General features: G+C 46.4%; 2 protein-coding genes and 1 long non-coding RNA gene across 6 annotated transcripts; 2 read left to right on the plus strand and 1 right to left on the minus strand.

Moving 5' to 3' along the window:
* The first annotated feature begins 27,790 nt into the window (after nucleotides 1-27,790).
* LOC125514328 lies at nucleotides 27,791-30,800 on the plus strand. 2 transcript variants are annotated; one of them, XR_007286344.1, is made up of 3 exons: nucleotides 27,791-29,506; nucleotides 29,944-30,151; nucleotides 30,540-30,800. It is a non-coding gene; the product is annotated as an uncharacterized LOC125514328 (long non-coding RNA). The 2 variants fall into 2 exon arrangements; XR_007286343.1 differs by lacking the exon at nucleotides 27,791-29,506 and having other exon boundaries at nucleotides 29,768-30,151.
* A 2,846-nt stretch (nucleotides 30,801-33,646) lies between these two features.
* Nucleotides 33,647-36,126, minus strand: LOC125513955. 2 transcript variants are annotated; one of them, XM_048679191.1, is made up of 3 exons: nucleotides 35,752-36,126; nucleotides 34,422-34,578; nucleotides 33,647-33,841 (listed from the first exon to the last, which is right to left on the minus strand). In XM_048679191.1, the coding sequence occupies exons 1-3, from the start codon at nucleotides 36,109-36,111 to the stop codon at nucleotides 33,795-33,797; spliced, it is 564 nt and encodes a 187-aa protein (XP_048535148.1). In that variant the 5' UTR covers nucleotides 36,112-36,126; the 3' UTR covers nucleotides 33,647-33,794. The 2 variants fall into 2 exon arrangements, with proteins under 2 accessions (XP_048535148.1, XP_048535149.1); XM_048679192.1 differs by having other exon boundaries at nucleotides 33,647-33,855.
* Nucleotides 36,127-36,739: 613 nt separating this feature from the next.
* On the plus strand, nucleotides 36,740-38,192 carry LOC125513954. 2 transcript variants are annotated; one of them, XM_048679189.1, is made up of 2 exons: nucleotides 36,740-37,476; nucleotides 37,575-38,192. In XM_048679189.1, exons 1-2 carry the CDS (start codon nucleotides 36,740-36,742, stop codon nucleotides 37,681-37,683), a joined length of 846 nt encoding a protein of 281 aa, XP_048535146.1. In that variant the 3' UTR covers nucleotides 37,684-38,192. The 2 variants fall into 2 exon arrangements, with proteins under 2 accessions (XP_048535146.1, XP_048535147.1); XM_048679190.1 differs by having other exon boundaries at nucleotides 37,590-38,192.
* Nucleotides 38,193-72,089: the final 33,897 nt, after the last annotated feature.

Raw genomic sequence — 72,089 nt, forward strand, 5'->3', positions numbered from 1 at the left:
GTGCCCCTTGTCTCCTGTTACCATCCGCCTAGACGCATAGTGTGGGACCCCCTACCCGAGATCCGCCGGTTTTGACACCGACATTGGTGCTTTCATTGAGAGTTCCTCTGTGCCGTCGCTTTTAGGCCCGATGGCTCCTCCGATCATCAATAACGATGCAGTCCAGGGTGAGACTTTTCTCCCCGGACAGATCCTCGTCTTCGGCGGCTTCGCACTGCAGGCCAATTCGCTTGGCCATCTGGAGCAGATCGAAAGCTACGCCCCTGGCCATCAGGTCAGATTTGGGAGTTTAAACTACACGGCTGACGTCCACGGGGACTTGATCTTCGACGGATTCGAGCCACAGCCGAGCGCGCCGCACTGTCATGATGGGCATGATCTAGCTCTGCCACCGAACAGTGCCCTGGAGGACGCACACGCATCGGTTCCGACCCACGATTCGGAACCAACTGCGCCGATCGAGGATGAGTGGTTGGACGCCGCCTCGGGGGCTGCGATCCCAACGGCGATCGAGCCAAACACCAGCCCCGCACTCCGCAAGGCCCGTGACTCCGAGGGGCCAGACTCCTCTCCGGATTCCGAGCCCTCCGTGCCCCTGCCGATCGAATCCGATTGGGCGCCGATCATGGAGTTTACCGCCGCAGACATCTTTCAGCACTCGCCCTTTGGCGATATTCTGAAGTCATTAAAGTCTCTCTCTTCATCAGGAGAGCCCTGGCCGGACGGCGGTCAGCAAGGTTGGGATACGGACGATGAAGAAATTCAAACCCCACCCACCACCCATTGGTAGCCACTGTCGATAATTTAAACGACGTGCTCAATTTCGACTCCGAAGACATCGACGGTATGGACGACGATGCAGGAGACGCACATGAACCAACGTCTATAGGGCATTGGACAGCCACCTCATCTCATGGTGTGTACATGGTGGACCCACCTAAAGGAAGCGACAACGAGGAACACAGGGATGCAACGAGGGATCGATCTCTCGAAAAGCAATCAAAGCGGCGGCGTAAACGCCGCTCCAAGCCCCGCCTCGATAAAGACAACAGCCATACAGACCCAGCCATAGAGTAGGATGAGCCGGCGGACGACAAGCATGCCTTAGAGCAACCGTCGAAACAGGACAACTCAGATAAAGAAACCGAACAACCCGTCCCCGACATAAACGGCATTCCAGACGACCTTACACCGGATTAGCTCATAGAGCAGAAGAACCTCCACAAAAGGTTCGTTGCTACCGCACGTAGCCTGAAAAAACAGAAGCGGAAGCTCAAAAGTGCGGAATACGCACTCAGAATCAAATGGAGCAAAGTACTCAACACCGTAGACAAATACAGCAGCAGTCGCCGCACAAAAAGCTATCCGAAGCGAAAGCTACTACCGGAATTCGATGAGGAGGCCTTAGAGCCCCCGCAGTCAAAAAGTAAGAAAGCCACCCGGTCGGATAGACGACCCCATGGCCAGCACGGAGCGGCAAGCGGCGCCGCACACAAGCCGGCACGCGATCCACTCAAGGATTCGCATCAAAAAGATGGCCCAGACAGATCTATTTATGGGCCAAGAAAGCAAGCTCTCATAAGCAATGCAACAAAACCAGTATCCGAACATCACGGCACACCCAAATACAGGGGTGCCGCACACCCCCTATGTTTCACCGACGAGGTCCTAGATTATGAATTTCCAACGGGATTCAAGCCCGTAAACATAGAGGCGTACGACGGAACAACAGACCCTGGAGTCTGGATCGAGGATTATATCCTCCACATACATATGGCCAGAGGAGATGACCTCCATGCCATAAAATACTTACCCATCAAGCTTAAAGGGCAAGCCCGGCATTGGCTCAAAAGCCTTCCCGAAAACACAGTTGGAAGTTGGGAAGAGCTCGAGGACGCTTTCCGAGAAAATTTTCAAGGGACCTATGTCCGCCCTCCGGATGCAGACGATCTCAGTCACATAACTCAACAGCCCGGAGAATCAGCTCAGCAATTCTAGAATAGATTTATTACTAAAAAGAATCAGATAGTCGACTGTCCGAACGCCGAAGCCTTAGCAGCTTTTAAGCACAGCGTCTGAGACGAATGGCTCGCCAGACACCTCGGCCAAGAAAAGCTAAGAACAATGGCCGCATTAACAAGCCTCATGACCCACTTTTGCACAGGAGAGGACAGCTGGTTGGCAAGATGTAGCACCAGCGACCCAAGTTCATCCGAAACTAGGGATGGAAACGGAAAACCGCGACGCAACAAGGACCGGCGCCGGACTAAGGAAAACAGTCCGAAGAGCATGGCCGTCAATGCCGGATTCAAAAGCTCGCGGAAGAATCAGAAAAAGCCGCCCCTTAAAGATAATAGGGACGAGCTGTCCAATTTAAACAAAATATTGGATAAGATATATCAGATACACAGTACTCCCGGGAAGCCTGCAAACCATACCCACAGAGATTGCTGGGTTTTTAAGCAATCCGGCAGACTCAACGCCGAACACAAGGGGCTCGACACACCAAGTGAAGACGATGACGAACCCCAAAAGCAGAGCACCAGGAAACAAAAGAATTTTCCACAAGAAGTAAAAACAGTAAACTTACTTCACATAACAAAGGAGCGGCGCCCATAAAGGTACGCGCCATACGGCCTATCCCAAAGGAGTCTCGCCACTGGTTGTCAAAACCAATCATCTTTGATCATCTGGATTACTCTAGAAGTATCAGGAACGCAGGTTGGACTGCCTTGGTACTCGATCCAATAATTGGCGGACTCCAGTTTACAAATGTCTTGATGGACGGCCGCAGCGGTCTAAACCTGATATATCAGGACACAATCCGCCACATGGGGATAGACCCAACAAAAATTCGCCACAGCAAAACCTCCTTTCAAGGGGTAACGCCAGGTCCGATACCCATTGCATGGGTTTTCTCCGGCTTGATGTTATGTTCGGCTCCCCCGATAACTTCCGTCGCGAAAAGCTAACTTTTCACATCGTCCCATTCTCAAGTAGCTATCAAGCACTGCTGGGACGCGAAGCTTTCGCCCGCTTTAACGCAATACCGCATTACGCATCTCTTACGCTTAAGATGCCCGGTCCACGAGGCATCATCTCACTAAAGGGAAACATGGAACGCGCCCCCTACGCGGAAGATCGTGTGGCTGCCTTAACAGCCCCACAATAAAACGGCTTCACCAGCCAAAATATCCAAACAGGTCGTTAAGACCACGGACACGGCTAGACGAGTCCGGCATAAACATGTAATTAATAAAGGCTTAATAGCCGTATACCCTGCGCTAGGGGCTCCGCGCATATAAAATACGAGACGACCAAGCTCAATTTTACCCATTTCAATTTATACTTTGCTTATTTAGTATAACTTCTGTTCGGCACGACCTTTTTTCAACTAAGTTCCTCTCTTTTATAGATGAACACCGTGATGCGCCCGTCCAAGATACGGCACAACGGAGACACAGGCGCAGACGTGCAGCAGGGTCCCGTTCCAAGGATTCGTTTCAGATTAAGACCCTACGTAAACCTTTTTTACTGTCTCTTGTTGATACACATCCTCCGGTTTTTCGGTATAATCAAGGAGGAGGCTGGCGTCTTGGCATGTGGCCACGTCAGAATTTTGCGCGTACCTGGACACTAGGGGCTTATATCTAAGGGTGTTGTCCTGCCCGCACTCATAAAGACCGAATACTCTGCGGTCGCGATAGAGCTCCTTCTGACATGGTCAGAGGTCGAAGCGCGTCGCGGTCCGTGCAGGTTTCGCTGCCACCAACGCCAGCAGAGGCTCTGGCGCGCGCGCAGTTGCTCCTCGACTTTCCTCCCACTACGGGGAAACTCGATGAATGGAGAGCCACCATTCGAATCCTTGTTGCGGCGGCCAACAAAGACGAACCGAGTCCGGTGGAGCCCCCGGGTCGACGCTCCGATGGAGTCCCACGCACCAGTGGCGGAAGAGCCGGCGGCACCGCGACCACGGTGCATTCGCCTCCTCCTCGCCCGTTGCCGCGGACGCCAGCTCGTCGCGACGTTACGGGCGACGACATCTCCATAGTGTCGTCTGACCCGCGGACCCACTGTGACCAGTGCCAAGTTCTTCGGGAACGAGCCCATGAAGACGCTCGAACCACTATCGAGCGCCGGCGCGGAGCGCGCCACCAGTCAGACAGGCGAGCAGGGCCTGCTGTGAACTACCCGGCCCCGGAGAGCCCTGGAGGCCTACCTTACGAGGTAGGCTGTCCGGCTTTTACCTGTGAGCTGCGGCAGTTCCAGTGGCCCACTCACCACACTTTCAAACCTGACGTTGGCGAAAAGTACAACGGCAAGACCCACCCGTCTGAGTTCCTCGGCATCTACACCATCGCGATGCAAGCTGCCGGAGCCCGCGACGATAAGGTGCTTGTGAATTACTTTCCATTGGCTCTTAAACCCAACGTCATGTCATGGTTGATGCACTTGCCGGTAGACTCTATTTCCTCCTGGTCGGATTTGTGCCATGAGTTTGTGGGCGCCTTTACTGGAGGTCACCAAGCCCATGGCCAAGCAAGCGACCTGCACGTCATTCCCCAGAAGGGAGGCGAGAGTCTGTGGAAGTATATACGGAGGTTCAGCCGGATACAGTACAATATCCCTGATGTTCACCCTGCCGCCATCATCAGCGCGTTCCATCAAAACGTGCGTAACCGCAAGATGCGCGAAGAGCTAGCAATGAACAAGGTGAAAGATGTGGCAAAACTCTATGTTCTTGCTGACAGATGTGCCCGAGCTAAAGAGGGGAGGAAGTACCCCGGCGAAGATGCCGGCGTGGAAACCGACTCCTCAGATGAGGATACTGCCGCCCCGGCGAAGAAAGGCCGGCGCCGCAATAGGAAGCGCAAAGGTAAAGCCGTGCTTGCCGTCGAGGGATCTGATGACGCCGACTCCACAGAGAAAACCAAGGCAGATGACCCCGGCAAGGAAATTGTCGGGTGTGTCGCCTGCCGGGCCTTGACGGCTGCCGAGAAGCCAGGAAACTCCGACAAGCAATATTGCAAGATCCATCGCACCAAAGGCCATGATCTCCAGAACTGCCGACAGGTTGAGCTCCTTGCTGAGAAGCAGAGGGTTGAATATGAGAGGCGGGACAAGGAGAAGGGCCAGGACGGTGCTGAGGGGTCCGACAAGAAGCGTGACAGCCAAGCAGGCCATTGCGGCAAGGATAAACAGCAGGAGAGGCCCGCCCGGGGCCGTCACAGAAAGCCAGAAGACGACGATCACGAAGAGGACGACGAGTCCGGCGACCAAGAGTTTCAGAAAGCCACGGAGGCCATGTGCGTCGATGGCAGCGCCTCGCTGCATACTTCTCACCGCCAACTTAAACAGTGGGCGCGTGAGATTATAGCGGCAGAGCCGTCGTTGGGTGCCCAAAAGCCGCTGAAGTGGTCCAGCACACCTATCATTTTTGACACTGAGGATCACCCCGATCGCACTACTGCGGTCGGGTGATTGCCATTGTTGGTTTCACCAACAATACGCAACCTCAAGGTGACCAATATGCTAGTCGATGGCGGGTCCGGTCTGAACTTAATCTCACCTACCGTGATCAAGAAGCTGCAGATTCCTGACGGAGACCTCGAGGAAACGGGCACGTTTCAGGGGGTCAACCCGGGAAGAAGTCAACCAAAGGGGAAGGTCACACTGCCCGTGACTTTTGGAAGTGACCTGAACTACAGGACAGAAAGGATCGTGTTTGATGTTGCCAAGATCCCCTTGCCCTACAACGGGATCCTTGGCCGCCCAGCGCTGGCCAAGTTCATGGCGGCATCACTGTCGGTGTACAAAAAGAAGGGGGTATACTTTTTGTACCCCTATGATTGTGCACGGGCAGTCTGAGCCACGGGCACCGCCGCACCAAGCACGGCAAGGGAGGTGATCCAAGGTAAGACCGAAGCTCAAGAGAAGCAGAACGACGCCAAGACCAAGGCCACAAAGAGCAAAGGGGACAGAGCAGACCCCCCCGGCAAGATCCTTGCCGGGGGGCAGCTTTAGCTAACCCGGCAAGACCCATGACCGTGGCAGCTCGCCCCACACCTACGGAGCGAAGTCACCCTTGAGTCCACTACCCCCATGGGGGCAAGGATTCGGGAGACATCCCCGTGGTGGCATGCAGATCTTTGTGAAGACATTCAAGATCAGATACACGCTCTAGAAGATGATGATCCTTGGAGGGATCCCAGCCAAGGAGAACCACAAGGCCCCCGGCAAGAGCCTTGCCGGGGATGACAGCGGGCGCCACGGCAAGACCCTTGCCGGGGCCCTGGCAAGGCCCTTGCCAAGAACACCCGTGGGGCCACCGTCAGGCCCGCGCCAGTTACACCTCCACCGCCGCTCTCATGCAGCTGCCGACCCAACCAGCTGGGCAGGCACCTGCGTGGTGGCGTACAAATCCTTGTGGAAACCCACCGCTGCGCCACCTCAGTTGCCTGCCTGCCTACATGGCGCCACAGGCACCACTGGCCAGGGCGCGTGTCAACACGAGAGGGGGTGGCGACGGACGAGACAGGGCTCTCCCCCGTCCCCGATAAAACAAGGACACCTAAGCCAGGCGCATTAAATGCGCTTTGTCATGTAATGCGAGGGATAACCTCGCATCACTATACCCTTTCCACCTCCTGTGTGCCACTGTGGCGACCCCTTTCCCTATAAAAGGAGGCCCAAGGCGACCAGGAGGAGGATTCGGCTTTTTGGAGCTCCTCACGCCTTGTAGCTAGCTCAAGAACACAGATATACAATCCACCAAAGCAGGAGTAGGGTTTTACGCATCCTCGCGGCCCGAACCTGGGTAAACAAACCGTGTGCTATCTGTTTGATCCGCTCTTCTCACGACCCCGCGCCCCGCAACCGTAGTAGGGATTCTTGTGATCCCATAGGTGTCATTCCCACCGACATCTTTGGCGCGCCAGGTAGGGGACGCAGTTGTGAGAATCAGCTTTAGCAGTTAGTTCGACGCTTTTTCATCGTCATGGCGCCCAAGAAGAAGACGACGGTTGCGGTTGGCCCGTCGGGAGCCGGAGATCCCGCCCCGACGCGGGCGAGCAGCGGCCCGGTCGCAGAAAGGACCCGGGGCGCCGCTTGCGAACACCAACACCATCGTAGCGGCCAGAGTTTGGGAGGCGGCGATGTTCGTGCGCCTGGTAACGGGCCGCACGCCGCCAAATCCAAAGACGGAGCCAGGCCCTCCGCAGGTGGTGCGGGGCCTTCCAAGATCACTGCCACCCCGCCCGAAGGCGATGCGAGGGCTTCCAAGACTCCCATGCCAGCGCCGACGGCGCGCTCCTCTCAGGCGGCGCGCGACGAATGACGTAATCACACCGAAGACCCCGGGCGCCGCCGCGGGAAAAGCCCCGAGCGCTGCTCCCGGGATGCAGAAGACCTGCCCGCTCGCCGAGGTGCTGGTGAAGATGGCATGCGACCGCGGGGTCGTGATAGAGCTCCTTCTGACATGGTCAGAAGTCAAAGCGTGCCACGATCCATGCAAGTTTCGCTGCCACCAACGCCAGCAGAAGCCCTGGCACGCGCGCAGTTGCTCCTCGATTTTCCTCCCACTACGGGGAAACTCGACGAATGGAGGGCCACTATCCGAAGCCTTGTTGCGGTGGCCAACAAAGACGAACCGAGTCCGGTGGAGCCCCCGGCTTGACGCTCCGACGGAGTCCCACGCACCAGTGGCAGGAAAGTCGGCGGCGCCGCGACCACGGTGCACTCGCCTCCTCCTCACCCGGTACCGCGGACGCCAGCCTATCGTGACGCTACGGGCGACGAAATCTCCATAGCGTCGTCCGACCCGCGAACCCACTGTGACTAGCGCCAAGTCCTTCGGGAACGAGAACATGAAGACGCTCGAACCACTATCGAGCGCCGGCGCGGAGCGCGCCACCAGTTAGATAGGCGAGCAGGGCCTGCTGTGGACCACCCGACACCGGAGAGCCCTGGAGGCCTACCTTACGAGGTAGGCTGTCCGTCTTTTACCCGTGAGCTGCGGCAGTTCCAGTGGCCCACTCACCGCACCTTCAAACCTGACGTGGGCGAAAAGTACAGCGGCGAGACCCACCCGTCCGAGTTCCTCAGCATCTACACCATCGCGATGCAAGCTGCCGGAGCCCGTGACGATAAGGTGCTTGCGAATTACTTTCCGTTGGCTCTTAAACCCAACGCCATGTCATGGTTGATGCACTTGCCGGTAGACTCTATTTCCTCCTGGTCGGATTTGTGTCATGAGTTCGTGGGCGCCTTTACTGGAGGCCACCAAGCCCATGGCCAAGCAAGCGACCTGCACGTCATTCCCCAGAAGGGAGGCGAGAGTCTCCGCAAGTATATACAGAGGTTCAGCCGGATACAGTACAATATCCCTGATGTTCACCCTGCCGCCATCATCAGCGCGTTCCATCAGAACGTGCGTAACCGCAAGATGCGCGAAGAGCTGGCAATGAACAAGGTGAAAGATGTAGCAGAACTCTATGTTCTTGCTGACAGATGTGCCCGGGCTAGTGGCGCAGAGAGAGGTTGACGACGAGGTAGTGGCAGCAACAGAGCCCGACACCACTGATGCAGAGATGACACAGCCAGTTGGAGTGCCGCCGAAGAAGAAAATGATGCAGCACCCGGTCTACTTTGTTAGTTTCCTCCCGCAGGGGGCTAGATCAAGGTACTCCGGCGTGCAGAAACTGCTCTTCGGCCTTCTTATGGCCTCGAGGAAGCTGTGTCACTACTTCCAGGCACACGAGATCACTGTCGTCACTCGCCTCCCTCTGCAACGGATATTGCACAATCCAGATGCGACGGGAAGGATTGTGGAATGGGCACCGGAGCTATCCATCTTGGGCCTCAAGTTTGAAAGTACTTCGACGATCCAGAGCCGAGTCCTGGCGGAGTTCATTGCAAAATGGACCGCGACGCCTGACGAAGAGGCCCAAGAGACTGCCCCCGGCAAGGAGGCAAGTTGCAATTGGATCATGTACTTTGATGGAGCTTTCTCCTTACAAGGTGCCGGGGCTGGCATACTGCTTGTCGCCCCCACCGGAGAGCACCTCAAGTACGTGATCTAGATGCACTTCCCGAGGGAGGTGTCAACAAACAATACGACAGAGTACGAGGGGCTGCTTGCCGGTCTTAGGATTGCGGCGGACCTCGGAATCAAGAAACTCATCGTCAGGGGCGACTCGCAGCTTGTCGTCAAGCAAGTCAACAAGGACTACCAGAGCCCGTTGATGAAGGCCTATGTCGATGAAGTGAGAAAGCTGGAAGAACGTTTCAACGGTATACAGGCTGAGTACGTTCCCCGAGCGGAGAACGATATCGCCGATCACCTGTCGAAACGCGCTGCCCTCAAGCTACATGTGGAACCAGGTACCTTTGTGCTTCAGCTTACTCAGCCATCCATTACTCCATCAACTGAGCTGAACAAGAGGAGGAAATCAGGGCCCGGCAAGTACTTTCCCGCCGAACTCCCCGGAGCCGCCGGCAAGGATGTTGCCGGGGACACTGAGCCCGCCACGGGACGGCTAGCTCCGGCGGAGCGTCAAACTCTTGCCGTTGAGACAGCCGCTCCTATAGCGGAGGAAATGCCTTTTGTGACGCCCCCGATTCAATCGTACACTAATCATGCATGCAAATGTGTATGATCAAGATCAGGGACTCACGGGAAGATACCACAACACAACTCTAAAACATAAATAAGTCATACAAGCATCATAATACAAGCCAGGGGCCTCGAGGGCTCGAATACAAGTGCTCGATCATAGACGAGTCAGCGGAAGCAACAATATCTGAGTACAGACATAAGTTAATAGAGTTTGCCTTAAGAAGGCTAGCACAAATTGGGATACAGATCGAAAGAGGCGCAGGCCTCCTGCCTTGGATCCTCCTAAACTACTCTTGGTCATCGTCAGCGGGCTGCACTTAGTAGTAGGCACCTCCGGTGTAGGAGTCGTCGTCGACGGTGGCGTCTGGCTCCTGGACTCCATCGTCTGGTCGCAGCAATCGGGTAAAGATAGGGGAAAAGGGGGAACAAGGCAACCGTGAGTACTCATCCAAAGTACTCGCAAGCAAGGAGCTACACTACATATGCATGGGTATATGTGTAAAGGGCCATATCGGTGGACTGAACTGCAGAATGCCAGAATAAGAGGGGGATAGCTAATCCTGTCGAAGACTACGCTTCTGGCAGCCTCCGTCTTGCAGCATGTAGAAGAGAGTAGACTGAAGTCCTCCAAGTAGCATCCGCATAGCATAACCCTACCCGGCAATCCTCCCCTCGTTGCCCTGTTAGAGAGCGATCACCGGGTTATATCTGGCACTTGGAAGGGTGTGTTTTATTAAGTATCCAGTTCTTGTTGTCATAAGGTCAAGGTACAACTCCGGGTCGTCCTTTTACCGAGGGACACGGCTATTCGAATAGATTAACTTCCCTGCAGGGGTGCACCACATAACCCAACACGCTTGATCCCATTTGGCCGGACACACTTTTCGGGGTCATGCCCGGCCGCGGAAGATCAACACATCGCAGCCCCTCCTAGGCACAATAGAGAGGTCAGCACGCCGGTCTAAACCTAAGTGCACAGGGGTCTGGGCCCATCGCCCTTAGCACACCTGCATGTTGTGTGGGCGGACGGAAGCGAACCTAGCCTAGTGGCATTCCAGTCCAATCCGGCGCGCGCCGCTTAGTCGCTGACGTCACGAAGGCTTCGGCTGATACCATGACGTCGAGTGCCCATAACTGTTCCCGCGTAGTTGGTTAGTGCGTATAGACCAAATGGCCAGACTCAAATCAAATACCCAGATCTCGTTAAGCGTGTTAAGTATCCGCGAACGCCGACTAGGGCCAGGCCCACCTCTCTCCTAGGTGGCCTCAACCTGCCCTGTTGCTCCGCCACAAAGTAACAGTTGGGGGCCGCCGGGAACCCAGGCCCACCACTACCTGGGTGGAACCACCTGCCCCTTCAGCCCCCATCTCCGAACAGTATCATAGGTAATGTAGCAGTGTAAAGTATATAGTATATGCCCGTGATCACCTCCCGAAGTGATCACGGCCCAGTAGTACAGCATGGCAGACGGACAAGAGTGTAGGGCCACTGATGGAACACTAGCATCCTATACTAAGCAGCAGGATAGCAGGTAAAGGTAACAACAGTAGTAGCAAGGGTAGGCTATGCAGCAGTATAGGATTAACTGAAAGCAGTAACATGCTACACTACTCTAATGCAAGCAGTATAGAGAAGAGTAGGCGATATCTGGTGATCAAGGGAGGGGCTTGCCTAGTTGCTCTGGCAACAGAGAGGGGTCGTCAACTCCGTAGTCGTACTGGGAAGCAGCGGCATCGGTCTCGATGTCTAGCGAGAGAAGAGGAGGAAGAAACAATAAATATTTAAGCAAGACATGACAAGTATCGGTGCTAGGGGTGCCCTAACGCGGTATGAGGTGATACCGATGAAGGGGGGAAACATGCGGGAAAGTATCCCCGGTGTTTCGCGTTTTCGAACAGATGAACCGGAGGGGGAAAGTTGCGAGTTTGATATGTTAGGGGTGTGTGGCGGACGAACGGGCTGCGTGTCCGGATTCGTCTCGTTGTTCTAAGCAACTTTCATGTATAAAACTTTTTCATTCGAGCTACGGATTATTTTCTATTAATTTTCAAAGCTTTAAGCAATATCCTAAAAATCCCTGAAATTCTACTAAGTGTGAGATTTCGTCAGTTTTAAACATCACTTTGCTGTTTTCAAAACGCTACAACTATTGTTCTGTACATCCTATGTTTTTGTGCTTTATACCAATTTTGAGCATTTTTCTGCGATCTACAAGATAGTAGCACTTGCATCTCTGTTAGAGTGCATTTGCTTGATCATCAACAGCTCTAAAGTAGCTATGAAATTAAAGCTGCTTTCGGCTTTTCTATTAACAGAACATTGAACTTTGTGATTTTCGTATGATTTAATCCAGGCATCTAATGGATTTGGTCCAATGGAAACATTTGAGCCTTGTCAAGTGTACTGCCTATACAAATTAATTTCAGCTAAATTAGACTTTGTTTTACCACACTTTTGTTGCCAGGCAGAGGGCTAACAGAGTAGAAATAATAGAAGCTAGCCAGTGCTACAGTAGTATTCAGTTACTGTAGCAGCGGCAGCAGAGCGGCGAATTGCAGCGGCAGGAGCAGCCGCAAGCGCGGGCGGGCAGCTGCGGGCGCGGGCACGCGCGGCCGAGCGCGCGCGCTCAGACGGGCAAGGGAGGCCACGGCGGTCGGGCGCAGCGGGGCGAGGTGGTGTGCGGGCGCAAGGGCGCGACTGCAGTAGGCAGCGCCGCTGTACGCAGAGGCAGTAGCCGGAGTAGGGGGCGCGGGCTGAAGCGAGCGGAAAGCGGGGCAACGGAGCGGCAATAGGCGGCAGCAGCAGTAGGGCAGAGGCAGCGAGCAGTGCAGCACATGGAGCCGCAGGTGCGCGTACACGGACACTGAGGTTCAGCCATGGTGGCTGAGCTCGCGGGGCAACTACACGACAATGAATTGATGCAGGTAAAAAGGGGGAATCGACGGGGGCCCTCACTGTGAGCGCGACGGTGTGGTCGGGGAGGCCGGGGAGTCGTGGTGGTGTAGATCGACGGCGGTGATGGGGAGGCAGTGTCGGCCGAGTCGGGGAAGACGGCGCTGGCGACGTGGCGGCGGCCTCCCAGCTCTGATCCGGTGGTGTGGTCGACGAAGAAGAACCCTCCGGAGCTCTTGGACATCCTCCGGTGGTGGGGAAGCACGGTGGCTATGGCAACGATGAGGCAGCGACGATTGCATCTCGGGTGCAAATGAATGTGAGAGGGAGAGGGGCGAGCGAAGGGAACGGGGGTGCTAGGGTTCAGCGACGGGAGAGGGGCGTCGGCTTAAGTAGCCTCGGGCAAGCGCCGGAGGACCGCCGGATGGCCGCCACGGTGATGCCCGTCGCCGTGGCGAGCATCGGCAGGGGACAATGCGGGGTGGGAACAGGGTCTTCTTCTTGGTCTTCTTCTCCGGCACCTCATATGGTGCCGGAGTCAGCATCTCCGTTAGGAGAGCGTCGGCTGGATCTTCGGGCAGGGGGGCTGGACAGTCAATCTGCTCCGGTGTCTCCACCCAGTCCTGTTAAAGGCATGGAGGCTTAGATCCCGCACATGATCAAACTGGGGATAATAAATACCCTATAAGGTATAAAGGAAATTACTGAACTGGTGTGGCGCTGTGCGCTGAGTCTGCGGTCCTCGATAAGGGAAGGGGGCACCTCGGCGCCCTTGAACAGCACCTTCCAGACGTCCTTGTGCGTCATGTCAAAGAGCTCGCGCAGAGTCTGGTGCTTGGCCGGGTTGAACTCCCACAAATTGAATGCCCGTTGTTGACACGGGAGGATCCGGCGGAAGAGCATGACCTGGACCACGTTGACGAGCTTGATTTTCTTGTTCATCATGTTCTTGATGCAGGTCTGGAGTCCGGTCAGCTCTACCGGGTTACCCCAGGACAGGCCCTTCTCTTTCCAGGAGGTGAGCCGCATGGGGATTCCGGATCGGAACTCGGGGGCCGCCACCTAGTTGGTGTCGCGCGGCTCGGTGATGTAGAACCACCCCGATTGCCACCCCTTTATGCTCTCCACATAGGAGCCCTCGAGCCATGTGACGTTGGGCATTTTGCCCACCATGGCGCCTCCGCATTCCGCTTGCTGGCCGCCTACTACCTTCGGTTTAACATTGAAGGTCTTCAGCCACAGGCCGAAGTGGGGCCGGATGTGAAGGAAGGCCTCGCACACGACGATAAACGCCGAGATGTTTGAGGATAAAGTTTGGGGCCAGATCATGGAAATCCAGCCCGTAGTAGAACATGAGGCCATGGACGAAAGGGTGGAGGGGAAATCCCAGTCCGCGGACGAAATGGGTGAGAAAAACCACCCTCTCATGAGATTCCGGGGTAGGGACGATCTGCCCCGCGTTGGGCAGCCGATGCGCGATATCCGCGGCCAAGTATCCGGCTCCCCGCAGCTTTTTGATGTCCTCCTCCGTGACGGAGGATTTCATCCACTTGCCTCCCGCTCCGGACATGCTTGGAACGGTTTGAGGAGAAAGACGCAAACTTGGGTGTTGGAGCTTGAGTGCGCGAGAATGGATGAACAAGGAGGAAGAAAGCGTGGGTGAAAAGGGTGAACCCTTATCCCTTTATAAGGGCGGACGAAACTATACGCCCCCACCTGCCTAGTAAACTCTCTTATTCCCCAAGCGCCGTAATTGATGGCGCGGTTGGGTTACCCACGTCCGTATTGATGAGAATCCCGTGATAAGGGGACACGATCTCTGCTTTGACAAGACGTGCCAAGGAAACCGCCTCGCAATATGCGCCGAGGCTGGTTGAGAAAAACGGTTCGAATAATGACCGGGCCATGGTGTGATGTCACGCTATCGACTGTGTCAGCAAATTAGATTTGTGGAAGTATTATTCTCTGTATGGTGGTACGTGGATTTTGTTTTGCACAGCCGGACACTATCCTTGTGTTCAAAATCTTCTATGGAGTATTCGGAGGAGGAACCCGCCTTGCAATGCCGAAGACAAACTGTGCGCCGGACTCATCGTCGTTGAAGCCTAATTCAGGGGCTACTGAGGGAGTCATGGATTAGGGGGTATCCGGACAGCCGGACTATATCCTTTGGCCGGACTGTAGGACTATGAAGAGACAAGATTGAAGACTTCGTCCCGTGTCCAGATGGGACTCTCCTTGGCGTGGAAGGCAAACTTGGCAATACGGATATGTAGATCTCCTTCCTTGTAACCGACTCTGAGTAACCCTAGCCCCCTCCGGTGTCTATATAAATCGGAGGGTTTAGTCCGTAGGACAAGAACAATCATACCATAGGCTAGCTTCTAGGGTTTAGCCTCTACGATCTTGTGATAGATCAACTCTTGTAATACTCATATCATCAAGATCAATCAAGCAGGAAGTAGGGTATTACCTCCATCGAGAGGGCCCGAACCTGGGTAAACATCGTGTCCCCTGCCTCCTATTACCATCCGCCTTAGACGCACAGTTCGGGACCCCCTTCCCGAGATCCGCCGGTTTTGACACCGACAGTTTGTGTCCTCCATAATACTTCATCATGCACAATACATCGAATGGTTCTCTAATCATTCGTCGTCACCTTGAGCCACCGGACTATATATTTGAACGGTGGTGCCAGCGTCGGCCATTAAGAAGGGTAAGAAGGAAGACAAAAAGAGAGATGGCTGCTTTACTTGTGGTTCGGAGGAACACTGGCCAAACAAGTGCCCAAACAATTACCAAGAAGCCAGGACAGGACTTCAAGTCTGTCAATGTCACTCTAAGCAACAATGATGGGGCATCTGGGTATGGTAATCTGTTTACAGTACTTTCAGTTTGTTAGTCCACCGATTGGTGGGTTGACACTTGGGCCAATATTCATGTGTGTGCTGATGTGTCTTTGTTTTCTGGCAGCACATAAATACGAAATCCACAGGGATGCTCAGCTTGATTTTAGTGGAACTGCACAAAATGTTCAGATGGTTCGTGTCCTCCATAATAATACTTCATCATGCACAATACATCGAATGGTTCTCTAATCATTCGTCGTCATCTTGAGCCACCGGACTATCAGATGACAAACTGATGACAAACCCTGCCCTTTCACAATCATAGGCATTACATATTTTGAATGGGAAAAGCTTGTCAAAGTTGACATTAGTTTAATATATTGGAATTGGAAAACCTTGTAATTTTTTGCTGATTGATGTTGGCGAGAAGACATGCATTTGATATTTTTGAGTGGGACACCCTTTGCTGTGAGCAACGTCGATCGTTTTTTCCTATTCCTGTCTTCAGTTCAGAAGTAAATATTTACTCTGCTGAGATGCATAGTCACATAGTCACATGAATGTTGACTTATGTAAGATATTTTAAGAGCTTGTTCTGAATATTGTCTATGTAATGCCAGGCCTTGTGTTTGATTGCAAAGTTGAGCTTGGAATGTTGTGGCATGCGGCATCACGAGCTGTTCACCATGCCTCTTGAGAATAATGCTTCGTATTCTTTTGCATGTCGATCTAATGCCAGTGATTTGCTTGTTAGGAAGATCATCCTCTTCTGTTGTTTCCTTGCTTAAGAAGTTCATCGTCTTATGTTTCATTCATAGCATATACGACAAGTCGGGTAGGTTAGACGTGAAACCATATGATCTTCCGACCAACTCATCATCTTAGGCCGTGATTGGATCGTCGTTTTCCAACCAAAACCGCTTGTAAAACTGACGCTTGTAAATAAAAGCAGATGGTCTCAGGCGAAGCGCTTGCTTGGTCGATTTCGACTAGTAAAATATACACCGGTCTCTCAAATTACACGCGTAACCCGCCGGTTTTACTTACAGACCTCGGGCCCTCGGTTTCATTACGCATGTATTTTACACGTTGTTTCCAATGACGAGTAAATTACACTTGTATCTTAATACATGTGTGAAATAAACCAGAGCTCCCAAGCGTGGCCTTACCGTTTCATGCCGTCTCAGTCTCTCGAAGGTGCTCATAGGTGTCCGATGATCCTGGCTTCCTGAATGAGCAGCGGGCGCTGTACCAGACCATCCGTAGGGCCCACGAGGCCCTCTCTGTCGTAATTCAAGTTGTTGCGCTCGCCGTGGTGCCGAGCACTGTTAACATGGTCAATGAACATGAGGATTCAGGAGATGACTTTATTTTGACTGGTTGACAGTAGGGACCCACTAGGGCCATAGCCGTACGTATGCAAGTGCCTCCTTATTATGACCAACTATATTTTTTTGCTTCCTCCTGGTTTCCTGACATCATGGTCCCACACCATTGTCAACCTATGTAGTCAATAAACGAGAGAATTGCACAAGGTGCGACCGACAGCTGGGACCAAGCAGCTCGAGCAGTATTTGTGTTTTTGAGGCATGAGCACTGTAGAGTTTTTCTTGGCGATGCTTTCGTTGTTGTTCAGAGGAGAGCAGGGTATTAACTGTGCGGGCTGTGGCCCGTCTAGCCCAGGACAGATATCCAGCCCAGATATTAATTTTTTTCAAGATGAAAATGGCTAGCCCAGCTATACATTTTTTTTGAGGAATACCCGCCCAAAAAATGATTCCTCCCCCTGACATCTGGGGCGCACCATTTCGGAAGCTGACCTGTGGGCCTACTAAGTTGACGCGTACCAAGGGCTTTGTAAACTTAGTCAATATGAATGATTCTAGCTGCAGTGACCGTACGATGTCCATCCAATGGCCATAGTGCTTCTTCAACCTCTGGTCTTCTTGCTCCAGCCGCTCAAAGCAGCGCCGGTCGTGCCGCCTGCTCCTGCCCACCATGGCCGGCTATGCTGCCGCGGAGGCCTCACCGCCCCTACTACTCCCACCGCTGGTCAGGCCATCCCTCCACTCACCCACACCCTCTGTTATTCTGCGGCGACGGCAGCCTCACACCGCAGCCGAACCAGTGAACCCTTGTACTCCTCTTCGCGCGGGCTTCCACTGCCGCGTCTTTCCCGACTCCGCGTCGTCCCCTTCCTAGGCCTCGCTGCTCGTCGTCGTCCACCGCCCTGGTGCTCTCAGCGCGGCGTGGTCAACGTGGTCAAGGAACGACTTCCATCAAAAGAGTACTGTACGTGGAGAGGCTGACAGCTGAGTCCACGACAGCCACAAGGAAGTGCCTCCTTATTATGCGAAAATCATTATTCCTCCACCTGACAACAGGGGCCCACCGGACGGGCCACCGTATTTGCCGAAAAAACGTTTCCCCCTAAATGCTGGGACCCATTGGACGGGCCACCGTATTTCATGAAAAAAATGTTCCCCCCGCTGTCAACTCAGACCCACTGGAAGTGCCTCCTTATTACGCACAAAAAATGAATACTCCCCCTGCTAGTTGGGACCCACCTTGGTGGGAGGCTGACTTGTGGGCCTACTAAGTTGTCGGGGACGGAGTGCTTTCTCAACTTAGTCAATATGAACGATTCTAGCTCTAGTGACCGTACAATGTCCATCCAACGGCCGTAGTACTTCTTCAACCTCTGGTCTTCTTGCTCCAGCCGCCCAAAGCAGCGCCGGTCGTGCCACATGCTCCTGCCTCCTGTGGCCGGCTGTGCTGCCGCGGAGGCCTCACCGCCCCCTACTATTCCACCGCTGGCCAGGCCCTGCGGCGACGACAGCCTCACACCGCAGCCAAACCAATGAACCCTCATACTCCTCTCCGCGGGGGCTTCCACTGCCGCGTCTTCCCCGGCTCCGCGTCGTCCCCTTCCTAGGCCTCGTCGTCGTCCACCGCCCTGGTGCTCTCGGCGCGGCGTGGTCAACGTGGTCAAGGAACGACTTCCATCGGAAGAGTATTGTACATGGAGAGGCTGACAGTTGGGTCCACGGCGGCCGCAAGGAAGTGTCCTTATTACGCGTAAAATAATTATTCCTCCACCTGACAGCAGGGACCCACCGGACGGGCCACCGTATTTCACAAAAAAAAACGTTTCCCCCTAACTGCTGGGACCCACCAGCTACATCTTCGCACGCAAGGAAGTGCGTCCGGGCAGAAAAAAAACGATTCGCCCCCTAACTGCTGGGACCCACCAGCTACATCTTCGCAGGCAAGGAAGTGCCTAACAGTCGGGACCCACCTGGTCGAAGCATACGTAGCATTGTCATTCTGGTCATGAACATGTACGTACATACTGGTCGATGTAGAGGCGCGCACATGTCGTAGTAGAGGCGCGCACGTAGCATCTACATGTACGTACAACGGCCAGTGTGCAAGAAAGAAAATACGGCCACGTACGTACATACGGGCAGGGTCTCGAACGCCTACTCGCGCATACGTACGGCCAGGGCTCGTGTACATGGCTGGGTTGGGACGGAGAAACATCGTCGTCGTCGTGTTCATGGGGAGCCAACCGGCTGGGTCGGAATGGAATGCGTCGTCGTGTTCATCGGGAGGCCTGGCGTACCGCAGAACGGAGGAAACGGCCTTGTGTTCGACCAGCCACGTTCGAAACGGGATCCTGTTCATCGGGAGGGGTCTGGCGTACCGCAAAACGGAGGAAACGGACCTCCTACGGTCGAAACGGGGGTCCTGTTGACCAAGAGGGGTGTGGCGTACCGTAAAACGGAGGAAACGGACTTGTCTTGGAGCGCTACGGTCGAAACGGGGGTCCTGTTCATTGGGAGGGGTGTGGCGTACCGCAAACCGGGACTCCACGGGATACTGTTCATCTCCACCGTCGACCCCCTCAAGCTTCAAGGGCTACTGTTCATCCACCGTCGACCTCCTCCAGCCTCCACCTGCGACTGTTCATACACGGGCTCCTGTTCATCCAGCCTCCACTGTGCGCTACTCCACCGACTACTGTTCAACCAACCCTCTCCACGGGCTCCTATTCAACCACCCCTCCATGGGCTACTGTGTTGGAGAACGTTGCAGAAAACAAAAATTTTCCTACGGTTTCACCAAGATCCATCTATGAGTTCATCTAGCAACGAGTATTCAGATTGCATCTACATACCTTTGTAGATCGCGAGCGGAAGCGTTCAAAGAACGGGGACGAGGGAGTCGTACTCGACATGATCCAAATCACCGGAGATCCTAGCGCCGAACGGACGGCACCTCCGCGTTCAACACATGTACGGTCAGCGTGACGTCTCCTCCTTCTTGATCCAGCAAGGGAGAAGGAGAGGTTGAGGAAGATTGCTCCAGCAGCAGCACGACGGCGTGGTGGTGGTGAAGCAACAGTACTCCGGCAGGGCTTCGCCAAGCACGTGACGGAGGAGGAGAGGTGTTGGGGAGGGGAGGGGCTGCGCCTTGGATGTGTCCAGCAGCCCTCCCCTCGCCCCTCTATTTATAGGGGAAGGGAAAAGGGGGGCCGACCCCTCTAGATGAGATCTAGAAGGGGGGCGGCGGCCAGGGGGAGGGGACTTGCCCCCCAAGCAAGGGGGGCGCCCCCCTCAGGGTTTCCCCCCAACCCTAGGCGCATGGGCCCTAGGGGGGAGTGGCGCACCAGCCCACTTTGGACTGGTTCCCTTCCTCATACAGCCCATAAGGCCCTTCGGGAGAGGTGGCCCCTCCCGGTGGACCCCCGGAACCCCTCCGGTGGCCTCGGTACAATATCGATATGCCCCCGAACCTTTCCGGTGACCATATGACAACTTCCCATATATAAATCTTTACCTCCGGACTATTCCGGAACTCCTCGTGACGTCCGGGATCTCATCCGGGACTCCGAACAACATTCGGTAATCACATACAAGTCTTCCTAATAACCCTAGCGTCACCAAACCTTAAGTGTGTAGACCCTACGGGTTCGGGAGACATGCAGACATGACCGAGACGGCTCTCGGGCAATAACCAATAGCGGGATCTGGATACCCATGTTGGCTCCCACATGCTCCTCGATGATCTCATCTGATGAACCACCATGTCGAGGATTCAAGCAACCCCGTATACAATTCCCTTTGTCAAGCGGTACGTTACTTGCCCGAGACTCGATCATCGGTATCCCAATACCTCGTTTAGTCTCGTTACCGGCAAGTCACTTTACTCGTACCGTAATGCATGATCCCGTGACCAAACACTTGGTCACATTGAGCTCATTATGATGATGCATTACTGAGTGGGCCCGGTGATACCTCTCTGTCACACGGAGTGACAAATCCCAGTCTCGATCCGTGTGAACCCAACAGACACTTTCGGAGCTACCTGTAGTGTACCTTTATAGTCACCCAGTTACGTTGTGACGTTTGGTACACCCAAAGCACTCCTACGGTATCCGGGAGTTACACGATCTCATGGTCTAAGGAAAAGATACTTGACATTGAAAAGCTCTAGCAAAACGAACTACACGATCTTGTGCTATGCTTAGGATTGGGTCTTGTCCATCACATCATTCTCCTAATGATGTGATCTCGTTAACAATGACATCCAATGTCCATAGCCAGGAAACCATGACTATCTATTGATCAACGAGCTAGTCAACTAGAGGCATACTAGGGACACGTTGGTGTCTAAGTATTCACACATGTATTACGATTTCCGGATAACACAATTATAGCATGAATAAAAGACAATTATCATGAACAAGGAAATATAATAATAATGCTTTTATTATTGCCTCTAGGGCATATTTCCAACATACTGTTCATCTAGCCCTCCACCGTCTACTGTTCGTCCTGCCCTCCACGGGGTGGTCCTGTTCATCCTGCCCTCCACGGGCTCCTGTTCAACCACCCCTCCACGGGCTACTGTTCATCCAGCCCTCCACCGTCTACTGTTCATCCTGCCCTCCCCCGTCTACTGTTCATCCTACCCTCCACGGGGTGGTCCTGTTCATCCTGCCCTCCACGGGGTCTTGTTCATCCAGCCCTAACCGGTTCGATCGATCGGGGTCCTGTTCATCCAGAGGCAACACCATGGGGTCCTGTTCATCCACCCCCACCAGGAACTGTTCATCCAAACCCCCCAGCAACGCTCACTGTTCATCCAGAGGCAGCGTCGATCGGCTTCAGTTAGCAGCAGTAGCGAAGGAATCGCTCGATCGGGTTCAGTTAGCAGCAGTAGCGAAGGAAGGTGGCGTCGGCGTTCTTTAGGCCAAACAACATGGTGATGTAACAATATGCCCCAAAGGGTGTGATGAAGGACGTCTTCAGGGCGTCCGTCGGGTCCAGATTTATCTGATGATAGCCGGAGTAAGCATCCAGGAAGGACAGGAGCTCACAGCCGGCGGTGGAGTCGATGACTTCGTCGATCCGTGGGAGGGTGAATGGATCTTGGGGCAGGCCTTGTTTAGGCTGGTGTAGTTGATACACATGCGCCAGGTCTTGTTCTTCTTCAGGAAGAGGACTGGGTTGGCCAGCCACTCGGGGTGAAACACTTCCATGATGAAGCCGGCCACCAAGAGCTTGGCGACCTCTTCACCAATGGTTCTTCTCTTCTCCTCGGAGAAACGTCGTAGGGGTTGGCGGACAGGCTTGGCGTCCTTGCGGACGTGGAGTTTGTGCTCGGTGTACTTCCTCGGGATACCCGGCATGTCCTTTGGGTCCATGGGAAAATATCCCAATTCTCATGGAGGAAGTCGACGAGCTGGCCTTCCTATTTGCTGTCAAGGCGGGTGCCTGCGACAACGTACTTGCTGGAGCTGGGGTCTTCCGGGTTCAGCTTCACTTTCTTGGTCTCCTTGGAGGACTTGAACGAGGCCTCGTCGGCCGGCTCCTCGGCCGGAATCGGCACGACCTGCATCTCGTTGGCTAGGGCGATGATCCGGTTGAGCTGGCGCCGCTCCTTGGCTATGACCAGCGACTCAGCCAGTTTGGCGCCATCTCGGGCGCACTCTAGGGACTTGCGGTAATCGCTAGTGATGGTGATGAGGCCCTTCGGACCCGTCATCTTCATCTTCAGGTAAGCATAGTGGGGGACCGCCATGAACTTGGCGATTGCAGGCCGGCCCAGCAGCGCATGGTACGCGCTAGACAGATCCACCACCTCGAACCAGAGCGACTCGCGTCAGAATTGGTCGTTGGTGCCGAATAGGACGTCAAGCCGGATTCGGCCGATCGGAGAGCAGGAGAGGCCAGGAACGATGCCATGGAAGATCGTCCGGGTTGGCTCAGGTCTTTGGCCTCGAGGCCGAGCTTGGTCATGGTGTCACGGTAGAGGATGTTGATGCTGCTGCCGCCGTCGATGAGAACCCGGGAGAACTTGCACGTGCGCCGAGGCACGACGATGGTGAGGTTGAGGACGAGGGCGTAGCCACCCGGGTTCGGCATGATAGCCGGGTGGTCTTCCCGAGTTCGAGTGACCGGGCGCTCCGACCATGTATTCCGGCTTGGCCGGGATGACGGTGTTCACTTCCAGCCGGAGCAAGCGCTCGCTACGCTTGTCGTCACCGAGGCTGGTGAAGACGACGTAGGTCGTGTTTTGGGCGGGGTAGACGTCATCGCGCATCGTGCTACTAGCCGGGGGCGGTGGAGGAGGCAGAGGCGGCTGCCCCGCTCCCGGAGCCGGGGCTGGAGGAGGCGGGATGTCGCCCCTCATGAGGCGCTTGGTGATGGCACACTGTCGAAGCGTGTGCATGGACGGCCTTGCACCGCTGTGATGCTTGCAGGGAGCGTCGAGCATCTCCTCGAAACTCATGGCGGCCTGCCACGCCGTCTTGTCGGTCTGCCGGTGTTTGGCGGCCGGGTCGGCCACGGGCGCCTGCTCAGCGGCCGCGACGAGCCGGTTGTCGTAACGCTGCGTCGGCTGGTCAGCCATGCGCTTGTCGTTCTACTGGTTGTGCTGCTACCGGCTGCCTTCGCGGGCCGCCTTCGGAGGGGGAACCGGCTCTGCCTTGCCAGCTTCGTCCAGCGCCACCTGGATCTTCATGGCGGAGTCGGCGTTGGCTTACTTGTCCGCCATCACCATGAGCGCGGCCATGGTGGCCGGCTCGAAGCGTAAGAGCTTGTGTTCATGGAGGGTGCCATCTCGGCACCCGTTGACGAAGTACTGGATTCCTTGGACTTCATGGATGCCCCCGCAGCAGTTCTGGAGCTCGGTCCAGCGTGCGAGGTACTCGCGGCCGGTCTCCACCGACCCCTGCACGCACATGGCGAGCTGGCTGGGACGATCGAGTCGCCGGTAAGAAAGATTCTTCTTCTAGTAGTAAGAATAACCATGTTAAATCCAATATTGTTGCTTCTAGTAGTTCTCTTGATTCCACTAATGATTCTCTTAGCCAAGTTACACTTGAGCAAGAAAATAGCTTATTGAAGGGAATTATAGAGAAGTGTGTTTACAAGAGCCTTGCCGGGAGTAAGCAATTTGAGGAAATTGTACGCAAGCAAGGAAGGCACCGGAAGAATCAAGGTGTTGGTTTTGAATGCAAGTTCAATGCCAATGGAGTTGAGTGGGAAGAAGATCAATACCCCAAGACGAAGTTTGTTCCTCAACAAGATAAGTATGATCCCACTTCTTTCAAAGGAACACAAGCTCAAGATGATCTTCCACCACAAGACCACAAGCTAAAAGGTAAGGACAAGCTTCAAGAGGAGATTGATGCATTTGAAGAAGCTCCTAATTAAGTCCTTGGTCAAGTGGGTTCCCAAGACTACATCAAGTTCTACTTCATCAAGTATGACTACAACTCCAAGGATTCCCATCAAGATGATGTGGATCCCGAAGAAGAAGAACTATAGAGTTCTTTAGGGTGACTCCGCCAACATACTTCACTCATATTCTTTTGGCAAGGACGAGTGCAATCAACTTTCACATCCTGCACAAGTTCAAGGAGTCACAAACCCTCTTGTTGGTAAGACAAGGGACAAGGTAACCTAATGCTTTCATGGACAACATCATGTGTGAATTTCACTCTATGTCTATGGATATCCTTGTATGTTCCTTGTGGGACTAACCCTTGTAGGTATTGAAAGTGCAACTCACTCCAATGGATTGCTCCAAATGATCTACATCAACATTGAGCATCTACATCTTCAACACCTACATGAAGTCATCATCGACAAAACCCAAGGTTACTTCATCCCTCTCAGGGGGGATATCAAATCTAGGGGGAGCTTTGCTCTAAAGAATTGAGCTAATGCAACTCTAATGATGTGAACACAACAATGCTTTATGTAAAAGTGGTAGCCCCACTTGTGCTTAAACGATGAGTATGACCTACGATCAAATGATCTCATTTGAATCCTCAGTCAATATACTCATATATTGATAACCTAGTCATCTCCAATTGCTTGATAGATGCTAGAGTGTTTGTGCATGCTTTGTCACATTATTTATTTGCTATCTTATTGTGTGAGCATGTTGAGTGCATATATTTCTCATTCGAGGACATCCATTTGTTGCTTTGGTTGTTTGGCTTTATATTTTTGCCAAATGGATGGACAAGAATGCCTAAGTACCCCCCCTCTAGCTATCTATGATTTTCTCGTCTCAAACTCTATTCATGTTATATCATAAAGTTTGAACAAGTCGAATTCAGACCCTCCGGGTGAGGAGCACTCGGAGTCACCGATACATCAAGGGCTTAACTTCCAAAACCTCTTAGTGTATTTCGGTATGACCGACCCACTCCATTCGGTCATACCGAGTTCATTAAGTTGATCTAGGTTTTTTATCTCGGTGCAACCGATTAGAACCTTTCGGTCACACCGAGTTGCAGCAACCGCTCATGATTCTGCATCTCAATGCCACTGAGTTGTTCCACTCAGTCATATCGATAGTGTCTGGATATATATAACCGGGTTGAAAATTTGGAAATATCTCCAAACCCCTTCGCCCGCGCCTGTCCAGCTCTGTCATCTCATGGCCTTCGGATCGCCGCCTCGTCACCCGCGACTTCCTGCCGCTGGTGTTCGCCGCCGTCAACGGGAATCTTCACCGCCGTTGCCGCCGTAGCGAGTTCTTCACCAAGCTAGGGTATGAACTCGACCCTTTGTGCTTTGCCAACTCCGATTCTTAGTACAAAGATCAATGCCAATATTCATGCCACAATTGAAATGACTCTATCCACTGCAAAACTCCATTAGATTAGATTTGATGCAAAAAAAGTAGGTTTAGGTTTCCGCCGAACTCATCTTGGACCGACCGATATTAGGATTTCGGTCTCACTGATTTGGCCCAGGCCATTGCACATGTACTACTCGGTCTGACTGAAGTGTACAAATCGGTGTGACCAAGTTTACATTCTCAGTGAAACCCTAGCATCTCGGAGTCACCGAACTGTGTCTCGATCTGACCGATTTCACCAGTTTAGACTCTAAAGCTGCTTCATTGTCACCGAGTTTGTAATATCGGTAGCTCCGTAATGCTTTCTGTAGAAAACTAAAACTAAGTTTTTGACTCGTTTGTTTTACAAAATGGTTGTGCTTTGTGATACCCATCTACTCCATCTCAACCTATCTATTCATAGGGTCAGCTTTCAGTGTCAGAGATGTCAGACCAGAGTGACAGCCAGAACAAGTCTGAAGAGCATCAAAACCTCGGTGAGGGCACTAGTACCTCAAGAAGCTATGATGAGGGTAGCAGAAGCAGCCCAAGCAACCTGCCTAAGGTTGCAACTAGGCAGAGAGTTAAGAGAAACTCATATTCTGAGGATGAAGATTATGTTGCTGATGAAGAGGTCACTTCCAAGAAGAAGTTGATCAAGAAAGAGAAGGTTACTGCTGCTGCTGCTGGCATCAAGCTAGGCATGAAAGTGAAGGCTCCTGCTCAGAGGAAGCCCATGTCAAAAGCCAGAGCATCTACTCAGGAGAAAGCTCCGCCAACAAGTGGTGCTGGAAAGGAAAGGAAGGAAAGGGTCAGAAATACCATTGCCGGGGTCATTGGCAGATCCTCAATGATGAGAGACCCAACTGAGGATGAGGAAGAGGATGTTGCACCTGCTCCCAAAGCTTAGAAGCTCATGGGAGATGTAATCAAGTCAGGGGCTGCAACATCCAAGCCCAAGACAGCTCCAAAGCAGTCTGCACCAAAGAGATCTACCAGGAACATACCTGCTGCTGAGAAGAACAAGGCCCCAGTGCCTGAAATTGAAGAAGATGAAGAAGCCCAAGTGCTTAGAAAGCTCAAGCCCAAAATTCCAGATCATGATGACACTCATCCATTTGCTGAGAACATGAAAGTGAGAAAGGATGCAGGTCTCAGATTATGGGGATAGACAGACCCCTATGCTAAAAGAAGAAGGACAGATGTAGACTACATGTTTCATACTAAGGAACAGCAGGATTTCTATGAGATTGTCCTCCTGGACAATAAGCCTATCATTTGTGACATGAAATGGGTGGATTGGAAGTACATTGACAACAATGAAGACCATTTTCCTGGAGTTCATGAGAGCTTCAGAATGAATGGAGTTGACAAGTTTGTGGGTCAGAAGCTAACAAAATGGAATGATGAGTTGATCACGCAGTTCTACTCCACAGCTCATTTCTACCCAGATGGCAAGATTGTCTGGATGACTGAGGGTACTAGGTACCAATCTTCCATTGCTGAGTGGGAAAAGCTGATAAATGCTCCAGAAGAGAAAGATGATGATACTGATGTGTATGCCAAGCCTAGAAAAGATCACAATTCCATGGCACACATGTACAAGGAAATTCCAGATAATGCCTTGGAAACACACAAGTTTGGCTCCGTGTATTACCTTCTGTCAGGGCTGCCAACAATCAACACCATCCTCAGGCACACACTGTTACCCAAGTCTGGAGATCACAGGATGTTTGATGTGCCAGAGGGCACTCCATCAACTTGCTACACATGTTTGATGTGCCAGAAAAATTCAAAGTGATGTCTTTGATTGTTGATACTATTAAGAAGACTGCAGCTGACTACTCCCTCCATTCCTAAATAATTGTCTTTCTAGAGATTTCAACAAGCGACTACATACGGAGCAAAATGAGTGAACCTACACTCTAAAACATGTCTACATACATCCGTATGTTGTAGTCCATTTGAGATGGCTAGAAAAACAATTATTTGGGAACGGAGGGAGTAGAAGAGATCATGTGGCTATGCTCCACATATTCAAATGCTCATAAATTCTAACATGGGCACAAGCACACACTACAACAAGAACCCCCCCTATCCCAACGCATATGTAGCAACGAAATACAACATGTGTTGTTGAGTTAAAGAAACCTCCCATCTCCCCACGAAGAGATAACCTCCCCGTCCCCACCTCTTCTACCTCCTCCGTCCAAATATCCCGCAACCAAGCAGAAAAAAGAACCCAAATCTTATCTCCCCTCCACCCTCTCCCCGGATTCATCTCTCTCTCTCTCATGCGAGCTCCGCCACAACACCATCACCGCTGCCTCCGATTCCAGGAAGATTTGGCACTCCCTTTTACCACCGCTCACCGGCTCATCTCCCCCTCATTGCTCTCCTTTGATCTGCCATCGTCGTGGCGTCCTCCAAACCTCTGCGAGCCCCCGGAGAAACCCTAGGCACCACGGGTCATTGCCGCAGCTACTTCCCTCAACCCAATATCCCCACGTCTCCACGCGCGGCTACTGGTAAGTCCAGATGGTGCTGCACCACCTCGCCTACCTCGACTCTGATGTTGGTATGGTTCAGTAAGGCACTTCTGCACACTTCCCCTCTTCTCTTGCCCTCTGTGGTACTTTGTGTGGCATAGCTATTATTTGACTAACATTAAGACAATGATTAACGCTATCTCACTCACCTGATCCACCTTTGTGGGTGCTGGCTTGCACCGGCAGTCACGACCAGTGGCGGAGCTACGAAGAAAAGGATGGGCAGGCCAATCTACATGGAAACACATTTTTTTTAATTGTAGATTGTAAACATCATGATTTCAATGTATTAATTTATGCTAGGGAGAAGAAATTTCAGGAAAATCAAAAGGATTTCCTAAGAAAATTTAGGGGAATTCTTTTGGGAATAATTCAAAGAAATTTGACTCTGCAGCCTGCAGAGATTCAGGCTGATTCAGGTACTAAACAAATGCTGAGATGAACACAGCTTGCATGGACTCAAAGAAATGGGGAAAGGACCCGACCAACTAGGTAGCTGCCTTGCCGGCTGGCCGTTGCTAGCTGCGGGTCGTGGCCTCATCAGTCCGCGACTGATATGTGTGTTGTCGTGGTGGCGGGCGGCCGGCGGCTATGAGTCTGCGACTGTATCTAGAAAGTAGCAATGCGCGTGCGATCTGAGCCAGTTTCCGTGGGCAGCTGCTTGTTGTACTGCTGTGCCAGAGGCGTTGAGGGTTGGGCTAGTATAAATTTATTTTTCTGTTCCAGCATTGGGCAGGCCACGACCCAATCGGCCTTGCCATGGCTCCGCCAGTGGTCACGACACTCTATGGTCTGGTACTCTGTGTTCCATGGGCAGAGACAGGGAGGGGCGAGCAGGGGCTAGAGACCTTTGCTAGCCGCTCGACCACCTCAACAAATTTCAGTAGGTAGTTAGACTGGACGTACACGCTATTGGCTGTCTAGTCGCATCTAATTACTCATTAGCCTAGATGTTACTGAACTAGCACCAAGTTAGAGAATCCTAACTAGGAGGCACTAGCCCATGAACGGTCATGGTTGGCTTATTGTGATCGATGAATCAATCAGATCGTGACCTGCGCATATGCATTTTCTGCACGTTCCGCACCCGGTCGTCATCATCCGAGATCATAGCAGCAGCTATTGCTAGCGGTCTAGCGCTTGACCAACATTGGTCTTAAAACAGTGTGTTTGCTGCGTGTCGTCGTCCACGATGCATTAATCCTCAGAGTCTCCGAACCTGGCGGGACAACTCATGCGAGTCAATTCTAAACTTAAGGTATATCATTACGAATTTATATTGATGTTAGACATTTAAAGGTTGTTGGTTAGTGTTTTTGTCAGATCTACTTAAATGTGCATGCAAGTGCTTATGAATTGAATCCATTATTCTGTACATGACCAAACTTTCTTGCATATTCATCTTTGGGAGAAAGTTCAGGGTATACATAGCGAGCTACTTATGCAGAGAGAGGTATGACTGCATGAATCCTATTGGCTTGTACAGTTGTAAGTGATTTAAGTGACATAATCTGCAATATAACTTAAAACTCATGCTGATTTTTTTATGTATTCACTATTCAGATTAGTATTATTGTCAAGCATCTATATAAATCAAAATCACTAGAAAACACACTTGTTAACATTAAATAGAGCTTCCTGATTTGGCTTTGTGTGAGTTAGTTTTTCTCAACTTTCAAGTACTTCTGCAAAAAAATTAAATCTCTGCATTTATATGTACTGTTTTGGGAACTACAGATATGTGTTTGCAATGAAGCATACTCTATTTGTCACACATATTTTTGGGGCATGTAGCTCACTGTATCTTCATTATATTGTTCATAAGGTGTTTATTAAGTCAACTAACATATCGATGTTCTGTTCATAAGGGTCTATTTTCTCTGTCTATAGAGTTCAGTGCTATGGCTCGGATTGTTGAGAAGTGTTCAAATGATGATATATCAGAATTCAGAGGTGATGACGTATGTTGGACGATGGAACGCTTATTCTTTTCCACCGCTTGCTTTGACTTGGGTGTTCAGAGAAGTAAAACTTCAACTAATGTGTTTAGTGAAGCACAATATTGTATCTGAAGTGAAACTTTCTCTATGATATGGAGGTGCAAGCATTAAACTAGCATGCAACTAAAGATAAGGTATGCTCATTTCTCTATTGCTTGGAATTGAACATGGTTGAGCAAAAGTTTATTATTGATCATACTTTTTTCAATATGAATGCTTATTATATTGCCTATTTGGTTTGGGAAATCTAAACAAGAAAATTGCTCTTGCTATGCTCCAAAGTACAGACCTAGAATATACAAAGAAAGCTGAGGGTGTTGAACTGGAAATTGATTCTTGGTTTGATATGACCACTAAAACATAACTATTGGTCATATAGCAAGATTAATCATCACATGGCCTTCAACCTTTTTATGTTGCTCTTCGTATATTAACTTGATTTTCTTTGATGGTACCTTATGTTTCTCATTCCTTTGTTGTTTGTAGATTGTCAAGATAAATCAAGGATGCATGGCTTAGAAGTTGATTGCAAGATCGAGAAGGTGGCTATTACTAGATAGTTTCAGATTATGTTTTAGAATGTCATTTTCGGGTTAATGTTTCAAACATCATATTTTATATGTCTGAGACGTTGATTGCAAGGTTGAGAATCAGCCTACTACTAGATAGTTTCACATATTGTAATCTTTGTATCATGTTCTTTGTAAAGCAACCGAGTTGATTTAATATATATGACCTCTTCGATTATTATGTTTGTGTCTCCTATGCACTATCAGCATTGACATAATAGATAAGGATGTTGATATATAAAATACCATTAATTGTCCAAGCAATGCGACAATGCTTCTAGGCATTACAAGGCTCTTTTTTTGGGCCCGTCAGCAACGCATGTTAAATGTTGTTAGGCTCTAACTTTATACATTGCTGGTTTCCAACACATATTCACGACGGTTACCAACGCATGTATATGCGTTGTTGTAGACCTTTGCAACGCCGCCTATGGCAAGACATATAAATCCGTTGGTGTAGACCTTACCAACGCTTATATGGACATGTGACAACACATCGATGCGTTGCTAATGGGGGGTTCTTGTTGTAATGACATATTTGTTGGATAAAGAGCACCTTCCCTTGAGGCCTGATTTTGAGGATAACACTGTTGTGATTGATGCTTCACATCCTACTTCTGTTGAGGCTCAAGAGAAAAGAGAGAAGGCACAGGCTGAAAAGGCTTCAAAGATCCCAGACCCTTCTGTAGTCAATCTCAAGACCAAGCAGGACCAGATCAGCTATGTGCTTGAGGGCACTGTGAGAATAGAGAAAGGATTAGCTACCCTGACTCGAAATCAAGAGAGCCTTGAAAGGATCTTTGAGACAAAGCTACATGACTTGGATGTCAAAGTCACACAAGAAGACCTTGAGGACAGGAATGACAGGACAACCACAGATGCTTATCAGAGGGTGCCTAGAGCACAAAGGTCTACAACAGTGCCAGTGATTCACACTAGGGCTACAACTTCAGCTCAAGCAGCCACAGCCTCAGTTGCTCCAGTCGCAACTCCTCCAGTTCCTCAGACGTCAACAGAAGTCTTCGTAGATGTTGTTCTCTCCACGCCATCTTCGCACTCTGGAGCTCTCGAAGATCATGCTTAGAGTGTCGTATAGCACTATGCATTTTCGAGCTTTTTGATAACTTGTTGCCAAAGGGGGAGAAAGTGTATAGATCATAGGCTTCGAGAGAGAGTGTGTTTTTGCTGTTTTTGGTCTCTCTTGCTACTATTTTGCTCGCTTTGCTTGTGTTTGCTACAATATTTATGCTTGTGTGTGAGATACTTCTATGATCATGTGGTGGATCATACTATGCTTTATTATGCTATGCTTGATTGATGATATCTCTTATATCTTGTGTATGATCTATCATATTTGTCTTGGTGATGAGTGCATGTTATGTATGTTCTATCATTTTGAGCGCTCCAGCAAGATGTATGTGACATGGAAGAGTAACCTATGATCCTAATCGATTATGCATTTGCATTCAAAGGCAAATCATAAATAATGCACAAATTTAGGGGGAGCTCTTGCTTATCACATACTTCTCAAAGCGACGATATATTCCATTCTTATTATCATGTGTCGAAGCTTTGATCTATATGTTGTCATCAATTACCAAAAAGGGGGAGATTCAAAGTGCAACTAATCCCTGGGTGGTTTTGGTAATTCTTAACAACATATAGCTCATTGAACTAATATTCTTTCAAGATGATAATTTCAGAAAGTTCAATGATTGGCATCGCATGGACTAAGAGATGTGGACCCCTCAAAATGCTAAGGACAAATATTGGCAAAAGCTCAAGACTCTTCATTTCTATTTTAGTGATCCAAGATCACATTGAGTCCATAGGAAAGCCAATACTATTAAAAGGGGATGATGTGTTGCTTAATGGTCTACTTGCTTAAAATGCTTAGTGATATGCTCCAAATCACTCAACCACTTTATCATATTCAAATATGTCCTAAACCTAAAGTCAAACTCGGCCCCACCAATTTGATCCATCTGGCGCCACTGAGTTCGCTTGACATAGCCATAGCCACAAACCCTAATCAGTTCGGTCTCACCGATAGGGATCTCGGTCTCCCCGAGATGGGATTGCAAACTCTTTGTTTCCCTTCGTAATGATTCGGTCTCACCGAAATGAGCGATCGGTCCCACCGAGTTCGCAATGCAAACTCTCTCTTTCTCTTTCTCTTTCTCTTTCTCTTTCTCTTCCACTACAACTACATGAGATCTTGTGATTCTCCTAGAGAAATATGCTTCTCAATCTGCAGGTTGTCTTTCAGTATGTTGAGATAGAAAATAAGGTTCAGACACTTATCTTAGGGAGGATGTGAGATTTCTACTTTCATTCAAGAAAGCAAGTTCAGATCTCATATGTAAAATTCTCACAACAATCAGTACGAAAAATAGTACTAGTATGTAATAAACATTGATCGGGGCGGCTGGTAGCAATCCCGAGGGGGGGGGGGGTCGAAGGGGCGGCTGGTAGCAATCCGAGGGGGGTCGCAGCTCACTTCCATCGGCACAGGGGGCATGTCGTGGCCGAGCGGTAGGAAGCATTGAGTCGTGGATGCGGAGCTAACGGCAGCCGGTGGCGCCGGCAAAGCTCTCCTGCATTGGCGCAGGGGCAGGTCGCGACGGAGCGGGAGGACGCATGGAGGCGTGAGAGCGGATCTGGCAATGGCAGCAGCGAAGCTCTCCTCCATCAACATGGCAGGCATGTCGGGGCAGAGCAGGAGGACGAGTGCTACCGGAGCTAGCGGCGGCGCTCCGGCTGCTGCTCTCCTCGCCTAATCCCCACTGCCTCTTCATCCGGACGCGTCGCATGTGAAGGATGTAGACACAGGTGGGCTCGATGTGGGTTTTGTGGGATATCCCACAAATTCCACGTAACTTTGACACAGTCCCGCGTGTGTCCACGTACGCAAATTAGTTGGCTCGGGAAGTGGGCGCCGCGGGCAGCCCGCGTCCACTTGCCGCCTGAGTTGCAAACAAAGAGGTTGCTTCAACATGCAAATGCGACTGAAAACAGTGACCAGAGACAAACTTGTCCGTTTAACATGTATAAGATTGATAACTCTGTTTACAGTTCTTACAACATCAGCTCAAACTAGGTACTTTTAAGAAGACAAACTATGACGACATCAAACAGATTTAGCTGCAACTGTATTAATGTATGACAGTGTTCAGGCCATCCCACCACTGCTTGCTGTCCTGATTATCTGAAACAGAGCTGCAGAGACAGAGCTGTAGCGTGTTAAAAGAGGCAAATCAGCTGGAAGATCTTTCTTTTGAGATTACAAAATAAGCGACACTAAGATGAACTGTTTCATCTTAGTTATGCTGAAAGACAGACAAACAGCAAGGACGTAGACAACCATCAAGTTCCATATGGACAAGCAAGAAAAAATGGCAGAACCACACAATGTAAGTTCACGAAAATCATGAGATTGATGCAACCTTTCAGTTCCTGCACAATCGTAGTTATGTTGTTTTTGAGTCGAAGGGTTTGTTAGAATCTTGCAGTAGCCTTACATTCATAGAAAATAGGTCAATGGCTCCCAGAATGCGCACAGTTGCACACAAGATCAATGTCAAAGATCTAGCACAGGACAAGAATATACACTCTTTACATAGGACATGAATGATCAAAATGTTATGCAATCATACTCATGACAAAAGCGAAGATTAAAGAAACGTAGTCACTAGTAGATATCTTCCCAAAGCAAAGTGGCTGATGACAAATGCTATGTAAATGAGCATGTGACAAGTGGCAGTAAAGTAGATTGAACATAAGAGATTGGAATGCATACATGATCCGATGACCACAAAGATGAAGAATCCAAGCACTATAGGTCCAACAGGATAGTCATTCCCCTTCTTCACAGTGGTTTCAGGCACCGAACCCCTCTTGGTGATGTTCTTCTGGAACTTCGATGTCTTCCTGTCAGCAAGGCGCCTGGAAGTAGTCTGGCATACAGAAAGAGAAAGGCCACATATACGAGGGTCGAATGATACATTGAACAATATAAATAAGCACTCAAACTGCTAACTCCACATATACGAGGGTCGAATGATAGCAAAACTATCAGTAGATTAGCCAGTTACATGCAGTCGTCAGTTGACCTTCCAGCCAACAATAGTGAGTTCACCGATACTTTTTCCTGCCTAGTAGGCCACCACTACATCACAACATGCTTACTTTTCTGCGGTGGCATCAATATTTCTCTATCTCTACTCTTATAAAAAACCGAGTTGGTGATGATATTGTGCCTGCCATCTTGCAATATAGACCGTCCAATCTATATCTGATGGATAGAAAGCAAACTATGACAATTTTGCAAAAAGATACCCGCACCTCTCTCCACATTTGCACCAAAAGGGGTACAAAACCTAAACACAAAAATCTTTACATGATATTGTGAGTAAAATTTGCATTCAACACCTATGTTTAGCAGGATGGAAGATCGGCAGTTGTTCCACCCGCAACATGCTACAGAGGTTTTGGTGTACACTAGAGAATTACACCAAACAAGTGCACGACTCCATGCAATTTAGCACGTCACCACTGAGATTTCTACCCATGCTCTTGATTCCACCACACACTCCCAAAGTACAAATTCTGACGGCAATAGCAACTACAAATACTCCATTTCTGATGGCAGCGTCACTAATTCATTAGTACTAATTATTCCAAGACGGAATAAATCGTGGCAAATCATCCAATCTCCCCATTATGAAGACTTGACGGAGAACATAAATATCTAATTTCCAGTACCATTCGACTCAAATAACCCATGTATCTACCTATTCCTGATCCATCCTCGCCGCGAGAAATAAAACTACAGCATCCGATTCCCGTAAAAGGCTCCATGCTCACGGTAAATCCAACGATCCTGCTAGCCCAAACCAACGTATCAAGCGGATCCACGAAAATGATACTAGAACCTATTTCCCCCAACCAAGCGCAAACATCAGGACCAAATCAGAATCGAGAACACGAAGGGATCGCATCCAAAGGTGTCAAGGCGAGGATCCCATACGCAGATCCAGATCCGGATTTGCCCCTAACCAATCAGCACCGACCCGTCCCGACAAGGGGGCATCCTTCCAAACCAGGTGGAGAAGTCTAGATCCGCTTACCATCTTGGCTTCGGGCGGTGTCCGGTGAGCTCGACGGCGAGGAATGGGAGCTGGTGCAGCCGGGGCGTAGTTTGGGCTCGGTGTTGTGATTTGGCCAATTTGGGGCGAGCCGAGGGGCTTTATACGAAACCGAGTGGCTTCTAAGACTCTGTCCCAGCCTGCCTTTTTCTTTTTAGCAGTGTCCCAGCCTGCCTTTGCGTTGCGTGGAAGGCGTCGGCAGCGTGGACCGTACGGGCCGGGAGGACCGTCGCCGTCCGCGCCCACTTCCCAGACGTGGCGAGTTTGGTTGCCTTCATCAAGCCCAACCAGGCCTGCTCGATGCAGTATTTTTTTAAATCCCGATTGTTTGGTTGCTTGCATACATTATTCATCCTGCATAGCACGATTCATAAAGCATCACTGGGCCTGGCCCGTTGGGAACAGCCGAATCGACAGTTTCCCAAGAGCCAGGCCCGAGCGATGCTTCGAGGCGCACCTGGTGGCTCTCGGAGACGTGTGTCCCGAGTTAATCCCCCCCTCTTTCCCTAATCCTCAATCCCCTCTCTTCCTCTACTCCAGTGCGATCCCGTCGATCCTGTCCGGCCGAGCTAGACCAAGCCAGAGCGCTGCGCGGGGAGGGTTGCTGCCGCTTGCAAAGTGCGATGTCGAGGGCGGGCGCGGAGGGAGCTCGACGGCTGCGGCGAGTTCATGCCGTCCCCGCCGCACATGCAGCAGAAGCGCCCGGACGTCCCGGCGTCCCCGATGTTCGCGCCCGCCGCGCTGGCCGAGTCCTCGAGCGAGGAGCTGGGCGCCCCGCCGCCGCCCCCTCCGCCCCAGGCGCAGGCGGCCGTGGGTGGGTCGGCCTCCGCACCCCCGGCGCCGAGCAAGAAGCCCGACGGCGGCGTGGTGGACGCCTTCTGCGTCCAGGTCAACGTGCCCCGCCGCGTCCGCGCACCGCGTGGAGTTCGCGCGAAGGACGGCGTCGGAGCAAAAAGGCTGCAGTAGTCGCATGGCGCAGTCGTCATCACGTTGCCGTTGTCGTCCTCCTCCTGGTAGACGCAGCGGTACGCGCCGTCCTGGGCGCCCTGCTCAGCGTCCGCACCACGCGCGCCAGCCGGAACCGCGCGTTGGCGCCGTTATTGGAGAGGAGCACGGCGGCGCCGTCTCATGCGGAAGAGGCAGTTGGCCAGGAGCCAGCATGGCACTCCTTGCCTATGTAGTAGTTGGGCGTGATGGTCAACATGGACACCACCAGCACGTTCAAGCCCCTGGGCGCGACCTGGAGCAGGTTCCTGGCGACTCCCACGAAGACGAGCCCGGCGAGGTGCACGTTGCGCACGTCCTTGCGGAGGTTGTAGCGGTTGACGATCATGCCGGCGAAGGACGCCGTCGGGGCGAAGAGGCTGCAGTTGACGACGAGGATGTCGATGTCCTCCGGGGCGACCTTGGTCTTGGCGAGCAGGTTGTCGATGGCGGAGAAGACGATGAGCTCGACCTCGGCGCGGGAGGACTCGAGGCCCCAGCGCTCGAGCAGGCGCGACATGAACCGGACGCTGCGCTCGTCGAAGCCCGGCCACACGCGGGCGTGCTCCTGGACGCGGCGAACGGGACGCGGCAGCTGGGGCTGGTGCGGAGGAGTCCAAGTGCCGAGAGCACCCATGGTCGCAGGGAGCTGGCGGTGGACATGATGAGTAGAGGAACCTCCGGCGCGCTCAACGTGTTCGACGAAATGAGATGCCAAACCTGGTGGGTGTTAAACTTTGTTGTTAACTCCTAATCATATGCATGTATGCAACCAAACACCGGATGAAAATTGCATCTCGATGACAAGACCCCTAATGCAGGCAACCAATCAACAGGTCATCTACGTTTTTGGCCCTATTTTTCCTCACCCAGGCCATGCTCAGCCTGGCTCGTTTTTGCTCTCCTAGCCAGGCCCGGTGGAGAAACTAACCAAACACACCCCTGGAGACGGAAGCAATAGCAAGTGAGCAGGAAAACAGAAGCAGCAACAAGAGTGTCCCATGACAACATGCAAGCTTTTTCATCTGGCCTCGCTGCACCTACTCCAGAATTAAATGGGACTGCGGTCGTTCTGTCAGATAAGAATCCAAAGGGGGTGCCTCCACTCCCTCCGGTATATGTCTTGCCACGTAAGAACATCAAACGACCAAAGAAGGGGCTGCCAAAGCATCTCGGAGAAGGGGAAGACGGTACAACTGATTCAGCAAATGCATTATCGGCGGGCTCCCCAGGAGGGCACCGCCGGGCACAATGAGTTATATATGTTGGAACTGTTGGGGCGCAGGCAAAGCCTCGATAGTTCGCGAACTTCGCGATTTAGCGAAGAACTATGCCCCTACTGTGCTTGCACACATACTTGGCACTTGGAGCCTTTGACTGTAGAGATTTTCGGAATTAAATTCATATTGGCTAGCCGCGTCATGCAACCAAAGTTAATATGACAAAGTCGTGAATGCCAAATATCAGACTCATTATTGTGGCAAACATTATTAATAACTTTAGTGCAAATATCTGACAAAGATAGGCGCAACAAGCCTCCGCACTCATAGCCTTTTCCAACAAATTGTCCACACTTAGAAATTACAACTTTATTGGATTCGAAAACCAACTTAAAACCATCTCGACATAAACGGGAACCGCTAATGAGATTTTTATTGATGGACGGCACATGATGAACGTTCTTCAGACGCACAGTCTTCCCCGAAGTAAACTTCAGATCGACCGTACCAACACCTTGAACGATGGCATGTGACCCGTTCCCCATCAGCACGGGTGAAGTCCCTGTTGCCTGGTAAGAAGAAAACATGGAGGCGTCAGCACAAACATGTACATCGGCACCGGTGTCAATTAAGCAATCAGGGGATTGAAATACTGAAAGGGTGGTAGGAAAAATACCGTACTCTGATTCCTTCATATCAGTATCACCGATGACAACATTAGCGGACTTGCCGCTCTTCTCATGTTCGCGCTCCTCAAAGCGGTTAGGATACTTCGGAGCCTAGTGATTAGGATCACCGCACACATGGCAAAGTCCCTTCCCCTTCTTATGAGAATTCTTCTTGAAGTTGGTAGAATGTGATGGCTTGTTCTTTGTATCAAACTTGCCTTTGCCCTGAGTTTTGTTCTTGTTGTTTTTGAACTTGTTGGGCTGGAAGTTCTTCTTCTGTACCATGTGGGCACTAGAACCTCCCTCAGCAACTCGAGCATGTGTATCCTTTGCTCTCGCCTTCTCTTCAACATCAAGAGTATCAATGAGATCCGCAACGGGAAACTCCTGTCTCTTGTGTTTTAAGGAAGTAGCAAAATTGTTCCACAAGGTGGAAGCTTGGCAATGATGCCTCCGGCAACAAATTTGTCCGGCAACACACACTTGAAGTACTCAAGTTCTTTTGCGAGCGACTGTATCTCATGAGCCTGTTGTACAACAGGGCGCTCATCAGTCATCTTGTAGTCATAGAATTGCTCCATGACGTACAACTCGCTGCCGGCGTCCGAGGCAGCAAACTTGGCCTCGAGCGCAGCCCACATGTCCTTGCCGTTGTCAAATGACATATACGAATCCACAGTGGAGTCATCAAGAACACTCAGAAGAGCGCCTTTAAAGAGGGCATCGATCTTCTCAAAAGCTTCCAGCTGTGCTGGATTAAGATCGCCCTCAGGCTTGCCCTTGGTGGTATCATAGCAGCCCATGGTCTGAAACCAGTAGACTGCTCTCGTGCGCCATCTCTTATATTGCGCCCCTTAAAGGCAGGCGGCTTCAGATGCGCAGCAAACCACTCGGAGTAAATTGCCTATAATCAGGTTTTTGAATTGTTGGAAATAAGAGCAGATTACTACGAGATTTAATCTGAATAAACAGAAGATAAATCATGACCACATCAGCAAAGATTAAACTAATCATGCGAACTAGCATAGCAGATGAACATATCACATCTAGGGCACATACTAGAAACATGAATTCTACCACGATCTCGAACAGGAAGGATAGAATCACATACGGTGCAGCGGGTGCAGCACCGCCGGCGTTGACGTTGTCGCCCATGTCGTCGAGGATGAGGTTGCCGAGGTCGGGGAAGAAGTCGTCGTTCGCGAAGTCGTCGCTGCCAGCAGTCGCGCGAGTGTCCTCACCAAAAACCTGATCGCCCCTCTCCCGTACAGGATCACGAGAGGCGGGGTTTCGGAGGCCTGCTGTCCCTTCTCGCGGTGCACGCCGGAAGGAGGGATGGAGAAGACTTGCTTGGCGGCGCAATGATGTGGAACGGTGGTGAGAAACCATACAAAGCGGCGGCGGCTAGGGTAGACGTCTGCCTGACTATATAGTGCGGGCCGGGTAGGTCGTGCGAGTAAACCCCACGTCCGAGTCATCACGATCCAAAAGAATCGGAAATGGTTCAGTAATTAACGCGTCCGTTAATTATTAATTAATGACTCATTAATTTTTCCCGTGCAGCAAAAATATAGACAACGTGCATAGCTCTGTCCTCGGGTCGGCTCAATCCCGCAACCCGCGGCGCGTCGTGACGAGGCGTGGCGTGGCGAGGCGAGCGAGGAGGAGGAGCGCGCGTGTAGGTATCCTCTTCTCATGCTCATACATGTGGTAGAAGAGCTCACCTTATAAAAAGGTGCAACTCTCTCTCAACTTATGAGGTGGGACTAAACTTTAGCCTCACTCACTCCACTCACATGTGTGCATGAATGGGCCAAGAGAATTTCAGAATTTTAGTTGGGCTTTGGGCCAAAGGCCTAGTAGCAAAATTCCAACAATCCCCCACAAAGTACCAGACCAAAGCATTAACACATAGTGAATACATGAACTCCTCAAACTACGATCATTACCGGGAGTGGTCCCGATTATTGTCACTTCGGGGTTGCCGGATCATAACACATAGTAGGTGACTATAGACTTGAAAGATAGGATCAAGAACTCACATATATTCATGAAAACATAATAGGTTCAGATGTGAAATCATGGCACTCGGGCCCTAGTGACAAGCATTAAGCATAGCAAAGTCATAGCAACATCAATCTCAGAACATAGTGGATACTAGTGATCAAACCCTAACAAAACTAACTCGATTACATGATAAGTCTCATCCAACCCATCACTGTCCAGCAAGCCTACGATGGAATTACTCACGCACGGCGGTGAGCATCATGAAATTGGTGATGGAGGATGGTTGATGATGACGACAGTGACGGATTCCCCTCTCCGGAGCTCCGAACGGACTCCAGATCAGCCCTACCGAGAGGTTTTAGGGCTTGGCGGCGGCTCCGTATCATAAAACGCGATGAATCCTTCTCTCTGATTTTTTTCCCCGAACACGAATATATGGAGTTGGAGTTGAGGTCGGTGGAGCAACAGGGGGCCCACGGGGTAGGGGGCGCGCCCAGGGGGGCAGGCGCGCCCCCCACCCTCGTGGACAAGTGGTGGCCCCCCTGGCCTTGATTCTTTCGCCAATATTTTTAATATTTGCCAAAAATAAGTTCCGTGGAGTTTCAGGTCATTCCGAGAACTTTTGTTTCTGCACATAAATAACACCATGGCAATTCTGCTGAAAACAGCGTCAGTCCGGGTTAGTTCCATTCAAATCATGCAAGTTTGAGTCCAAAACAAGGGCAAAAGTGTTTGGAAAAGTAGATACGACAGAGACGTATCAGATAGCTCCTTGAATAAAAAGCATGATTGCAATGATTTTACTATAAATTCTCTTGATGTCAATTGTGCTAATAATATGCAAAACCCTAAGCTTGGGGATGCTAGTTTTGCTATGTCTACTACTTGTTGCAATGATGATGATTGGGGTGATTCTTCTTATGATCTTGAAAATTTATTTAAGCCCCATGTTGAATATGAGATTGATAATAATGTTTGCAATAGTATTGAAAGTGGGTTTGGAATAGTGTCAACTTTAGATCCCACACATTTGGATTTTGATCAATCTTATGAAGTTTTTTATAAAAGTGGGTTTGGAGAGGTCATGACTTTAGCTAATGTTAATCCCACTATTTTGGAAGAGTGTCAACTTTGCATACATGTGGATCATGTTAAGCATATGTTTTGTGATAGCTATATTTTTGAATTTGCTTATGATCCTACATGTAATTATTATGAGAGAGGAAAATATGGTTGTAGATATTTTTATGTTACTAAATTACCTCTCGTCATGTTGAGATTGTTATTGTTTCTTTCCGCTTCCTTGCATATGCTAGTTTTTGCTTGCCTTGATAATTTGTTTGCCTATAAGATGCCTATGCATAGGAAGTATGTTAGACTTAGATGTAATTTTCACATGTTTTATGATGCTCTCTTTGTGTTTCAATTACTATCTTTTATGTGAGCATCATCGAAATCTTAATGCCTAGCTAGGGGCATTAAACGATAGTGCTTGTTGGGAGGCAACCCAATTTTATTTTAGTTTTTTTTTTGCTTTTTGCTTCTGTTTAGGAAGAAATCTTTGATCTAGCCTCTGGTTAGATTTTTTGTGTGTTTTAATTAGTGTTTGTGCCAAGTTAAACCTATAGGATCTTCTTGGATGATAGTTATATGATCTTGCTGAAAATTCCAGAAACTTTCTGTTCACGAAAACAATTGTTAAAAATCACCAGAACATGATAAAATACTGATTCCAATTGCAGTAGATCATTAAACAAATTGTCTAGGTATTCCTATTTTTGGTAGATTTTTCTGAGTTCCATAAGTTTGCGTTAGTTACAGATTACTTCAGACTGTTCTGTTTTTGACAGATTCTGTTTTTCGTGTGTTGTTTGCTTATTTTGATGAATTTATGGCTAATAAAAGAGTTTATAAACCATATAGAAGTTGGAATACAGTATGTTTAACACCAATATAAATAAATAATGAGTTCATTATAGTACCTTGAAGTGGTGTTTTGTTTTCTTTCGCTAATGGAGCTCACGAGATTCTCTGTTAAGTTTTGTGCTGTGAAGTTTTCATGTTTTGGGTAAAAGATTTGATGAATTATGGAACAAGGAGTGGAAAGAGCCTAAGCTTGGGTATGACCATGGCACCCCAAGATAATATAAGGACACCTAAAAGCCAAAGCTTGGGGATGCCTCGGAAGGCATCCCCTCTTTCGTCTTCGTCCATCGGTAACTTTACTTGGAGCTATATTTTTATTCACCACATGATATGTGTTTTGCTTGGAGTGTCTTGTATAATTTGAGTCTTTGCTTTTTAGTTTACCACAATCATCCTTACTGTACACACCTTTTGAGAGAGACACACTTGATTCAGAATTTATTAGAATACTCTATGTGCTTCACTTATATCTTTTGAGCTATATAGTATTTGCTCCAATGCTTCACTTATATCTTTTAGAGCATGGTGGTGGATTTGTTTTATAGAAACTATTGTTCTCTCATGCTTCACTTATATTATTTTGAGAGTCCTACAAAACAGCATGGTAATTTTCTTTAATTATGTTAGGCATTCAAGATTAGTAAAAAATAATATTATGAGTGTGTTGAATACTATGAGAAGTTTGATGCTTGATAATTGTTTTGAGATATGAAAATGGTAATATTAGAGTCATGCTAGTTGAGTAGTTGTGAATTTGAGAAATACTTGTGTTAAAGTTTGTGATTCCCGTAACATGCACGTATGGTGAACCGTTATGTGATGAAGTCGGAGCATGATTTATTTATTGATTGTCTTCCTTATGAGTGGCAGTCAGGGACGAGCGATGGTCTTTTCCTACCAATCTATCCCCCTAGGAGCATGCTCGTAATACTTTGCTTTGATAACTAGTAGATTTTTGTAGCAAGTATATGAGTTCTTTATGACTAATGTTGAGTCCAAGGATGTACGCACTCTCATCCTTCCACAATTGCTAGCCTCTCTATACTGCATACTTTTCGCCGGTATCATACACCCACCATCTACCTTCCTCAAAACAGCCACCATACCTACCTATCATGGCATTTCCATAGCCATTCCGAGATATATTGCCATGCAACTTACCAGTGTTCCGTTTACTATGACACGCTTCGTCATTGTCATATTGCTTTGCATGATCATGTAGTTGACATCGTATTTGTGGCAAAGCCACCTTTCATAATTCTTTCATACATGTCACTCTGGATTCATTGCATATCCCGGTATACCGCCGGAGGCATCCACATAGTCATATTTTGTTCTAAGTTTTGAGTTGTAATTCTTGAGTTGTAAAGTAAATAAAAGTGTGATGATCATCATTATTAGAGCATTGTCCCAAGTGAGGAAAGGATGATGGAGACTATGATTCCCCCGTAAGTCGGGATGAGACTCCGGACTAAATAAAAAAAGAGAAGAAAGGCCATAAAAAAAGAGAAAAGGCCAAAGAAAAAAATGAGAGAAAAAGAGAGAAGAGACAATGCTATTATCCTTTTACCACACTCGTGCTTCAAAGTAGCACCATGATCTTCATGATAGAGAGTCTCCTATGATATCACTTCCATATACTAGTGGGAAATTTTCATTATAGAACTTGGCTTGTATATTCCAATGATGAGCTTCCTCAAAATGCCCTAGGTCTTCGTGAGCAAGCGAGTTGGATGCACACCCACTTAGTTTCTTTTGTTGAGCTTTCATATACTTATAGCTCTAGTGCATCCGTCGCATGGCAATCCCTACTCACTCACATTGATATCTATTAATGGGAATCTCCATATAGCCCATTGATACGCCTAGTTGATGTGAGACTATCTTCTCCTCTTTTGTCTTCTCCTCAACCACCATTCTATTCCACATATAGTACTATGTCCATGGCTCACGCTCATGTATTGCGTGAAGATTGAAAAGTATGAGAACACCAAAAGTATGAAACAATTGCTTGTCTTGTCATCGGGGTTGTGCATGATTAAATACTTTATGTGATGAAGATAGAGCATAGCCAGACTATATGATTTTGTAGGGATAACTTTCTTTGGCCATGTTATTTTGAGAAGACATAATTGCTTAGTTAGTATGCTTGAAGTATTATTATTCTTATGTCAATATTAAACTTTTGTCTTGAATCTTTTGGATCTGAACATTCATACCACAGTTAAGAGAATTACATTGAAAATTATGCCAAGTAGCATTCCACATCAAAAGTTCTGTTTTTATGATTTACCTACTCGAGGACGAGCAGGAATTAAGCTTGGGGATGCTTGATACGTCTCCAACGTATCTATAATTTTTGATTGTTCCATGCTATATTATATTATGTTTTGGATGTTTAATGGGCTTTATTATACACTTTTATATTATTTTTGGGACTAACCTATTAACCGGAGGCCCAACCCAAATTGTTGTTTTTTGCCTATTTCAGTGTTCCGTAGAAAAAGAATATCAAACAGAGTCCAAACGGAAAGAAACCTTCGGGAACGTGATTTTCGGAACAAACATGATCCAGAGGACTTGGGGTCCACGTAAAGAAATCAACGAGGAGAGCACGAGGCAGGGGGGCGCGCCTCCCCCCCAGGCGGACCCTCCACCCTCGTGGGGCCCACGTTGCTCCACCGACGTACTTCTTCCTCCTATATATACCTACGTACCCCCAAACCATCAGAGGCATCCACGAAAACCTAATTCCACCACCGCGACCTTCTGTACCCATGAGATCCCATCTTGGGGCCTTTTCCGGCGTCCTGCTGGAGGGGGCATTGATCACGGAGGGCTTCTACATCAACACCATAGCCTCTCCGCTGATGTGTGAGTAGTTTACCTCAGACCTTCGGGCCCATAGTTATTAGCTAGATGGCTTCTTCTCTCTCTTTGGATCTCAATACAAAGTTCTCCTTGATTCTCTTGGAGATCTATTCGATGTAATCTTCTTTTGCGGTGTGTTTGTTGAGACCGATGAATTGTGGGTTTATGATCAAGTTTATCTATGAACAATATTTGAATCTTCTCTGAATTCTTTTATGTATGATTGGTTATCTTTACATGTCTCTTCGAATTATCAGTTTGGTTTGGCCTACTAGATTGATCTTTCTTGCAATGGGAGAAGTGCTTAGCTTTGGGTTCAATCTTGCGGTGTCCTTTCTGAGTGACAGCAGGGGCAGCAAGGCACGTATTGTATTGTTGCCATCGAGGATAATAAGATGGGGTTTATATCATATTGCATGATTATATGCCTCTACATCATGTCATCTTACTTAAAGCATTACTCTGTTCTTATGAACTTAATACTCTAGATGCGTGTTGTATAGCGGTCGATGTGTGGAGTAATAGTAGTAGATGCAGAATCGTTTCGGTCTACTTGTCACGGACGTGATGCCTATATACATGATCATACCTAGATATTCTCATAACTATGCTCAATTCTATCAATTGCTCGATAGTAATTTGTTCACCCACCGTAATACTTATGCTCTTGAGAGAAGCCACTAGTGTAACCTATGGCCCCTGGTTCTATTCTCTATCATATTAATCTTTCAACACTTAGTTATTTTTATTGCCTTTTATTTTACTTTGCATCTTTATCATAAAAATACCAAAAATATTATCTTATCATATCTATCATATCTCACTCTCGTAAGTAACCGTGAAGGGATTGACAACCCCTTTATTGCGTTGGTTGCGAGGTTCTTATTTGTTTGTGTAGGTGCGCGGGACTTGAGCGTGGTCTCCTACTGGATTGATACCTTGGTTCTCAAAAACTGAGGGAAATACTTACGCTACTTTACTGCATCACCCTTTCCTCTTCAAGGGAAAACCAACACAATGCTCAAGAGGTAGCAGTGCATTTTTTTTAACATTAAATCAGAAAAAAATATACATGGGCCGGCATACTTCGCAGTAGCTTCAGGCACCCGTTTGTGAAATGACCTATAACGGATGCCTGCAGTGCTAAATAGGAAGCGCCTGCATTCTGCTCGGTAGCTGTTAGTTTTTCTTTGGTTTCAACCAGTTTTTCTTTGATTTCTTCTAGTATTTGTTCGTTTCATTTTTCTTTGTTTTTTCATGATTTTTTTGGGTTTTCGGTGTTTCTTCACCATTTTTATTTGATTTCCAATGGTTTTAGTCTTTTTAGTTCTTTCTTGTTTCTTCTTTTTAATGCATGTCTAATTTCTTTCAATACAAAATGTACATTATCAGTGTACACTGATAACCCACAAGTATAGAGGATCGCAACAGTTTTCGAGGGTAGAGTATTCAACCCAAATTTATTGATTCGACACAAGGGGAACCAAAGAATATTCTCAAGTATTAGCAATTGAGTTGTCAATTCAACCACACCTGGATAACTTAATATCTGCAGCAAACTATTTAGTAGCAAAGTAGTATGGAAGTAGCAGTAACGGTGGCAAAAGTAACAGTAGCAGTATTGTAGTAATTGTAACAGTGGCAACGGAAAAGTAACTAAGCAAATATCAATATGTGAAAAGCTCGTACGCACTGGATCAGTGATGGATAATTATGTCGGATGCGATTCCTCATGCAACAATTATAACATAGGGTGACACAGAACTAGCTCCAGTTCATCAATGTAACGTAGGCATGTATTCCGAATATAGTCATACGTGCTTATGGAAATGAACTTACATCTTTTGTCTTACCCTCCCGTGGCAGCGGGGTCCTTTTGGAAACTAAGGGATATTAAGGCCTCCTTTTAATAGAGTACCGGACAAAAGCATTAACACTTATGAATACATGAACTCCTCAAACTACGGTCATCACCGGGAGTGGTCCCAATTATTGTCACTTCAGGGTTACTGCATCATAACACATAGTAGGTGACTATTGACTTGCAAGATAGGATCAAGAACTCACATACATTCATGAAAACATAATAGGTTCAGATCTGAAATCATGGCACTCAGGCCCTAGTGACAAGCATTAAGCATAGCAAAGTCATGATAAATCTCATCCAACCCATCACACCGTCCAGCAAGCCTACGATGGAATTACTCACGCACGGCGGTGAGCATCATGAAATTGGTGATGGAGGAAGGTTGATGATGACGACGGCGACGGATTCCCCTCTCCGGAGCCCCGAACGGACTCCACATTAGCCCTCCCGAGAGAGTTTAGGGCTTGGCGGCGGCTCCGTATCGTAAAACGCGATGAATCCTTCTCTCTGATTTTTTCTCCCCGAACGTGAATATATAGAGTTAGAGTTGAGGTCGGTCGAGCCTCAGGGGGCCCACGAGACAGGGGGCGCGCCCAGGGTGGTAGGCGCGCCCCCACCCTCGTGGATAGGGTGTGGGCCCCCTGGTCTTGATTCTTTCGCTAGTATTTTTTATAAGTTCCAAAAATATTCTCCGTGAAGTTTCAGGTGATTCCGAGAACTTTTATTTCTACACAAAAATAACACCATGGCAATTCTGCGAAAATAGCATCAGTCCGGGTTAGTTCCATTCAAATCATGCAAGTTAGAGTCCAAAACAAGGGCAAAAGTGTTTGGAAAAGTAGATACGTTGGAGACGTATCAACTCCCCAAGCTTAAACCTTTGCTTGTCCTTTAAGCAATTCAGTTGACAAACTGAAAGTGATAAAGAAAAACTTTTACAAACTCTGTTTGCTCTTGTTGTTGCAAATATGTAAATCGAGCATTCAAGTTTTCAGCAAAGATTATGAACTAACCATATTCACAATAACACTTAGGTCTCATGTTTACTCATATCAATGGCATAATCGACTAGCGAGCAATAATAATAAATCTCGGATGACAACACTTTCTCAAAACAATCATAATATGATATAACAAGATGGTATCTCGCTAGCCCTTTCCGAGACCGCAAAACATAAATGCAGAGCACCTCTAAAGATCAAGGACTGACTAGACATTGTAATTCATGGTAAAAGAGATCCAGTCATAGTCATACTCAATATAAATTAATAGTAATGGATGCAAATGACAGTGGTGCTCTCCAACTGGTGCTTTTTAATAAGAGGATGATGACTCAACATAAAAGTAAATAGATAGGCCCTTCGTAGAGGGAAGCCGGGATTTGTAGAGGCGCCAGAGCTCGGTTTTTGAAACAGAGATAAATAATATTTTGAGTGGCATACTTTCATTGTCAACATAACAATCGAGAGATCTCGATATCTTCCATGCTACACACATTATAGGCGGTTCCCAAGCAGAATGGTAAAGCTTATACTCCCCCACCACCAACAAGCATCAATCCATGGCTTGCCCGAAACAACGGGTGCCTCCAACTAACAACAGTCCTGGGGGAGTTGTGTTTGTTATTATTTTGATTTGGTTTGAGCATGGGACTGGGCATCCCGGTGACCAGCCATTTTCCCGTGAGTGAGGAGCAGAATCCACTCCTCTTGAGAATAACCCTCCTAGCATGGAAGATACAGACAACCCTAGTTGATACATGAGCTATTTGAGCATACAAAACAGAATTTCATTTGAAGGTTTAGAGTTTGGCACATACAAATTTACTTGGAACGGCAGGCAGATACCGCATATAGGAAGGTATGATGGACTCATATGGAATAACTTTGGGGTTTATGGAAGTGGATGCACAAGCAGTATTCCCGCTTAGTACAAGTGAAGGGTAAAAAAAGACTGGGAAGCGACCAACTAGAGAGCGATAACAGTCAGGAACATGCATTAAAATTAATCAACACTGAGTGCAAGCATGAGTAGGATATAATTCACCATGAACATAAATATCGTGGAGGCTATGTTGATTTTTTTCAACTACATGTGTGAACATGTGCCAAGTCAAGCCACTCGAATCGTTCAAAGGAGGATACCACCCTATCATACCACATCACAACCATTTTAATAGCATGTTGACACGCAAGGTAAACCATTATAAACTCCTAGATAATTAAGCATGGCATGAGCAACTATAATCTCTAATTGTCATTGCAAACATGTTTCATTCATAATAGGCTGAATCAGGAACGATGAACTAATCATATTTACATAAACAAGATAGGTCGAGTTCATACCAGCTTCTCTCATCTCAATCAGTCCATCATATATCGCCATTATTGCCTTTCACTCGCACGACCGAACGGTGTGGATAATAATAATAGTGCACGTGCATTGGACTAAGCTGGAATCTGCAAGCATTTTAATACAAGGGAGAAGACAAGGTAATATGAGCTCTTGGTTAAATTAACAATAATTTATATAAGAGCCACTTCAACATTTTCATCATGGTCTTCTCCTCTCGACCCCCAAAGAAAAGAAAAGAAATAAAACTATTTACACGGGAAAGCTCCCAACAAGCAAAAGAAGAACAAGAAATCTTTTTGGGTTTTCTTTTAATTACTACTACTACAGGCATGGAAAGTAAACTAGCTAAAAGCTACAACTATTTTTTTGTTTTTTCTTAAGGTTTTTCAAGCACACAAGAAGAAAGCGAGAAAAGGGAAATAAACTAGCATGGATAGTACCATGAAAAATTATGAGCACCGACAACTAGAATGAGTGTGTGAACATGAATGTAATGTTGGTGAGAAATACGTACTCCCCCAAGCTTAGGCTTTTAGCCTAAGTTGGTCTATGCCCATGGATCAAAGCTGCTCTCTCCGGGTACTGAGGAGATTCCTCGGTGTAGTTCATAGTCCGGCTCACGTATCGTGAGCCTTGGTGCTTGCTTCCTTGAAGAACCACCTTGGTACATTTTCCTAAACATATTTCTTCCTCTGAAAAATTTCTGAAATTTTTAGTAACTCAAAATAAACGTGAACCAAACTCAACAAAATTGATAGCAACTACTCCCACAAGTGCCTAGAGACTATATCATGCATTAGAACTACTTGGGACCAAATAAATTTGACATGCAAGCTCAAGAACAGGGTCACCTAAGCAGCAAAATTTGCAATTAATAAAGCACTAGAACAAAAACCAATTGGACCATTGGAGGAGTCACATACCAAAGAACTATCTCCCAAAGCAGTTTTGTGAGTGGAGCTTTGAGCAAGGAGATCGAAAATCGCAGCAAAACAAGCTAGAACACGAGTTTGAGCTATGTGGTGATTTTTCTGGAGGAAGACAAAGTGTGTGGGTGCTGGAATAAGTGGAGGGGGGCCACGTGGGTCCCACGAGGTAGGGGGGCGTGCCCAGGGGGTGGGCGCGCCCTGGACCCTCGTGGCCAGGTGGTGGCTCCCCCTGGTGTTTTCTGAGTGCCAAATATTCTTAAATATTCTAGAAAAAAAATCATATTTCAATTTTAGGGCATTTGGAGAACTTTTATTTTCGGGGTATTCTTTATTGCAAGGATAATTCATAAAACAGTCAGAAATACTATTTTTGCTTTATTTAATTTGAATGTTAGAAAGTAAAAGGAGGGTATAGAGAGTTGTGCTTTCTAACTTCATCCATCTCATGCTCATCAAAAGGAATCCACTAACAAGGTTGATCAAGTCTTGTTAACAAACTCATTCCGAGTCGCATGAAACCAGAGAATCTTCGAATAACACTATGTTACCTCAACAGGGATATGCACGTCCCCAATAATAAGAATATCATATTTCTTCTTGATAGTAGGAAGAGGAAATTCAAAACCTCCAATAGTAATTGTTGAAATTTTTCCATAGAATTTATACTGTGGACTTGAGGTTGTTTCCTCGGAAAGTGTACTGTATGCTCATTACCATTAACATGAAAAGTGACATTGCCTTTGTTGCAATCAATAACAGCCCCTGCAGTATTCAAAAAGGGTCTACCAAGGATAATCGACATACTACCAACCTCGGGAATATCAAGAATAACAAAGTCCGTTAAAATAGTAACGTTTGCAACCACAATAGGCACATCCTCACAAATACCGATAGGTATAGCAGTTGATTTATCGGCCATTTGCAAAGATATTTCAGCAGGTGTCAACTTATTCAAATAAAGTCTATGATAAAAGGAGAGAGGCATAACACTAACACCGGCTCCAAGATCACATAAGGCAGTTTTAACATAGTTTCTTTTAATGGAGCATGGTATAGTTGGTACTCCTGGATCTCCTAGTTTCTTTGGTATTCCACCTTTAAAAGTATAATTAGCAAGCATGGTGGGAATTTCAGCTTCCGGTATCTTTCTTTTATTTGTAACAATATCTTTCATATACTTAGCATAAGGATTCATTTGAAGCATATCAATCAAATGCATACGCAAAAAGATAGGTCTAATCATTTCAGCAAAGCGCTCAAAATCCTCATCATCCTTTTTGTTGGATGGTTTAGGAGGGAAAGGCATGGGTTTCTGAACCCATGGTTTTCTTTCTTTACTGTGCTTCCTAGCAATGAAGTCTCTCTTATCACAATGTTGATTCTTTGATTGTGGGTTATCAAGATCAAAGCATGTTCAATTTCTACATCATTGTCATTGCTAGGTTGAGCATCAACATGAACATCATCATTAACTTTATCACTAGGTTCATGTTCATCACCAGATTGTGTTTCAGCTTCAGAAATAGAAATATCATTGGGATTCTCAGGTGTGTCAACAACAGGTTCACTAGAAGCATGCAAAGTCCTATCATTTTTATTTTTCTTCCTCTTAGAAGGACTAGGTGCATCAACATTAGTTCTCTGAGAATCTTGCTCAATTATCTTAGGGTGGCCCTCAGGATACAAAGGTTCTTGAGTCATTTTACCCCCTCTAGTCATAACCCTAACATCATTATCATTTTTCTTACTATTTAATTCATTGAGCAAATCATTTTGAGCTTTAAGCACTTGTTCTACTTGAGTGGTAACCATAGAAGCATGTTTACTAATAAGTTAAAGTTCACCTTTAACTCTAGACATATAATCACTCAAGTGTTCAATCATATAAGCATTACGTTTCAATTGTCTACCAACATATGCATTGAAGTTTTCTTGTTTAACAATAAAATTATCAAACTCATCTAAGCATTGGCTAGCAGACTTATAACGAGGAATATCACCTTCATCAAATCTATAGAGAGAATTTACCTTTACTACCTGTGTCGGGTTATCAAGACCATGTATTTCTTCAATAGGTGGTAAATTCTTAACATCTTTAGCTTTAATACCCTTTTCTTTTATAGATTTCTTTGCCTCTTGCATATCTTCAGGACTGAGAAATAGAATACCCCTTTGATACGTCTCCAACGTATCTATAATTTTTTATTGTTCCATGCTATTATATATTATGTTTTGGATGTTTAATGGGCTTTATTTTACACTTTTATATTATTTTTGGGACTAACGTATTAACCCAAGGCCCAGTGCAAATTGCTATTTTTTTTGCCTATTTCAGTGTTTCGCGGAAAAGGAATATCAAACGGAGTCCAAACGGAATGAAACCTTCGGGAATGTGATTTTTGGAACAAACGTGATCCAGAGGACTTGGAGTGGACGTCAAGAAACAACCAAGAAGGCCACGAGGCAAGGAGGCGTGCTTGCCCCCCCCCCCCCGGGCGCGCCCCCACCCTTGGAGGGCCCCTCATGGCTCTCCTGACCGACTTCCTTCGCCTATATATATTCATATACCGTGAAAACATCCAGGAGCACCACGAAACCCTATTTCCACCGCCGCAACCTCTGGTACCCGTGAGATCCCATCTTGGGGCCTTTTCCGGTGCTCCGGTGATGTGTGAGTAGTTTACCACACCTTCGGGTCCATAGTTATTAGCTAGATGGCTTCTTCTCTCTCTTTGGATCTCAATACAAAGTTCTCCTCGATCTTCTTGGAGATCTATTCGATGTAACTCTTTTTGCGGTATGTTTGTCGAGATCCAATGAATTGTGGGTTTATGATCAAGATTATCTATGAACAATATCTGAATCCCCTCTGAATTCTTTTATGTATGATTGGTTATCTTTGCAAGTCTCTTAGAATTATCAGTTTGGTTTGGCCTACTAGATTGATCTTTCTTGCAACGGGAAAAGTGTTTAGCTTTGGGTTCAACCTTGCGTTGCTCGATCCTAGTGACAGAAGGGGAAACGACACGTATTGTATTGCTACCATCGAGGATAAAAAGATGGGGTTTATATCATATTGCTTGAGTTTATCCCTCTACATCATGTCATCTTGCCTAATGCGTTACTCTGTTCTTATGAACTTAATACTCTAGATGCATGCTGGATAGCGGTCGATGTGTGGAGTAATAGTAGTAGATGCAGGCAGGAGTCGGTCTACTTGTTGCGGACGTGATGCCTATATACATGATCATGCCTAGATATTCTCATAACTATGCTCAATTCAATCAATTGCTCGACAGTAATTTGTTCACCCACCGTAATACTTATGCTATCCTGTGAGATGCCACTAGTGAAACCTATGGCCCCCGGGTCTATTCTCCATCATATAAGTATACATCTATTTTACTTTGCGTTCTTTACTTTCACTCTTTATCATAAAAATGCCAAAAATATTATCTTATCATCTCTATCAGATCTCACTTTTGCAAGTGGCCATGAAGGGATTGACAACCCCTTTATCGCGTTGGTTGCAAGGTTCTTATTTGTTTGTGTAGGTACGAGGGACTTGCGTGTAGCCTCCTAGTGGATTGATACCTTGGTTCTCAAAAACTGAGGGAAATACTTACGCTACTTTGCTGCATCACCCTTTCCTCTTCAAGGGAAAACCAATGCATGCTCAAGAGGTAGCAAGAAGGATTTCTGGCGCCGTTGCCGGGGAGGCTTACACCAAGTCAAGTCAAGATTTGATCTCCTGACAACGAGCCATTTCTGGCGCCGTTGCCGGGGAGTCTACGCACAAGTCAAGACATACCAAGTACCCATCACAAATTTTCATCTCTCGCATTACATTATTTGGCATTTTCCTCTCGTTTTCCTCTCCCCCACTTCACCCTTTGCCTTTTCTTCGCCTTCTTCCCGCATGCCTTTCTGTTTGTATTTCCACGTGCCTTCTATTTGCTTGCATCTTTGCTTGCTAAAAATCTATTGATATGAATCCACTTAAAGTGTTCTACTTGGATCATCTTCGATCCTTATGCGCTCGTGCTGAAACCCCAACTAGCCTAGTTGATGGGAAATCTTTAGATGAGCATGCTCATTTTGTGCGTCACTGTTTGTCTGAAAAGGGGAGACTCTTATGGGATCTAATAAACAGATTGTTGTGTTATGCTTGGAATCTTTGTGAAATTTATGATTTTACTTGTTGCTCTAAGAACCCTAAAAAACACCTTCCCTACCTATGTGACTTTAGTGATAATGAAATCTTATCTTCTTATGCAAAGGGTGTTTATAGTTACTATGATATCGAACAAATTGAAGAATTTGTTGCTTTTAAGGGTGCTTATGAAGTTGCTTCTGTGATTGAAAAGTATGATATTACTCTCTACAAATCTGAAAATTTTGACATACTTGAATATTGCTATGAAAACTATGCTCATAATGTCTATGTCAAAGAATTTATTGAGAGAATGACCGTTGCTTCGGAAGAAAATAATGATATGCATGAATCTATAGATAATTATGATTCTGATGATTTGATTGAAATATCCCTTGATGAACATGATGCTTGCTATTCTTATGGCCATGATGCCAATATTTATGAAGATGAATTTCCTATAGTTCCTTATGTTAAACATGAGATTATTGCTATTGCACCCATACTTGATAGTTCCTTGAATAAAAAGCATGATTGCAATAATTTTATTATAAATTCTGTTAATGTCAATTGTGTTAATGATATGCAAAACCCTAAGCTTGGGGATGCTAGTTTTGCTATGTCCACTACTTGTTGCAATGATCATGATTGGGGTGATTCTTCATATGATCTTGAAAATTTATTTAAGCCCCATGATGAATATGAGATTGATAATAATGTTTGCAATAGTATTGAAAGTGGGTTTGGAAGAGTGTCAACTTTAGATCCCACATATTTGGATTTTGATCAATCTTATGAAGTTTTTGATAAAAGTGGGTTCGGAGAGGTCATGACTTTAGTTTATGTTAATCCCACTATTTTGGAAGAGTGTCAACTTTGCATACATGTGGATCATGTTAAGAATATGTTTTGTGATAGCTATATTGTTGAATTTGCTTATGATCCTACATGTAATTATTATGAGAGAGGAAAATATGGTTGTAGAAATTTTCATGTTACTAAATTACCTCTCGTTATGTTGAGATTGCTATTATTTCTTTCCGCTTCCTGGCATATGCTAATTTTTGCTTGCCTTGCAAATTTGTTTGCTTATAATATGCCTATGCATAGGAAGTATGTTATACTTAGATGTTTTTGTCACGTGTTTTATGATGCTCTCTTTGCGCTTCAATCCTTGCCTTTCATGTGAGCATCATTAAAATTATCAATGCCTAGCTAAAAGGCTTTAAAGAAAAGCGCTTGTTGGGAGACAACCCAATATTTTTACTTGCTGTTTAGCAATAGATATTTGATCTAGACTTTGGTTAGATTTGTTTTTGTGTTTTAATTAGCGTTTGTGCCAAGTATAACCTATAGGATCTTCTTGGATGAGAGTTATTTGATCTTGCTGAAAAAGTCAGAAACTTTCTGATCATGAAAACAATTGTTAAAAATCACCAGCACGTGATAAAATACTGATTCCAATTGCAGATCAAAAAAAATATTATCTAGGTCGTCCTATTTTGGTAGATTTTTCTGAGTTACATAAGTTTGCGTTAGATACAGATTACTACATACTGTTCTGTTTTTGATAGATTCTGTTTTCCGTGTGTTGTTTGCTTATTTTGATGAATCTATGGCTAGTAATGGAGTTTATGAACCATAGAGAAGTTGGAATACAGTAGGTTTAATACCAATACAAATAAAGAATGAGTTCATTACATTACCTTAAAGTGGTGGTTTGTTTTATTTCGCTAACGGAGCTCATGAGATTTTCTGTTAAGTTTTGTGTTGTGAAGTTTTCAAGTTTTGGGTAAAGATTTGATGGATTATGGAACAAAGAGTGGCAAGAGCCTAAGCTTGGGGATGCCCAAGGCACCCCAAGGTAAAATCCAAGGACAACCAAAAAGCCTAATCTTGGGGATGCCCCGGAAGGCATCCCCTCTTTCGTCTTCGTCCATCGGTAACTTTACTTGGAGCTATATTTTTATTCACCACATGATATCTGTTTTGCTTGGAGCGTCTTGTATGATTTGAGTCTTTGCTTTTTAGTTTACCACAATCATCCTTTCTGTACACACCTTTTGGGAGAGACACACATTAATCAGAATTTATTAGAATACTCTATGTGCTTCACTTATATCTTTTGAGTTAGATAATTTTGCTCTATGTGCTTCACTTATATCTTTTAGAGAACGGTGGTGGTTTTATTTTATATAAATAATTGATCTCTCATGCTTCACTTATATTATTTTGAGAGTCCTTTAGAACAGCATGGTAATTTGCTTTGGTTATTAAATTAGTCCTAATACGATAGGCATCCAAGATAAAAACTTTAAAAGTGCATTGAATACTAAGAGAAGTTTGATACTTGATAGTTGTTTTGAGATATAAAGGTGGTAATATTAGAGGTGTGCTAGTTGATTAATTGTGAAATCGAGAAATACTTGTGTTGAAGTTCGCAAGTCCCGTAGCATGCACTTATGGTAAACGTTGTGTGACAAATTTGAAGCATGAGGTGTTTTTTGATTGCTTTCCTTATGAGTGGCGGTCGGGGACGAGCGATGGTCTTTTCCTACCAATCTATCCCCCTAGGAGCATGCGCGTAGTGCTTGGTTTTGATGACTTGTAGATTTTTGTAGTGAGTATTTGAGTTCTTTATGACTAATGTTGTGTCCATGGATTATACGCACTCTCACCCTTCCATCATTGCTAGCCTCTTCGGTACCGTGCATTGCCCTTTCTCACCTTGAGAGTTGGTGCAAACTTTGCCGGTGCATCCAAACCCCGTGATATGATATGCTCTATCACACATAAGCCACCTTATATCTTCCTCAAAACAGCCACCATACCTACCTATTATGGCATTTCCATAGTCATTCCGAGATATATTGCCATGCAACTTTCCACCGTTCCGTTTATTATGACACGCATCATCATTGTCATATTGTCTTGCATGAACATGTAGTTGACATCGTATTTGTGGCAAAGCCACCATGCTTAATTTTTCATACATGTCACTCTTGATTTATTGCATATCCCGGTACACCGCCGGAGGCATTCACATAGAGTCATATTTTGTTCTAAGTATCGAGTTTTAATTCTTGAGTTGTATGTAAATAAAAGTATGATGATCATCATTAGAGCATTGTCCCATGTGAGGAAAGGATGATGGAGACTATGATTCCCCCACAAGTCGGGATGAGACTCCAGACAAAGAAAATAAAAAAAAGAGAAAAAAGAGGCCAAAAGAAAAAAAGAGAGAAGGCCCAAATAAAAAAATGAGAGAAAAAGAGAGAAGGCACAATGTTACTATCCTTTTTCCACACTTGTGCTTCAAAGTAGCACCATGATCTTCATGATAGAGAGTCTCTTATTTTGTCACTTTCATATACTAGTGGGAATTTTTCATTATAGAACTTGGCTTGTATATTCCAATGATGGGCTTCCTCAAATGCCCTAGGTCTTCATGAGCAAGCAAGTTGGATGCACACCCACTTAGTTTCTTTTGATGAGCTTTCATATATTTATAGCTCTAGTGCATCCGTTGCATGGCAATCACTACTCCTCGCATTGACATCAATCGATGGGCATCTCCATAGCCCATTGATTAGCCGCGTCAATGTGAGACTTTCTTCCTTTTTTGTCTTCTCACACAACCTCAATCATTATATTCTATTCCACCCATAGTGCTATGTCCATGGCTCGCGCTCATATATTGCATAAAAGTTGAAAGAGTTTGAAAATGCTAAGTATGAAACAATTGCTTGGCTTGTCATCGGGGTTGTGCATGATGAGAGCATTTTGCGTGACGAAAATGAAGCATGGCCGAACTATATGATTTTGTACGGATAAGCTTTCTTTGGCTATGTTATTTTGATAAGACATAATTGCTTGGTTAGCATGCTTGAAGTATTATTATTTTTATGTCAACATTAAACTTTTTCCTTGAATCTTTCGGATCGGAACATTCATGCCACAATAAAGAAAATTACATTGAGGAATATGCTAGAAAGCATTCCACATCAAAAATTTTGTTTTTATCATTTACCTACTCGAGGACGAGCAGGAATTAAACTTGGGGATGCTTGATACGTCTCCAACATATCTATATTTTTTGATTGTTCCATGCTATTATATATTATGTTTTAGATGTTTAATGGGCTTTATTTTACACTTTTATATTATTTTTGGGACTAACCTATTAACCCAAGGCCCAGTGCAAATTGTTGTTTTTTTGCCTATTTCAGTGTTTCGCAGAAAAGGAATATCAAACGGAGTCCAAACGGAATGAAACCTTTGGGAACGTGATTTTTGGAACAAACGTGATCCAGAGGACTTGGAGTGGATGTCAAGAAACAACCAAGGAGGCCATGAGGCAGGGAGGCGCGCCTGCCCCCCTGAGCGCTCCCCCACCCTCGTGGGCCCCTCACGGCTCTCCTGACCGACTTCCTTCGCCTATATATACTCATATACCCTGAAAACATCCAGGAGCACCACGAAACCCTATTTCCACCACTGCAACCTTCTGTACCTGTGAGATCCCATCTTGGGCCCTTTTCTGGCGCTCCACCGGAGGGGGCATTGATCATGAAGGGCTTCTACATCAACACGATGGCTTCTCCGATGATGTGTGAGTAGTTTACCACAGACCTTCGGGTCCATAGTTATTAGCTAGATGGCTTCTTCTCTCTATTTGGATCTCAATACAAAGTTCTCCTCGATCTTCTTGGAGATCTATTCGATGTAACTCTTTTTGCGGTATGTTTGTCAAGATCCAATGAATTGTGGGTTTATGATCAAGATTATCTATGAACAATATTTGAATCCCCTCTGAATTCTTTTATGTATGATTGGTTATCTTTGCAAGTCTCTTAGAATTATCAGTTTGGTTTGGCCTACTAGATTGATCTTTCTTGCAACGGGAAAAGTGTTTAGCTTTGGGTTCAATCTTGCGTTGCTCGATCCTAGTGACAGAAGGGGAAACGACACGTATTGTATTGCTACCATCGAGGATAAAAAGATGGGGTTTATATCATATTGCTTGAGTTTATCCCTCTACATCATGTCATCTTGCCTAATGCGTTACTCTGTTCTTATGAACTTAATACTCTAGATGCATGCTGGATAGCGGTCGATGTGTGGAGTAATAGTAGTAGATGCAGGCAGGAGTCGGTCTACTTGTTGCGGACGTGATGCCTATATACATGATCATGCCTAGATATTCTCATAACTATGCTCAATTCTATCAATTGCTCGACAGTAATTTGTTCACCCACCGTAATACTTATGCTATCCTGTGAGATGCCACTAGTGAAACCTATGGCCCCCGGGTCTATTCTCCATCATATAAGTATACATCTATTTTACTTTGCGTTCTTTACTTTCACTCTTTATCATTAAAATACCAAAAAAATTATCTTATCATCTCTATCAGATCTCACTTTTGCAAGTGGCCATGAAGGGATTGACAACCCCTTTATCACGTAGGTTGCAAGGATCTTATTTGTTTGTGTAGGTACGAGGGACTTGCGTGTGGCCTCCTACTGGATTGATACCTTGGTTCTCAAAAACCGAGAGAAATACTTACGCTACTTTGCTGCATCACCCTTTCCTCTTCAAGGGAAAACCAACGCATGCTCAAGAGGTAGCACCCTTTTCTTCGGAGTTGGCTTAGGAATTGGTTCATGAAGTGTCCAATTATTCTCATTACTCAACATATTATTCAATAGCAATTCAGCTTGGTCAACAGTTCTTTCCCTGAAAACACAACCAGCACAACTATCCAGGTGGTCTCTGAAAGCATCGGTTAGTCCATTATAAAAGATATCAAGTATTTCATTCTTCTTGAGAGGATGATCAGGCAAAGTATTAAGCAATTGGAGAAGCCTCCCCCAAGCTTGTGGGAGACTCTCTTCTTCAATTTGCACAAAATTATATATTTCCCTTAAGGCAGCTTGTTTCTTATGAGCGGGGAAATATTTAGCAGAGAAGTAATAAATCATGTCCTGGGGACTACACACACAACCAGGATCAAGAGAATTAAACCATGTCTTAGCATCCCCCTTTATTGAGAACGGAAATAGCTTAAGGATATAGCAGTAACGATTTTTTTCCTCATGAGAGAATAGGGTGGCTATATCATTTAATTTAGTAAGATGTGCCACAACAGTTTCAGATTCATAGCCATGAAAAGGATCATATTCAACCAAGGTAATTATCTCAGGATCGATAGAGAAATCATAATTCTTATCAGTAATACAGATAGGTGAAGTAGTAAAAGCAGGGTCATATTTCATTCTAGCATTCAAAGACTTTTCTTCCAGCTTAGCTAATAATTTCTTAAGATCATATCTATCATTGCAAGCAAGAAAATATCTAGCAGTTTCTTCATCCATAACATAACCCTCAGGCGCAACAGGCAATTCATATCTAGGGGGAGAATCATCATCATCACTTTCATCAATATTATCAGTTTCAATAATTTCATTCTCTCTAGCCCTAGCAAGTTGTTCATCAAGAAATTTACCTAGTGGCACAGTATTATCAAGCATAGAAGTAGTTTCATCATAAGTATCATGCATAGAAGAAGGGGCATCATCAATAACATGCGACATATCAGAATTAATAGCAGAAGCAGGTTTAGGTGTCACAAGTTTACTCAAAACAGAAGGTGAATCAATTGCAGAGCTAGATGGCAGTTCCTTACCTCCCCTCGTAGTTGAGGGATAAATCTTAGTTTTTTCGTCTTTCAAGTTCCTCATAGTGATCAGCAGATATAAATCCCAAGTGACTCAAAGAATAGAGCTATGATCCCCGGTAACGGTGCCAAAAAATAGTCTTGATAACCCACAAGTATAGGGGATCGCAACAGTTTTTGAGGGTAGAGTATTCAACCCAAATTTATTGATTCGACACAAGGGGAACCAAATAATATTCTCAAGTATTAGCAGCTGAGTTGTCAATTCAACCACACCTGTATAACTTAATATCTGCAGCAAAGTATTTAGTAGCAAAGTAGTATGGAAGTAGCGGTAACAGTGGCAAAAGTAACAGTAGCAGTTTTGTAGTAATTGTAACAGTGGCAACGGAAAAGTAACTAAGCAAAGATCAATATGTGAAAAGCTCATAGGCATTGGATCAGTGATGGATAATTATGTCGTATGCGATTCCTCATGCAACAGTTATAACATAGGGTGACACTGAACTAGCTCCAGTTCATCAATGTATTGTAGGCATGTATTCCGAATATAGTCATACGTGCTTATGGAAAAGAACTTGCATGAAATCTTTTGTCCTACCCTCCCGTGGCAGCGGGGTCCTATTGGAAACTAAGGCATATTAAGGCCTCCTTTTAATAGAGTACCGGACAAAAGCATTAACACTTAGTGAATACATGAGCTCCTCAAACTACGGTCATCACTAGGAGTGGTCCCAATTATTGTCACTTCGGGGTTACCGGATCATAACACATAGTAGGTGACTATTGACTTGCAAGATAGGATCAAGAACTCACATATATTCAGGAAAACATAATAGGTTCAGATCTGAAATCATGGCACTCAGGCCCTAGTGACAAGCATTAAGCATAGCAATTCATAGCAACATCAATCTCAGAACATAATGGATACTAGGGATCAAACCCTGACAAAACTAACTCGATTACATGATAAATCTCATCCAACCCATCACCGTCCAGCAAGCCTATGATGGAATTACTCATGCACGGCGATGAGCATCATGAAATTGGTGATGGAGGAAGGTTGATGATGACGACGGCGACAGATTCCCCTCTCCAGAGCCCCGAATGGACTCCAGATCAGCCCTCCCGAGAGTTTAGGGCTTGGCGGCGGCTCCGTACCGTAAAACGCGATAAATCCTTCTCTCTGATTTTTTTCTCCCTGAACGTGAATATATAGAGTTGGAGTTGAGGTCGGTGGAGCCTCAGGGGGCCCACGAGACAGGGGGGCGCACCCAGGGGTAGGCGCACCCCCCACCCTCGTGGACAGGGTGTGGGCCCCCTGGTCTTGATTCTTTCGCCAGTATTTTTTATAAATTCCAAAAATATTCTCCGTGAAGTTTCAGGTGATTCCGTGAACTTTTATTTCTGCACAAAAATAACACCATGCCAATTCTGCTGAAAAAAGTTTCAGTCCGAGTTAGTTCCATTCAAATCATGCAAGTTAGAGTCCAAAACAAGGGCAAAAGTGTTTGGAAAAGTAGATACGTTGGAGACGTATCATACACTCAGAGACAGCTGCTGCCAACTACCACCAATCCATCTTCAGAGTTGTACTAACGCATCAACCTTGCCTGGTCTAGCTGTTGTTGACGCTACCACGACGCCAGACAACACCGCCATCCTGTGCTCGTCCATCAACACACGCCCAACAACGAGGCCCCGCCGCTCCATGACGCTGGGAACCGCCGTTGTCGACGTGTCAGATGCAACGTTGCACCTCCTCTACGAACACCACCCGCTGCCACTAGTCCCATCCCCTCCACCTGCAGTTCCTCTGCCCTCCCAACTGAGCCCAAGCCCCCTGACGACACCTCCATGAAGGTCACGACGTGAAGCGCCGCTGCCGCCAAATCCAAATAGGATTGTAGGTTTTCACCCGACATGGGATTGGGGTGGGTGGATTGGGCGCTCAGCTACGCCTTCATGAAGGAAAGCGATGCCCATGGACGCCACCACCGCTGGGCTGGCCAGACTGGCCAAGGATTCCCCTGGACCCAAGGTACACCACCAGGGCTCACCATCACCGGAGTCTGCAGCCGCAAACCACCGAGACAATGAGTGAGGCAACAGGAGGGATTGGAACCACAAGATCTGACGCCGCGAAAACCGCCGGACGATCACCGGTCGCCTGATCCGATCCCCGGCAGCCCGCCTACCCCGTCGTGCCCAGACGAGGAGGCAGCGTAGGGGCCACCGCCCCGGATCCAGCAGCCTCCGCCCCAGATCAGGCAGAGCATAGCTAGGCTACCGCCACGATCGCCCCTAGGAACCGGTCGGCCGCCACGCCACCGCGCTCATGGACACCGCCGTTGGCCAGATCGGCATCGCTGCCATAGATTGGGGCCTCATCCTTCAGATCGGGGATCCCAAGCATCCCTAGCCCGGAAAGAGAGGGTGATGCCTCCGCCACCGCCATTGCACACGCGGGCTTAGCCCGGCACCGATCACTGGCGGCGGTAGCAGCGGAGGGGAGAGCGGAAAGGAGGAGGGGTCCGGCGGCGGAGGGTTGGGACCCCTTGGTCGCCCGTGCGGGGGCGACAGAGACGGAGGGAGGAGGAGGGAGATAAGTCGCTTCTGTTGGGGTCTGACAGAGGAGGGTTGGTTCCCCTCAGTCGCCCGCCCAGGGGGTATCTAGATGTATTTTAGTTCTAGATACATCCATTTCAATCTATTTCTACGACAAGTAATTCCGGAGGAAGGGAGTAGTTACTAGGCATGCAATTAATTAGGTCCATTTAATTAGGAATTTTTTCCAGCAGTTGATAATAAATAGGAACATTGCTTCGTGGCTTGCCAACCCTATAATCGGGGATGGGGGAATAACTTAAGTGATTGTTGGGTTTTTTCACGTACCCACGTATGTCAACTGATTTGTCTATGTGTGATGGAATTAAGTTTTCCATATGAATCAACAGATCGTGCAACAACAAGGGTTTCTACTTTAGGGCCTCTACACCACCACCCCATCTCGCTCTACTCCGTGGTTCGCTTCGACGACACTGTGTTGATTGCTCGGCGATCACAAACACAAAGGTGACTCTCCATGACATCTATGCATGATTTTCCAGCTACCTGCATCAATGGCCGTGCTAGGTCTCATGACTGCACTAATTATCTATCAATGAGGTGACAACATGACACACTAGCCAACCCGTCCGTTGTTGTCTTGCAACAGAGCCGAGACCTGAATGGTTTGGGCGAACGACAACCGTCTTGGATTGCGTCTAAAACCATACCTCACCTCTCATCTCACATCCCTTCCCCGGGCAGCAGCTAGTAGCCACCAACATTGTCCTGGCATAGTTGACGCCATCGTGGCTAAGGATAATCGGTTAAGCCACCACTTTGAGATATTGTTTCAACCCGTAGCAACGCACGGGTATTTAGCTAGTGGCTCTACTGGTTACCTGAGCTCGGGTAAGCAATCAAGATCGCGAGTTCGACTGCTCCTTGGCGGGCCGGCCCAAGAGGGTGTTGCAGTGTGCGCCAGTATCGGGAATCAGCGACAGCGCCAACTAGGAGCTCCCTTCATTTTGGGGAGCTCCTATACGAGACCTCCAATCTGCTGCATTCTGTGGCAGACTTGCAGGCCTTCACACAGACACCAAACTAACGGGCCGGCCCAGGTTGCCAATCCGGTGAGCAAAAGTGATGCACTGGGTTGGGTTCGAACTCGCGCCGCATGACTCCTTGTTTTGTGAACCAAGCGACTGGATCTGACAACTGTTTATGAACAATAAGCAACTCAAACATTTAAGTAGTTGGAATCGCATGAAATTCCTAAGAAAGATAAAAGAGATAGACTCACAAGGATTCGAACTAGCCACCTCGTGGTAGTAAGCAGTCGTATACAACCAGTGGAATACATAATTTTGATGTCTAAAAATCAGGCACCGATAATAGCCGAACGTTCGGTCTGGGAGGCACCATACCGAACGGTACATTCGGCAAGAGAGTAGCGATCGCCCGAACGATTTCGTTTGATACGAACAACCCCTCAGCCTGAACGCCTGCCAGACAAGCCCAATAGCTTCCTGGGCCGAAGAAAAATCCATTTTGCACCAAAAAATAGAGAAAATGTTGAAACGTCAAACAAACCGTGAGAAAACTGTCTACTATGAAATTAAGCTAACTCTGATAAATGGCAAACTTGCGGTGGCACATGAAACAGTGTTGCCATGACACGAGGGAAAAAGAATTTTCCATAGGGCATGAAATAAAATTTCCCAAAAAAGACCAAAAACAGAACAAAGTGAATTTCTCAACCTTGAGAAAACACAACAAAAATAATTTGCCATGATATATAATACAAAATTGACATGCCCCACCGAACCTCCCCTCTGCAATTTCCCATGGTAATTATAAACTTATGTCAAACATATAGTTTTAGTTTTCCATATTTCATAGATAAAATTTCATGAAATTGCCATGTCAAATAATAAAAATAAATTTGACATGTCATAGAAAAAACAAAAATCCATACAATTTGCCATGTGGCTAGTCCATTCATTTTCACAAAAAATGCCATATTATCTAGATAAAAAATAATGAAAAACCGCCATGGCAAAAATAAAATTAAATATGCCACAACAAAGTATATAGTAAATTTTCCATGCCCCGTGGTGTAAATTTTCCATGTCTAATGAAAAGTAAAATCGACATTAGTAATGAAAATTTTCCATGCATATAATAGTAAGGTTGTCATGGCAATTAAGATAATTTTGCCATGGAAAAAAAATAGAAGGTAAAGATTGCCATTGCGGTAAATGTAAATTTGTCATGTAAGTAAAAGTAAAATCATCATGGAAACTAAGATAAATTTTCCATGGCAAATTTGAAAGGTAAAATTTGCCATGACAAAAATAAAAAGATAAAAAATGTAATGTTGTACTCCTTCTGTAAAGAAATATAAGAGTGTTTAGATCACTACGTGAGTGTCCTAAACGCTCTTATATTTACGGAGGGAGTAATTGTAAATTTGCCATGTATGGAAAAGTAAAATTTTCCATGGCAAATTTGAAAAGGTAAAATTTTCCATGGCAAAAAAAGGGAAGTAAAAATGTCATCGTTGTAAATGTAAATTTGCCATGTGTGTAAAAATAAATTTGCCATGTGCGAAAAAGTAAAATTGCCATGGAAATTAAGTTAAATTTAGCATGACTATGAAAAGTAAATTTACCATGATAGAAGTCAATGATTCTCATGTTTTAAAAAGGGGTAAAGTGTTAGGAACATCAAAATTTGTCATGGCAAGAAAGAAAGTAAGAGACCATGGAAATATTCTTGGAAAATAGATATGGCGTATACAATGCGAAAAGTGGCCACCATGGCAACATGCAGTTTTAGTTTGCCATGAAAAAAAATCCTTGTATATAAAGATTGAGAGAGATATTGCAATGGAAAAAATGCATCTTAAGTTGCAAATGATATCATTTGCAACATTTTTCTCCCGCAAAAAAAGGTTGCAAATGATATCATATTAAAGAATTGCCATGGAAAAAACTAAATTGCAAGATGCCATGGGAAAAAATAACATAACTAACCATGGCAACCATCTTGGAATAGATATGGCAAAGACACTATGAAAATTTTCCATCATGGCAACATATAGTTTTAGTTTGTCATGGAAAAACATCTAGTTAAGTTGCCATGGTGCTTGAATCAAACTAGCCATGGGCAATGTAGGAAGTTTGCCATGTTGGAAAGAAAAAATATATATGTTGGAAGAAAATAGTGGCAAAAAAGAAAAAGAAATTGATGGATGGCAAATTTGCCATGATTGAGAAACGTCCATAATTTGCCATGTTTTAAATAAGAGCAAAAGTACATTTGCAAATGTGAAAATGGTCCGAAAGAATCTACCATGCCAGTACATTTTAAGTTGCCATTGCAAAACACATCGTAGTTCGTAAACTATAATATTTGTCATGGTGCTTGAACTAGACTTGCCACAATCCATTAAAAAATTTAACACGGTCCATGTAATAAATTTGCCGTGTTAGAGGAAAACAAAAAATAACATACATTCGATGATGATTGTGACATTTTTTTTGAAGAATGGCAAGTTTGCCATGATTGATATACTTCCATAATTACCATGTTTTAGAATTTGCCATGCTTTAGAGAAGGGAAACAATACATTTGCCATGTGATGATGGACCCAAAATTTACCATGACAATACATGTTAAGTTGCCATGGCAAAAACACGTCGTAGTTTCATAAAAAATGTTACGATGATCATTTCAATTTTTTTGAATAATTTGTACTGCACACATGGAAAATTTGCGAAAAATTGTTGTATTCCTACATAGAAGCATGACAAGTTATGTAAAAATGTAATGTAACCTAAGAAAAAGACACAAGCATGGCAAATTTACCAAAAACATGGCAATTATGTAAAAAAACTGTAATTGTACCCTAAAGAAAAGACACAATCATGGCATATCAGGAAAATGATTTGTTGACCAATTGATTGTTTGATTACAGTAGCAGCAGCATCACTAAGTTAACTATGGCGAAAAAGAAGAAGTTGACAAGCCAAAAAATTTAGGTGATATGTCAAGTTAAATCACTGAATAAACATGGCAACTTCGCACAAGTGTGTCAATTATATCTGTAGGAGACACGCTGAATATAGTGGTAAGCTCGATCTAGTAAACTAAGCATTCTAGAGCAGCAAAATGCATAAGCATAGCAGCAACAAACAAATGCTAAAAAATGATCTGTACCGAGAGGGAGGAGAAGACTGACGGCCAACGAAGGACTGATGACGCGTGCTCTTCCATGTGAGGCGACGGAGCAGGAAACGGCGAGGACGATGTAGACGCACCGGTGCTCCTCCATGCTCGGCCACCGCGGACCTTTCTGATACGTCCATTTTGCATCATGCTTTTATATCGATATTTATTGCATTATGGGCTGTTACTACATGTTATGTCACAATACTTATGCCTATTCTCTCTTATTTTACAAGGTTTACATGAAGAGGGAGAATGCCGGCAGCTAGAATTCTGGGCTAGAAAAGGAGCAAATATTAGAGACCTATTCTACACAACTCCAAAAGTCCTGAAACTCCACGGAAGTTATTTTTTGGAATTAATAAAAAAATACTAAGCGAAGAAAGTACCAGAGGGGGGCCACCCACCATCCACGAGGGTGGGGGGCGTGCCCTACCCCCCTAGGCGCGTCCCCTGCCTCGTGGGCCCCTTGACAGGCCTCCGGTGCCCATCTTCTGCTATATGAGGTCTTTTACCCTGGAAAAAATCACAAGCAAGCTTTCGGAAAGAAACTCAGCCGCCACGAGGCGAAACCTTGGCGGAACCAATCTAGGGCTCCGGCGGAGCTGTTCTGCCGGGGAAACTTCCCTCCGGGAGGGGGAAATCATCGCCATCATCATCACCAACGATCCTCTCATCGGGAGGGGGTCAATCTCCACCAACATCTTCACCAACACCATCTCCTCTAAAACCCTAGTTCATCTCTGGTATCCAATCTTTGTCCCAAACCCTCAGATTGGTACCTGTGGGTTGCTAGTAGTGTTGATTGCTCCTTGTAGTTGATGCTAGTTGGTTTATTTGGTGAAAGATCATATGTTCAGTTCCTTTATGCATATTAATACCCCTCTGATTATGAACATGAATATGATTTTTGAGTAGTCATGTTTGTTCTGGAGGACATGGGAGAAGTCTTGCTATAAGTAGTCATGTGAATTTGGTATTCATTCGATATTTTGATGAGATGTATGTTGTCTTTCCTCTAGTGGTGTTATGTGAACGTCGACTACATGGCACTTCATCATTGTTTGGGCCTAGAGGAAGGCATTGGGAAGTAATAAGTAGATGATGGGTTGCTAGAGTGACAGAAGCTTAAACCCTAGTTTATGAGTTGCTTCGTAAGGGGCTGATTTGGATCCATATGTTTCATGCTATGGTTAGGTTTACCTTAATACTTTTTTTGTAGTTGTGGATGCTTGCAATAGGGGTTAATCATAAGTGGGATGCTTGTCCAAGAATGGGCAGTAACCAAGCACCGGTCCACCCACATACCAAATTATCAAAGTAAGAAACGTGAATCATATGAGCGTGATGAAAACTAGCTTGATGATAATTCCAATGTGTCCTCGGGAGCGGTTTCCTTCATATAAGAGTTTGTCCAGGCTTGTCCTTTGCTACAAAAAGGATTGGTCCATCTTGCTGCACCTTATTTACTTTCATTACTTGTTACCCGCTACAAATTACCTTATCACAAAACTATCTGTTACCGATAATTTAAGTGCTTGCAGAGAATACCTTACTGAAAACCGCTTATCATTTCCTTATGCTCCTTGTTGGGTTCGACACTCTTACTTATCGAAAGGACTACGATAGATCCCCTATACTTGTGGGTCATCACCTTCCGTGACGCTCCTCGTGTGGCAGCCGTGGAGTGCATCTGCTCCTCTAGATGCAGCAATGGGCAACCTGATGGCTCCTCGTGCAGCCTGATGGCTCCACGCATCGACGGACAGCCTGATGGCTCCATGCATCGATGGCTCCTCTAGACGCATCGATGGCTTCAAGCGGAGGGCACGCGGGAGGCGTCCTCTTCTACTGGCGGCGGCGCGACGGCCAGCAGGGACGACGAGCCCACAAATCTCCACCGCCCAGCACCTCGGCCACGGTGACCGGCAACCACCACGTGCGCGAGGCTATCTCCGTCACCGTCAAGACGGCGCTGTGTACCAGCATCGCCGCCGAGTACTGCCTCCGTCCGCCACCGTCGAAGATTTGAATCACGGCATCGCCGCATGCCTCCTCCCGCTCCTCGTCTCTGCCGCCTACGCCTCCTCTCCCCGGCATCGCACACTTGGGTACGGCGCAGGGTCATCTAATCGCCGACTGGCTCATCGCCGACCACCTGGCCGCATGCGCGAGGAAGAAATGGCTAGTGGGTGGGGAACAGGGAAAAGGATAAGAGAGAGAGAGGTGTCACAGTGCGGGCGTTCGGGACGACGCCTGTTTTTTCGAACGGGGACAAAATGTGACGTGGCGCCCCAGGTTGCTTTATGATTTGTGCAAAAAATCAAATGGCGTTGAGCGCGTTCGGGAGGAGATGATAAAAAGATGGTCGTTCGGGAGTTATAGATTCCGTAATAATTGCAGCATGACTTATAAGAATTGTGAACGGCGACATATCTAAATATGATTTGGAATTTTGAACGCGTCTTTATCTAGGAATTCTAATATTTATTGAAACAAAACATTTTAAAATTGCAAACAAATTTTACAAGATGGAAAATTATTTGAAAACACGAAAAAATTATGGAAAAGTCAAATATTTTCAATCTTGAACAAAATTTAGAAAAATGGGAGAATTTTGAATAAATTTGAAAATGTTAGCCTTTTTTCAAACAGGAATATTTTTGGAAAAAATGGAAATTTATTGAAACTCTGAACAACAATTTGAAAAGCAAACAATTTTTGCACACGTGTACAATTTCCGAAACTTTGAACAACTTAGAAAAGGCGCACTTTTTTTGAATTTGATGAGCATTTTTCGAATTTTTGAACAAAATTTGAAAAACCAGGAACATTTCTGTACTTCTGAATATTTTTTAAACTCCAAACAAACTTTGGAAAAAGCAAATATTTTCTCAAATTTTAGAACTCTTTTTAAAAATTGCGAACATTTTTTGAATTTATGAACAAAATTCTAAAGAGAGGAACATTTTCCGTACAATTTTTTAAACCCCTGAACTAAATTATAAGGGCAAACATTTTTTTCAAATTTGGAACAGTTTCTGAAAAATCAAGAACGTTTTAAATTTTCTGAACAAAAATTAAAAGAAACATTTTTTGAACTTTGAAACATTTTTTGAAAAGCATGAATATATTCAAAATTTAGGAACAGAATTTGTAAACGATAACATTTTGTGAAGTTTTGAACAATTTATCGGCAGCACAAACAGTTTTCGAAAAAATGAAATAAACTAGAAAAGAAACAGGGAAAAATGAAAAAGAAAGAACAAGAAACATATGAAAAAAAGAAACGGGAAAAGGAAAAAAAAGGAAAAAAGAAAAACCTGTTCAGGAACCTCCTAGAATGTTCCTAAAACCAGAAAAAAAATTGGGTGGGAACCACCTAGAAAGTTCCAAAAACCGGAATCACTGAAACGTTAAATGGGTCAGCCCATCCTGAATGCTCGTTTGATCTCCCCTGTGCGTCGGTCCGGCAAATTACCGCAGGAAGCGGCAAATAGAAAACCCCCTCATATATGGCGTTATTGGTGCTTGCAGGGCCATCGTACTAGGCCGGCCCAGCAACCTGCTGAAGCAAAAAAATTATGATCACTGGTATTATATGGGAGAACAGAGATTCGAAATCATTACGTGACCACCAACAGGCTACTGCCATTACCACCAGACCTAGTTGTCTTCCTTGTCCACTCACCGGAAAAAAGATCTATTTGATCCTTCTTCTTGTACTACACAAATATACACTCCCTCCTTTTAGAAATAAGTGTCTCAATCATAGTACAAATTTATAGCAACGTTAGTGTAAAATTGAGACATTTATTATGGGATGGGGAGAGTATTATATATTCGGTATTAATTATCTAAACATAAATTCAAAAAAATAT

This window comes from Triticum urartu, chromosome 6, assembly GCF_003073215.2.
Source record: "Triticum urartu cultivar G1812 chromosome 6, Tu2.1, whole genome shotgun sequence".
NCBI lineage: Eukaryota > Viridiplantae > Streptophyta > Magnoliopsida > Poales > Poaceae > Triticum > Triticum urartu.

Coding starts and splice junctions, on each gene's coding strand:
- LOC125513954 (XM_048679189.1), top strand. CDS start 36,740: ATGGCGCAGTCGTCATCACGTTGCCGTTGTCGTCCTCCTCCTGGTAGA. Junction 37,477..37,574: donor GAAATGAGATGCCAAACCTG/GTGGGTGTTAAA, acceptor CCCCTAATGCAG/GCAACCAATCAACAGGTCAT.
- LOC125513955 (XM_048679191.1), bottom strand. CDS start 36,111: ATGCAAGCAACCAAACAATCGGGATTTAAAAAAATACTGCATCGAGCA. Junction 34,579..35,751: donor CACCGCCCGAAGCCAAGATG/GTAAGCGGATCT, acceptor TCTGTATGCCAG/ACTACTTCCAGGCGCCTTGC. Junction 33,842..34,421: donor CTTTGTGGTCATCGGATCAT/GTATGCATTCCA, acceptor CTGTCTCTGCAG/CTCTGTTTCAGATAATCAGG.